The 72089-nt window shown below is 38.6% G+C and overlaps 1 protein-coding gene across 1 annotated transcript; it reads left to right on the top strand.

Annotated features, from left to right (window-relative positions):
- The first annotated feature begins 21750 nt into the window (after window positions 1-21750).
- Window positions 21751-35979, top strand: LOC133075093 (ovalbumin-related protein Y-like). Its single transcript, XM_061169221.1, has 3 exons — window positions 21751-21918; window positions 29938-30093; window positions 35584-35979. The coding sequence occupies exons 1-3, from the start codon at window positions 21751-21753 to the stop codon at window positions 35977-35979; spliced, it is 720 nt and encodes a 239-aa protein (XP_061025204.1).
- The last annotated feature ends 36110 nt before the right edge of the window (window positions 35980-72089 follow it).

Below are 72089 nucleotides of genomic sequence, written 5' to 3'. Positions count from 1 at the left end.
CTGTTTTGAATCTTTTTTCATTTTACAAGTGGATATGTTAAACATTTTATATTTATCTCTCTGAAAAAGAGTACATTAATTAAACTGCTTAGTGACCGTGCATTTCCTCTGTGATTTGAATACCAACCTCCACCCCTCACACCCCCCTAAAAAGAACCTCTTTCCCTTCCTGCTTCAGATGCTCCCTTTTGGATCTTAGCCCTGGAAAATTCCTTTACTTTTAAACTCTCTAAATAAGACTCTATTGTATACACAAACCTCAGATAATAGGAGCACATCATGTTCACTATTTCCTGCTCTCAGCATCACTCAGTACACAGGTTGAAAACCTGAAACTAACAGCGCACCTGTACATAACTCCCACCTGTCTAGTTGTGTATTTCCTGGGGAAGACTTTCTTTGAGAAGCTGAACTTTGCCTCCCAACCCCACTAACACAAACACTGTGGACTGCAGTCTCTAAGGAATATGGAAATGGAGAGGGTGGTGTCACGCTAGGGTGGAGGTGATTTGTTGAGAGACTGAGAAACTCAGGAAGCAGATCAGCCCTGGTAAGTCAAACCAACAGGTATGTTCTAAAATTCAGGGCTGGAGGCTATCAGAGGAGGGTTTCATGTGGTTCCACAGATGCATCAAATGTATGTAGTTATAGCACCACGGATGTCCCATTTCATTTCAGACCCAATCTCCCACCACTCTAGTGAAAGGCAGCTGAATGAAAGATAGGGGCTGTAGATGGCAAAAGAGTTATTTCCTAGGATAAAGGATAATTAGCAGAGGCTTCCCATGTACCCTTGTCTCCTCCGCCTCACACAATTTCCCCTCTTATTAACATCTGGCATTATTGTGGTATGTTTGTGACATTCAACAAATCAGTATTGATATATTATTAAATAAACTCCATAGTTTACATTAGGGTTCATTCCAATTGCTCCTTGCTAATATATAGGAAAGAAAGAATTGACTTCAGTCTCTATATAGTACAAAACATCATTCTTGATACATTCTAACGTCTAAAGCAATCCACAGGGGAAGAGACTACAGAAGGTATGAATATCAAGAGGTTTATTGGAGGCCACCAGTGTAAGAAATCACAACATTGGAGAAGTAATTTATACACGCGAACTACTAGGGAACCACAAGAGCCTTCTTCTATTCATGCCCTAACTTGCGTGGTACTGGTGAAGCCCTACAAGAAATATTTCAAGTCAATTTCTACCATGGGCAGAGGGAAGCTTTGTGGATGAGGTCCTAATGCCAATGCCCAAATCCTCTCCGGGTGCAAGAAACTAGGATTTGCAATATATTTTCCAGGTGCTTCTTGACTGTGTCAAGGCCACTAAGATTTAGTAACTTTTTCCAGGTTTGTAAATTCTGCCTGAAAGAGTATTATTTTTTAAAAAATTAAACTTAAACCCTTTGGAGATGTATTTTAAACTAAGTACTTTGAAGAGGAAGAATAAAATATGAAAGACCGGTCTACTCTATTGTAAGACATTGTATAGGTAGAGTAATCATGACCATGTGGTATTTTTGACAAAGCAGATTTTCGACAAAGGTTTAAAAGCAATTCCATGGAAAAAGGATAGTGTTTTCAACAAATGACGATGGGGAAATTGAACATCCATAGGACACACCCCTCAAAAATAAAGGAAAGAATCTTGACTTAAACCTCATATAAAAATTAACTGAAAATGGATTATAGTCTTAAATGTAGATGTAAAACTATAGAACTTTTAGAAAAAAGAAAACATTTGGGATGTAGGGCTAGGCAAAAAATTCTCAGACTTGACATCAAAAGCATAATCCATAAAAGGAAAAAAATTGAACCTCATCAGAATTTAAAACTTTTGCTCTGTGAAAGTCCATATGAAGGAGATGAAAAGACAAGGTATCCAATTAAGTAGTTTCTAGAATATATTAACACCTCTCAAAGCTCAACATTAAAAAACAACCCAATTAGAAAATGGGCAAAGACATGAAGAGACATTTCAAGGAAAAGCATATGCAGAGAGCAAATAAGCACATGAAATGATGTTCCATATCATTAACAGTTAGGGAAATGCAAACAAAGACTACAAACAGATATCACTACACACCTATCAGGACACCTGAAATAAAAATAGCAACAACACCAAATACTGGTAAGGATATGGAGAGCTAGATCATTTATACATTGCTGGTGGAATGCAAAATGGTACAGCCACTCTTGAAAACCAGTTTGGCAGTTTCTTAGAAAAAAAAAAAACAAACCCTAAACTAAACATGAACTTGCCATGTGACCCAGAAATTGGCATTTATCCCAGAGAAATGAAAACTTATGTTCGCTTAAAAACTCGTGCATAAATATTTATAGCAGCTTATTCGTAATATCTACCAACTGTAAACAACCCAGATGTCCTTCAACCAGTGAGTGGTTAAACATACTGTGGAACACACATATAATGGGTATTACTCAGGAATAAAAAGGACTGAACTACTGATAAATGCAACAACCTGCATGAAACTCCAGTGAAAAATGGCAATCCCCAAAGATTTATATGCTGTATGATCCCATTTATATGACATGATTGAAATGACAAAACTACAGAAGTGGAGAACAGATTAGTGGTTACCAGCATTTACAGATGAGACTGGGGTGGAGTGAGTATGATTTTAAAAGGGCAACATGAGGAATCCTTGTGGTGGTGGAAATATTCTGTATCTTGACTTTGTTAAGGTTAACATCCTCGTTGTGACGTTGTACTAGAGTTTTGCTGGATGTTACCGTTTCAAGAAACTGGGTAAAGGATACACAGAATCTATGTTATTTCTTACAACTGCATGTGAGTGAACTTACAATTATCTCAAAATAAAAAAGTTTAATTGGGAGATTGGGATTGACATATACACACAACTATATGTAAAATAGATAATGAATAAGAACCTACTGTATAGCACAGGGAACTCTACTCAATACTCTGTAACGATCTATATGGGAACAGAATCTAAAAAAGAGTGGGTGTATGTATATGTATAACTGATTCACTTTGCTGTACAGCAGAAACGAACAAAACATTGGAAATCAACTATACGCCAATAAAAATTAATTTAAAAAATACAACACTATTACTGATGTATAGTGAAATGCTCAAATCAGTCAGTTTAATCAGTTTTGATCAGTGCATGCACATATGCAACCGATACCCCTATCAAGAAATGAAACATTTCTATTGCTCCAGAAAGCTTCTTCACGCCCCTTCCCAGTCAACCGCCCCCTAGAGGTACAACCACTGTTTTGATTTTTGTTACCATATGCACTTGCCTATATATTAGCTTTTGTTTTTTGTTTTGGCCTGGCTTCTTTCACTGAGCATAATGCCTTTCAGATTGATCCAGTGTTGTGTGTACCACCAGTAGTTTGTTCCTTTTGAATGTTGTGTAGTGTTCCAGTGTATGGATGCACCATAGTTTGTTTATACTTTCTCCTCTTGATGGACTTCGAGTGCTTAGCTCTTATGTTTAAAGCTGCCATCAACATTCTGGTACAAGGCTTATTGTGGACATATGTTTTCATTTCCCTTGGATAAATACCTTGGAGAGCAATTGTTAGATCCTAGCAGAGATACCTGTTTAACTTTTTAAGAATCCAGCACTTTTCCCAGAGTGCTTGTGCCACTTGACATTCCCACCAGCAGCCTAGGAGAGTTCTGGTGGCTCCGCAGCCTCGTCAATATTTCGTGTAGTCACTCTTTTTTATTTACTCATTCTAATGGCTGTGAAGTGGTATGTCTTTGTGTTTTAATTTGCATTTCTCTGACGATTAATGATGCTGAACACTTTGTTATGTACTTTTTGGCCATTCATACGTATCCTTCAGTGAAGTGCTTGTACAAATACTTTGCCCATTGATTCATCCTTAACTTTTTGGGTTGTAGTTCTTTGTGTATTCTATATAGAAACACCTTTCCAGGTACGTGCCTTGTGACTATTTCCCTCCAACCTGTGGTGTGCCCGGTTTCTTAATAGTGTCTTTTGATGAGACATACAATTTTTAAAAACAATTTTTAAAAAAACCTATTCTCTCTTAGTTTATGTTTCAAGTAGTGAATTCCTCTTGACTTATTGTAAGTGTACAGACTAAAGTATCGAGGCCTATCCAAGACTTGAAATATCCACCTTCTGGTACTTAGAGTTGCTTCTTGTTGTTGAAAGGCTCTTTCTGTGCATCCTGGAATATAAGACAGTAGCATTCTTGATTATTTTTCTTGGGTCTGTGCTTCACACTCTTCCCATTTTGTTGCAACTGGGTCTTTGTCAAGAGCTATTCTGACTAAGTGGAAAGCGCTGTAGGTGTCATTTGAAAGCTCTTGATTGTCAAGTGATGTGGCTTCTTTTGAAAGAGTCACTTTATGGATGGGAAAGTAAGTGTTTACTGTTTCATTGAAAAAGTCCTGTCTTTTTAAAAACGTCCCGACAGAAGACTGAAACTTTGGCAAAAAATGGAGGTTGGTTGTGGGGATTACATTCCAAGGATTTGGGAAGCCTGGGAGGTGGGAAGTTATGAATCACAGCAAAATGTACTTGTTGCAATATTATTCTCCCTTTATGTTACTAATCATGTGTGGTTCCAACCTCAACTGACGGTTGGTGAAGAAGCCTTGTGTATGTTCTTGGTTGGGATTTTCTTCAGTTCTCCAAACTGGCCCTTCCAAACCTTCACCTCTTGCCTCATCCCAACCTGAAGTGCATCCCTTTCCCCTCCACTCAATAAAAAGATGAACAGTTTAGTTTCACAAATGGTTATTGCATACTTACTAAATGTCAGGCATTTAGCCAAAGAGTAGTCCCTGACCACGAGGAATGAACAATCTCGACAAAACTTTTAACCCTTATATGTGCAAATTTATTTAAGTACGTATCCATCCTCTCTACTCCACTCTTGTGTTGGGGCAGGGACGGCTAGCCACTTGTCCATTTTTTTCTTCCCTTTAGTACATAAATTTAGTACCCTGCATCACATCAGGCTGCTTTGCGGACCTTTCTGAATTCTGTGTCTAGTTCAAATAAATGTCAGTAAATTTATCTGTTTACTACAGTCTCTCAAGAAAAAGTCAGAGAGGTGGGGTTGCCAGATAAAACACAGAACACCCAGTTAAATTTGAATTTCAGATAAACAATGAAAACGTTTTTTAGTGTAAATATGAATTCTACATAGTATAAATATTTCCCATACAATATTTAGGATATATTTATACTAGAAAATTATTCACTGTTTACCTGAATTTCAAATTTAACTGGGCATCCTGTATTTTTAATTGCTAAATTTTACAACCCTACAAATGGGGATGACATTCATAACGCAAATGAAAACTCCTCCCAATCAACATTCTTGACCCCTTGCTATTTCCCGCACACAGAGCAGATGCTCCCAAAGTCTTCCTCACCTTCACTCCCATCTAAGTGCCCAGGAAAAACTAAGTCAGTCTAAGTAGGCTCCTGTTTGTCCAAATCCATTCTGGTTTTGGTTTCATCCCACCAGAGGCTCTCAGTTCCACAGTAACTCTTCTGCTTCTCTGTTTCGTACCCATACTCAGCCTTCATCCATTGTCCCTGTTGAAGCCACAGAGGTGGTCCTGTCTCAACTGCTCTTCTGACCTCCTTCCTCTGGGAAGACAGGGGGCCAGGAAGGTTGTGGATACATACCATTCATTGTGTTTTTTCCCCTGTCTGAATAGGCTAAAGTTGCAGATATAAAACCTCTTCAGCTTTGTTTCCTCCAGCGTTGTCAAATGTCACAACTTTACGTCAAGGGAGGGTTCTTCTCGAAATTGTTCTGCAGTGCCTTGCATCCTAGATCCTTCGCTTGGAACACCATTCAAGCATACTTTACTAAGACCACTTATGCCCTCCTAGTTGCCTCCAGGTTCCTTCTTGAAATTCTCCTCCTTGAACTTCTGAAGAAGGCTATCAGGTACAGGGGACACTAGTGGGTACCTGCCCAAGGTGAGGGAGAGGTAGAGGTAGAAACCCCGCCTGTGCTCTGCTCTCCAGCCCATGCTCCGTGTCCGAGGCTAGGAGGCCCACCCTCTCACCTCACCCGAGTCCCAAAAAATATTGAGAGAAAGTAGAAGGATTCAGGCAGATGGAGAACCAAATATGTATGGCAGATAAAGATTGGATGAAAGCCAGGATTAAGTATGAGCCAACAATGGGTTTTCCGGTCCTGGTCCTGAGAATGAGACAGATGTACAACCTAATCACAAGGGTTACTGCACTCTCAGTGTGGGGTGCTGCCCCAGGAAAACCTAGGCCAGGAGGAATACACTAGAATATGGGCTTCATTCGAACAGCTAGTGCCCACGTAAGGAAACTGGAGGGCAGCTCTTCTCCCAAACCCACCAGCAGGCTGTGTCATGGGTTAGACGTGTTGGACCCCTCTTGTGAGCTACTTCAAATTCTGTCTCCCCACCTCTGAATCTAGATGCTAGTGAGCTACCGATTCTGCACAGGCTTTAAGTAACTTCGTGCATGGCACCCTGGCAGCACTTCCCCTCCCTTTGCTTCTAGCTCCAGGGCTTTTCCGATGCTTTGGTGTGGGATGTGCATGCTTGATGCGCACTCAAGAGCAACCTGAGTGAGCTCCCGTGGGACCATCCTCGACCAACGGGGAGGAGAGCCAGTAGATAAATGCTTCCTTCATTTTTCCTCTGGGTGGACAGTTCTGAGATACATGTTATAAGATTCCTCCAAAGGTCCATGGGGTCAGGTACCAGTGGCCAGCTTATAACAACCGTTGTATTAGCTTCCTTCTTTCCCTGCTTCACTCCCCCTTCTCTTCTGCTTCTATTCCCTGAGATAATTTCCCAAATAGACTACATGCGTGCAAGACTTGGAGAAGTGAGGGAAAGAGTAAAGAGAAGCACAGAGGGTTATGCTAATGGGTGTCCTTCCATCTGGAAGGAAAACTCAAAAGGAGTACAAGAATGGCCACTCCAATTGGGAAAATGACAGAGGGACAATCTAGACCAAGGATGAAAAAGACCTTCTTTGATCAGCCCAATTCTCAGATAGCAAGAAAGCTAAGAAAATCATCATTTTCTTCTTGGATCTCAAAATAGAAGAGAATAAGGACCTACTGTATAGCACAGGGAACTTTATTCAATATCTTGTAATAACCTATAATGGAAAATAATCTGAAAAAGAATGTCTACATACACACATATATGTGTATATATCTATATACACATATTTATACCTGAGTCCCTATGCTGTACACCTGAAACTACCACAACATTGTAAATCAACTATACTTCAACAACAAAAAAAGAGTTGAGAACAAGATGAAGAGGTGGAGATTCAGCCCTAACCAGGGATATGACGATTCCAAATGACAGAAATCCCCAACTGGAATGGGCTCACATCAGAAAACACTTGCTCTGAGCAGAGAAAGACAGGGCCGATTTGGGACTCTTTTTAGTTCTGTGCTGTTGGTTGAATACAAGTATTCTTATGAGAATCTTATGGGCACAGTGGATAGCAGGGCCATAATTTTAAACCTAACTTTTCTAGTCTGTGTCTTGTAGACCGGTTTAATTTTGACTAAGAGAGGACATGTCGCAGGCCGAGGACGAAGAGAAAAATCCCTGGCCGTGAAGGGCTTTCTCATGTCGGTAAGTGCAGTGCAGTCTGCCTTTACCGTTTAAGTTTGGGCAATGGTATCAACCTGGGATGCCACACGGACAAGAGAGCTGTGTGTCACAGAGACAGAGGAGCCCTGCGGAGGCTGTGCTTGATTCACAGAGCTGATTCTGGCTACTGCGCACCCCAAACATTTTTTTGTCTCTAGCTTTCATCCCTACCCGCCCCCCCCCCCATCTCTAGCCTCTCTTACATGGTACTGAATCTTACCTCCTAACTCACTTGAGGTGGGGTGGCTTGTGGCTCTTAGCAAGCTTTTAAACGAAAGTCACAGAATAACTCCTGCTTGAACTCATTCCTGGGTTCTTTTTATGGGACAGGAATTATCTGCCAGCAGACGGCTGAAGCTCCACATTGCTGAAGCTTCCGCAAGAGAGCTCGGAAGACCTCGGGATGAAGTGCCTCAGGCCAGGCAGCGTGGGTCATGGCGGGAGTCGTCCCTGCTGAGTGGCTCTGTGCCATGCACGTGACCCAGGCGACCCTTCGAACGCTGAGTGTGGCACTGCCAGCTTGCATGAGTTGAAGTTAGTCTTTTGAGAAAGACAGCTTATTTTCTTGAACAGAGGTTAGGCTCGACAATGCTTCCCCATTAGCAAAGCTGAAGGAGGTTAGGGACTCAGTGCTTCTCCAGAAAGCACCGGCCATCCAGAGAGCCTCCTCAGCGCAGCTCTGGGTGGCTTTTAAAGGACTTCCTCCTCAGAGCTGTACTTTCTGCCCAGCAGGTGTAGACTTGAATCACTAAGGACGCAAATGGAAAGGGAGGGGCAGAAAGTAAAAGCTTTATATTTCCTCTTCAGAGACGCAGCTTTCTCCATGCGTCATGGATATGCGGGCACCAATTCTTTCCAGGATGCTCCTTGGTCCCTCGTGCAGACAGGCTCCAGTGGGCTCCCTCACAGATTCTTCACTCATGCCCACACCACCAGAATTCCTGCGTGACCACAGGGGTCCATCTGGGACCCAGCCGTGCTCCTAACTTTCACTTACAGATCTTAGCTCACTTACAGATCCCAAGCTTCTGCCTAAGTTGCAACCTCAGTGCATACCCACACTTCCACTTTTCTCATTAGCACTTAACACTATCATTATATATTTTATTTATTTATTTTGTTTATTGCTAATCTCTCCCCCCTAGTATGTAAGCTTCATGATGGCAGGTTTTTTCTTTTTTCTCCTAAATCTTTTTCTGTTGTCCCGGCACCAACAATGCCTGGAGAATAGTAGATGCTCAGTAAATATCAGTTGAATGAAATGAAAGAATTCGTTCCCTAAATACTATGATGTTTTGAGTACCTACGATGTTCTAGAGTTGGAAAATGAAGAGCATTGGTCTGAGAGAGATATGCTGGATGGCGGTTAATGCAGTAAATTTGGTCCTTGGTGGAGCTGAGCTGACAATTCTAGTAGGATTGTTCTATAATTAAGTTAAGGTAGCCCAGGCTGCAGTATGGAAAAATGTTTTATTTCTACATCCACGGTCTCTTCTGAAAAAGGAGATGAAAGAGCTTGTATCCTCCCACATATATCAGGTGGTTTAAGATATACCTTGTGTTGAACTGGATTCCCCAGAACATCTAAGTTACAGCTTAGGAGAGTCAGTGACCCCTGAGGTCAGCTGACCCACTGCAACGTTGCTCGTAAGTGGCAGGAATTCCAGCCTAACTGAGCACAAGGCATTGGTAACAGGGAGCTGAGCTGTTTAGTGGTTGCTGATTTGTTAAACAAAATTGTCAGGGAGGGTCAAGAGTCTTCTGACACCTCCAAAACAAAGCTTCATAAAGTTAAATAATATAACCAGTGGCAAACCACTTATGCAGCTAACTTTTATTCAACCTTTACACTAAAGTTACAATCTCCTTGTCAATTAATGTGTATTGGGCTCCTCCTGGTTGAGGAGACAATAATAGGAGATGCATATAAGTCGTCATTTGTGCCTGTGGGAGACCGTGACGTCGACAGCAAGGAGGGCTAAGAATTAGTGAGGTGTTACTGCCTGCCAGACACCGTTTTAAGTATTTTTTTAACCAGTTTGATCCCCACGACTCTACGTGATGCCAGGTTACTGGGTCATTCGGACCAAGACTTAGCGAATGTCAGTAACTTGCTAAGGTTGTTAATTGTAGAGCCAAGATTTGAGCCCAAGCAGCTTGGCTGCAGTGTCCATGTTCCATCCTCTGTACTATTGCTGTAATGCTACTCAGTACATTTGTGGTCGTTGGAGGGGTGAGACTGGCAATTTGGAAACCTGGTTTCTAACACTGCTTCTGCCACAGATCCTCTTAAAGTGCTATAATCCTTAAACATTCTGAGCGAACCAACACTAATTTCGAAGCTATAGATATATTCCTGCAGTTCCCCATCTCACCACTAGATGACGGGCTTGGTCGCAGGAGGGAGGGGAGGGTGCGGGGGATGTACCGTGTTTGTTTAATGTTAAGTCTTGAATCTTACTGGTAAAACAGTTTATGGGCTCTTTCAATCAGGCATTATAAATATTTATTAAATTTCTACTCATTAAATTTTTTCAGTTTGTATTTAACAGCTCCACTTTTCCTCTTTAGTTGCGCAGTGTACGCGATATCTGCAAAAGGGGTAAAAGCATGAAATTTGGCTGCCTCATTCAGGACTACCTCTAGAACAGAATCTGGCTTATAGCAGGGACTCAAAAAATTAGAGATTTTCTTTTCTTTTTTTTTTTTCATGTTCTAAGCATTTATTTTGTGTGTTTGTTTTTCCTAAGCACTTACTTTTTAAAAAATCTTTTATCCTGCATGAATTTTCACCTTACAGAAAAGTTGCAAACATAGTGCAAAGAGTTCCCTTATATCGCTCACTCCACTTCCCATAATCTTTTTTTTTCCCAAGAATCAATTTTATTTATTTATTTATTTTTGGTTGCGTTGGGTCTTCGTTGCTGCACATGGGCTTTCTCTAGTTGTGGCGAGCAGGGGCTACTCTTCGTTGCAGTGCACGGGCTTCTCACTGCTGTGGCTTCTCTTGTTGCAGAGCATGGGCTCTAGGCGCATGGGCTTCAGTAGTTGTGGCGCACGGGCTTAGTTGCTCCGCGGCATGTGGGATCTTCCTGGACCAGGGCTCGAACCCGTGTCCCCTGCATTGGCAGGCGGATTCTTAACCACTGTGCCACCAGGGAAGTCCTCCCATAATCTTAACATCTTACATAACCATAGTACAGACACCAAGAATAAAAGATTAACATTGGGACAGCCTTATTTACTAAACTACAAACCTTATTTGGATTTTACCCATTATTTCCCCAAGTGTCCTCTTTCTCTTCTGGGATTATACCCAGGGTCTCACGTTGTATTTAGATATTATGTCTTCCTAGTCTCCTTCAGTCTGTAAAAGTTTCGTGACCTTGACATTTTGAAGAGTACTGATTATTTTATAGAATGTCTATTAATTTGGATTTGTCCGATGTATTCTCCTAATTGGAGTGAGATTTTGCATTTTGGACAAGACAAGCAGAAGAATGACGTGTCCTCAGTGCACCATGTCAGGGTGTTCATCACGTTGACACATCTTATTGCCAGTGACGTTTACCTTGATCACTTGGATAGTTTGATGATTGTTAGGTTTCTCCGCTGCCGAGTTACTTTTTTATTCCTTTGTAGTTACTAAGTACCTTTCAGGTGAGTTTTTGAGACTTTACAAATATCTCCTCAAGCTTTTGCCCACAAACTTTAGCCCTTGTTTTTGCTCTAACACTACTCTCTATTATCCATTTGGTCAAATTACTATGCTGCTGGCCTCATTTTTCATTCTTATATGACCCACAGTTCCTCTACTGGAGAGAGCATAAGAGAAAGTAGAAAGTGCATGTACTGTACGTCTACTACCTGTTGATGGGCTTTGGATAAACATTATTTTACTGAAGTATAATTATATTCTCCAACTAGACCTCTCTGAACCTCAGTTTGAATATTTCTAAAGTGAGAGGCTACCTTCTGAAAAAAAAATTAGAAGTAAACTTTGACAATAATTAATGGAATAGGATCTACCCTCTTAAATCCATGGAAAATACAAAGAGACACTGTACTTACAAAAATTTACCCAGCAGTATAAACATCAGAAATTATAGGTAATCATAATGAAAAAAACTCATTAATAATTCTTCCCTTAACTCTAACCCTTGTTAAAATTATGCCAATATCCTTCCAGAATATAATACACATATATTTAAATTCCATTTTAAAAAATATCATATCTCATATACTATGTTAAACTTGATTTTTGTACTTAATGTATTTTGAATATATTTCTGTGTCAATAAGCATTTTCTATAAAACCATTCTCAAGAGCAGTACAGTATTCATTTACAGGACGCAACAGGGTTTATGCAAATAATTCCTAATTATTGTATGGTTTTCATTTGGTTTACTTTTTAAATTTTAAATGTAGCAGATGATATTTCGAGATAATGTTTGAGAGTTACTTTCTCCTTTGTTTCCTCGTAGCCACCTTTTAGGCATTCCATGTACCTGCCTTCAAGAGGAAAGAGTGTACCATGTAGGACAAAGACATTGCTGAAGTTTCTCAGTGTATTTTCTAAACTCACAGTGGTGACAACAGGCTTGAAAGTCAAGTTTTGCTTTGCACATAAGCTCCCTATGGGAGCTTAGGGAGTATATTAAGTTCCTATAACAAATTACCACATATTTAGCACCTTAAAGCAACACAAATGTATCCTCTTACAGTTCTGATGGTCAGGATTCTAAAATCAAAGAATCAGCAGGCCAGTGTTCCTTCTGAAAGCTCCATGGAGAATCCTGGCTTGCCTCTTCCAGATTCTGGTGGCTCTAGACTTCCTTGTCTTGCAGACACATCATTACATTCTCTGTCTCCATCGTCACTTGCCTTCTCTGTGTTTGAAATCTCACTCTCTTTTGTCTTAGAAGGCCACCAGTTGTTGGATTTAGAGTCTGCCTGGGTAATTCAGGATGATTTCATTTTGAAAGCCTTAACTTAATTAAACCTGCAAAGACCTTATTTCCAAATAAGGTCATATTCACAGCTACTGGGGGTTGAGTTAGATATATCTTTGGGGGGGATATAATTCAACCCCCTACTGGAGTGAGGAGGAGAGGGGTGAAGAATAGGTGCACTGGTGGCATGGCCAGATCAGGAAAGGCCTTGTAGGCAACATCAAGAACACAGAAAGTCTTCGAAGGGATCTCAGCAGGAAGGTAGTCTGATCCACCTCGTGTCTAAAGACAATCATTCTGGATGATATTAGAGAACAGGTTGGACAAGGGTAAGAATGAAAGAGATGAGAGCAGTGAGGAAACTACTGCAAGGGTTCAAGTGAAAAACGATGGTGATTTGGACCAAGGGAGTCCATGGAGAGATGATGAAAAGTGGACAGACCTGAAATATATTTTGGAGGAGGAATCAGTAGCACTTGGCAATGGATTGCATAAGTATGGGGCAGATAGGGATGTCAAAGATCACCCTCAAATTTCATACTTGAACAACTGGGCCAATGGAAAGCCCAGTTACTGAGATGGAGAAAGCTGGAGAGTTCAGCAGGTTTGGGAGAGAGATGATGAGGGCAGATTTTAAGGTGAAGTTGGAGATGCCTGTCAGATGTCAAATAGGCATTGCAACATAAAGTCCAAGGAGGTTAGGTCCGGAAATGCAAATATGGGAGTCCTCAGTGGCAGGTGGTCTTGGAATTGATGAGAAGGGGTCGAATCTCCTGGAGTAAAAGTGGGAAGAGAAAAGGGATCAAAATTTAGAGTACAGAGTGAATAGGAGGAGCCAACGAAGGAGACTAAGAGGGCGTGGGACAGGGCACATTTGACTTTCATCCATCTCAGAAGAAAACATGGGCAGGGCAGTGGCAAGTGTAGGAGACTGATAGTTAGAAGGCCTGGTTTTCTGGATTCATTTGACACTCACTTGTTCTGTTGTTTTGAGCATTTGCTCTCCTTACAACCAAGTGCTACGAACACTGTTACTTTTAAAAATAGGTATGTAGTAGAGCTGGTTTGGTGGTGCTGAATTCTCTTAGCTTTTGCTTGTCTGTAAAGCTTTTGATTTCGCCGTCGAATCTGAATGAGATCCTTTCCAGGTAGAGTAATCTTGGTTGTAGTTTCTTCCCTTTCATCACTTTAAGTATATCATGCCACTCCCTTCTGGCTTGTAGAGTTTCTGCTGAGAAATCAGCTGTTAACCTTATGGGAGTTCCCTTGTATGTTATTTGTCATCTTTCCCTTGCTGCTTTCAATAATTTTTCTTTGTCTTTAATTTTTGCCAATTTGATTACTATGTGTCTCGGCGTGTTTCTCCTTGGGTTTATCCTGTATGGGACTCGCTGCGCTTCCTGGACTTGGGTGGCTATTTACTTTCCCATGTTAGGGAAATTTTTGACTATAATCTCTTCAAATATTTTCTCTGGTCCTTTCTCTCTCTCTTCTCCTTCTGGGACCCCTATAATGCTAATGTTGTTGCGTTTAATGTTGTCCCAGAGGTGTCTTAGGCTGTCTTCATTTCTTTTCATTCTTTTTTCTTTATTCTGTTCCGCAGCAGTGAATTCCACCATTCTGTCTTCCAGGTCACTTATCCGTTCTTCTGCCTCAGTTATTCTGCTATTGATTCCTTCTAGTGTAGTTTTCATTTCAGTTATTGTATTGTTCATCTCTGTTTGTTTGTTCTTTAATTCTTCTAGGTCTTTGTTAAGCATTTCTTGCATCTTCTCGATCTTTGCCTCCATTCTTTTCCCCGAAGTCCTGGATCATCTTCACTATCATTATTCTGAATTCTTTTTCTGGAAGGTTGCCTATCTCCACTTCATTTAGTTGCTTTTCTGGGGTTTTATCTTGTTCCTTCATCTGGTATATAGCCCTCTGCCTTTTCATCTTGTCTATCTTTCTGTGAATGTGGCTTTTGTTCCACAGGCTGCAGTATTGTAATTCTTCTTGCTTCTGCTGTCTGCCCTCTGGTGGATGAGGCTATCTAAGAGGCTTGATGGGAGGGACTGGTGGTGGGTAGAGCTGACTGTTGCTCTGGTGGGCAGAGCTCAGTAAAACTTTAATCCACTTGTCTGCTGATGGGTGGGGCTGGGTTCCCTCCCTGTTGGTTGTTTGGTCTGAGGCAACCCAACACTGGAGACTTCCTGGCTCTTTGGTGGGGCTAATGACAGACTCTGGGAGGGCTCACGCCAAGGAGTACTTCCCAGAACTTCTGCTGCCAGTGTCCTTGTCCCCACAGTGAGCCACAGCCACCCCCCGCCTCTGCAGGAGACCTTCCAACACTAGCAGGTAGGTCTGGTCCAGTCTCTCCCGGGGTCACTGCTCCTTCCCCTGGGTCCTGATGTGCACACTACTTTGTGTGTGCCCTCCAAGAGTGGAGTCTCTGTTTCCCCCAGTCCTGTCGAAATCCTCAATCAATTCCCACTAGGCTTCAAAGTCTGATTCTCCAGGAATTCCTCTTCCCATTGCGGGACCCCCAGGTTGGGAAGCTGATGTGGGGCTCAGAACCTTCACTCCAGTGGCTGGACTTCTGTGGTATAAGTGTTCGCCAGCCTGTGAGTCACCCACCCAGCAGTTATGAGATTTGATTTTACTGTGATTGCGCCCCGCCTACCATCTCATTGTGGCTTCTCCTTTGTCTTTGGATGTGGGGTATCTTTTCTGGTGAGTTCCAGTGTCTTCCTGTCGATGATTGTCCAACAGCTAGTTGTGATTCTGGTGTTCTCACAAGAGGGAGTGAGAGCACGTCCTTCTACTCCGTCATCTTGGTTCCTCCTCAAGATATACACTACTATATATAAAATAGATAAACAACAAGGACCTACTGTATAGCACAGGGAACTATATTCAGTATCTTGTAATAACCTATAATGGAAAAGACTCTGAAAAAGAATATATATATATACACGTATATATACATATACGTGTATATATATATATTTATATTTGAATCACTTTGCTGTACACCTGAAACATTGTAAATCAATTATACTTCAATTAAAAAAGAACAATTTTAGTAAAAAAAATGGAAATTAATGTTTATTGAGAACCTAATAAATATCAGGTCATTAAAAAAAATCCTTGCCATATATACCTAAATTAGGGCATTCTGGATGGGAGTCATTCATTGCATCATGAAGCAAATGCAAGAGCCATGGACCACTAGATGGGTGCAAGTTCTGTGGAATTAGGGCTCCAGGAGTGACCACATACTATGATCTGTTCCTTTAAACATCTGGAACAATAGGCAGGGACACACACCTTCACTCCTAGCTATTAATTAGAGCCTTTATAGGCAAGCCACTTTATAGGCAAGAAAAACCAGCAATGTTCTTTTGTTAATAACACAGAAGCCATTGGACAATGCCCAGCCATTTCTCTGCAAATAATCTGGTTTTGTGAATAGTCAACTAGTGAATTATGAACTGTTTTTTTCAAATATATCTGTTCTTTGGGACTCTGGAGGAACAGAATTTACATAGATGAATCACTGTGAAGATGAGTCTCTGTGAAGTTGATAGAATTCTTCTTTCATTGCGAACCCTTCTTTTCCTTCTTGAATCCAAATTCTCCTCAGGACTGTATATGAGGGAAGTGAAGTTCTCTAAATTGGTGGAAGTCTGATTCAAGGTATGTTTCTTTGACACTCTAGAGAAGATTTTGCATCATTTAGAAATTCAAATTTCTCTCCAAAGCACAACAAATACTGCCCTTTTCCCCTTGCTCAAGGGTCCCCATGCAAGTCAACTGCTCAACAAATACTACCATGATTCCTGTATCCCTTTACCCAGAAGGGAGGACCGCTAGCGGCAGTGCTTCAGGGAGGCGAGTTCGTTCTCTGAAAGGGCAAGGTTTCCTTGGAAATACAGTCTATGGATCCACGATGTCTCTTACTAATGTTATATGTAATTAGATAGTTTCAATTCTTCCCTTCCCTTTCTGAGACCTAGTGGAACCATAGGGCATTTTTCTACTGGCTCATGTGCCATTTCCTTTTCACATTCATTAGGGTAAAGCCAAACACTGCCTAATCAAGAGGTAAGGTGGGCATTTGCCCATTTTGTTTTGTGAAGACCATAATCCAAGTTTTTGTTCCTGTGTGTAAAACAATTTTATAAAATTCACTGTAAAGTTATAAAAGGAAAACTATTGAATTTGTTTCCTGTTGTAACCAAGTATTTGGTGCCTGTTTTTATGTTACCTACACAAATCAGGGGTCATTTAATGGAAATACAAAGGATCTAAATTCTGGCTTTTCCCCCCTTTTTTATTGCCTTGAATCTTTTCCTTCCATTAATTAGCCTCTTCTTCCTCTGCATATATTTGTAGTTTGGACACTGTCTTTAAAAATCAAAAGCCTCTACCTTTATGTATGTATATATGTGTGTAATTTGATAAAAAGATGCTAGTACAAGTGCCTGGATTTCACTTTAATTGCTCCCCATTAGTGTTAGCTAATAATTTGTTGGGAGGTTCTTCACAAATAAATCAAAAATATATGTCTATTTTTAGAGAAAATACTTTTAAGCCATGGTTGTTTTCTGTATCTATGAGTCTGTTTTCATTTTGTTTTGTTTGTTTGTTTGTTTTCTTTTTAGATTCCTCCTATAACTGACATCACTGTATTTGTCTTTCTCTGCCATTTCACTTAATATAATACTCTCTAGATCCATCCATGTTGTTGCAAATGGCAAGACTTCATTCTTTACGGCTGAGAATATTCCATTGCATATAAGTAACATGTCTTCTTTATCCATTCATCTATCCATGGACACATATAGGTTGCTGTGATATGTTGGTTTTAGTATTGCAAATAAAGCTGCAATGAATATTGGTGTGCATGTATCTTTCTGAATTAGCATAAACACCCTGAAGTGAAATTGCTAGATCATGTAGCAGTTCTATTTTTAATTTTTTGTTTGTGAAATTCTTTTTTCAGTTTTGAATGTAGATTCTGGGTCACAGTATAGAAATTAGTTCTTAGTAGGGGCTGAAAATCTCTGAAGAGATGCTCTCTAAGGCCCCTTCGTCTCTAACATTCTGAGATACTGTATTGGTCTCTCTCAGTTGGAGCTACAGCTGATCTGTAACTTGTTTCTTGTGGGAATCCTGCCTACATTTGCCATGAGGTAAGTTTGAAATTCTTACTCAGCAAGAATTACTCAGTTCCTGGCCACCTTCAGGCCAGACAGAACGGCATTTCATTCACTATGCCTCATCTTAGGAGTCAGGGAAAGAAACCTGTTGCCAGTTCTCAAGACAAAATGCCTCCTCTCTGGCTTTTAAATACCAATAATTTGTTGTCATAGCCAGGGAGTGTTAGTAACATAGACATACACATTACAGCTAATGTTTAAATACCACTCAAGTTATTATATAAAATCCATGCCATTAAATGTTTCATAAATTTTTTCCTACATCTCTTGGGTCACTATGTTGACCCAGGGGAGTAGTATATTTTACAATGCATACGTCAGCTGGCTCAATCTCTACCCCTTTGTATAAATACTTTAAGTCAGATCAAGATATGAGGAAAAAATGACTTGTGCAACCGAATTCTGAGAACATGGGAGGAGCAAACTGTGGGTGCTGAGAGCCGTGTGTGTCTGTGTGTTGCAGACACAGATCTGGGCTCACCAAGCAGAACTTTAACCAACTTGAAGACAAGGTAAAAATGCAAACACTAAATCTTATCTTCTTTGTGATTTTTTGTAATTGGCAATGACTTCTCACAAAGTATAGGGGAATATCTTTAGTTGTAATTAAAGGTAAAGGGCAGTGAGAGGTGCCATGGTTTGGGGACGTCGGTGGGAGGCATGGATTCAAAACAAGGCAGTGTGGTTCTCTGTTCAGCTAATCATACTCACTGAGTGAGCTTTTTGATGTCATGGTTTCCAATATTGTAGAAAACCATTTCTATTTCTAAACTTCATTCCTAGGTTAAGGTGGGAACTTTAATGATGACTGACCTGAGGCTGAATGAGAAATTTGTTTGTAGGTGCCTTTGAACACCTAAGGAGAAATTGCACCATGGGGTACCAAAATTTAGCCTCTCTTTTTCTATGTTGTGTCTCTGTCTAGTAAATTAGGGGCAAGGTGCTACACAGGAAAATTGGGTGTTCATTCTGAATTGGATGTTTTGTAACAGTGTGGACTTGAGCAAGTCATGTGACCCCACTAGACTCACTTCAGTTTCTCCATTTGTAGAATTAATTTTGGGGACCCAATAGCTTCCTTCTCAAATCTCTGACACTTCGAGTTCAATCCATAATCCTAGAAGGGGTAAGGAAAATAACATTGTTGAGTAATTTTTCTGTTTAGAGTCTTTATATTCATTATCACCTTTAACACTCACAACAACCTTGTCTGGTATCTGCTACTCTCCCTATTTTATAAATATAGGTTCAGAGAAGTCAAATAAGTTCCTCACATGTATAGCCAAAGGCAGAGTTCTTGTTAGAACTCAGGTTTGTCTGATTTAAAAGCTCGTTGTTGTAAAGACCCATGATCAGCCATTTCGACTAATTGTCTCTTCAGCAAAGCAAACATATTTCTAGGATTCTGTGAATCCAATTAGAATTATCCTCTGGTGTAGCCAGAGGATAGCTTTTTGTTTTGTTTTGTTTTGTTTTTTGGCCGTGGCAAGCGGCTTGAGGGAGCTCATTTCCCCAACCAGGGATCGAACCAGGGCCATAGCAGTGAAAGCGCCAAGTCCTAACCACTGGACTGCCAGGGAATTCTCCAGAGGATGGTTTTTGATTACAGGGTGACCATGTGAGTTACCAGGGAGCAGTCTTCCTAAACAGTTGAGTGAGGGGGCGGAAAACAATGGGTCAAGTGTCTCATAAACTCTGAGAAACAGGTCCTGGTCTGAACATCTATTTCTATTTTTTTGTGAACTTGAACCCCATCTGACCCCATTTTTCTCCTTCCATTCCCAGTTATATGACAATAAGGCAACTGAAATACACTGGTGTCCTAGAGGCTTTTACTTCCATGTTTATGTGAAGAGAGCAGTAGATTTTCAAGCAAGCGGTAACAACATTTCTGGTCCCAATGAAATGTCAAACATCCAGCCCAACAAATGTATTTGAACTTGTTCTTCTCTGTGTAGGAATTCTTAAGGTTGTTTTACTGGAACCACACCTCTAGGCTGGGAAAAGTTACTGATGGGCCTCCAGATATTGGCAAGATATTTTATAAGTTAAATCCTTCAGAAGAAAGAATTATGACTTTTCTATTTATATTCTCACCCAAACCCAGCAACTACAAATTTTCCATTTCTTGTGCTCTTTTGGGATACTCACCACGTTGAGTCTGTTTCCCCTTTTAAAACATGCAGGATGAACCAGCATTTTCCTAAGTTTGTTTTGACTTTCTTAAGACTGAGATACACCATTTGTGTCAACAGCACACAAGGGGAGGATTTTACTCTAATTTCAGTATCTTAATCGAAGCTCCTTAAGGTATCTGTAGTGCAATATAAGACAAAAGTACAGCCACAAAAAGTACAGACTTGCAGCCTCCTGCATCCCAAACCCTGACCAGGTATGCTAAGCAACACTAGGAATAGGGTGAGGCAAGCAAGACTCCTTAAGGAAGCAGAATTTAAGGAGACATCATTCTCAGGTGCTGTCTGTGCTTGTACGACTGAGTGCAAGTGCCTCCTTAAAATTGGCGCAGCGGGTGGCTCATTCTTATTTAATTTAATTTAACAATTCAATTCTATTCTATTGTATTTTAATTATTTTTACTGAAGTATAGTTGATTTACACTGTGGGTGGCTCATTCTTAAGGCGCTGTTTACTCCCAGGGTCAGGGTCATATAAGTACAGGGTCAACACATTGAAGTGAGTGCTTCCTTAAAGTTTGCACCCTAGAGTCTTCCCTCCTCCTAGCCCCAGCCCTAATCCCAAGAGGCCATAGACTCCAAAGTGGTTCTCCAAATTAGCCCTCCAACAGCGAAGACAAGATGCATAGAACAGAGAAGATTCTACAGTCTGGGGGTAGAATGGGGTCCCATCACCTGATTCAACCAAGCACCAGGTAGAAGCAGAGATGCTGAGGTTCCTCATTATCCTCTAACCTCATTCCTCAGACCATGCCCAGAGCATGGGAGGGGCTAGTGAAATGCAGGAAGGGAAGCAGGAAAGAGAGATTGTCCTTGTTCTTGGAAAGCCCCTCTTACGGGACCCTGAGCTGGCTCCCATGGAGAGGCTCAGAGCTTCTGAGCCCTGGTGTGGTTGTGAAGCCACTTGAAGGCACCAAGTCAAGGTGAGCTCTGCTGGCCTCACAGACCCTAGAACAGGAAGCTCTGTCTTTCTCAATAAATGCTTGAGGATGGTTTCATAGAAGAAAGTGGGATGATAATTTTGTAGGACTCTAACATGCTTAGTTATATTCCTCCCCCCTTAAAAAAAAAAAATATATATATATATAAATGTACTCTCCATTATATACATCGATGGTACCACCAACCCACTGAAGGGAGGTGTGCACTTTGAGATGTTTTTCTAGTGGTAAAAATGGGTTTTGGATGGTGTGTCCTTACTATCTCACTCAGTCAGTCCCCTTTATGTACTTTTGAAAGACTCAGTGAGGTCATGTGTCCATTGGGATCAATATTATAACCTTGTCCTCTTTGTCACTTCTTTAACCAAGTAGACTACCATAAGGTAACAATAACAACAGTAATGACAATATTCATTGACATATTTGACCACCTACTATATTCAGGCACAGTTCTGGGTATTTTAAAAACAGAACATGATTTAATCTTCACAATAATCCTATAAGGAAACTGTTACATAACCACTTTTGCAGAAGAGAAGATAGAATCTAGGAGAACTTAAGTAACTTGCCCAGGAACATAAAGCTAGAATGTGGCAGAGTTGGAAATGCATTTGACTCCAAAATCTGTGTTCTTTTTGTTTCCATAAAGCCTCTCTTTGAGGATCTAGTGTTCATAGAATAGAAGTAATTCTTACTCTAATTTGAAATAAACTGAAATAGTGGTGTTTTGACCTACATTTTTGTTGTTGTTGACATCTGCCTTTGTATTCCAGACCCCAGGTAGAGGAATGGGCTCACTCAGTGCAGCAAACTCAAAGCTCTGCTTTGATGTCTTTAAAGAGATGAACTATGACCACATGATTGAGAATCTCATCTTTTCTCCCTTGAGTCTCCTGTCTGCCCTGGCTGTGGTGCTCTTTGGGGCCAGAGGAGACAGTGCATCCCAGATGGAGAAGGTATGTCACAAACATACTTTCAGCCATGTCTAGAAGACAATCAAGTAACAATTCCAAACACTGGCTTGTTATGGAGATTTCATAGATGCCCAACTCTGTAAACACAAGATAATGTCCACCTTCACGTAAGGTTCCCTATCTCATTGGCTCTATCAAAAAGGTGCAAAAGGTAAGATTTCCCACAGCTCTGTTCTGGGGGGCAGGGAATGAGTGCACGCAGCAGAGGCTGAGCAGGGAGAGGCAATCAATGAGGCCAACCTGGTCCATGGCAAAGTTGGAATTTCCCACCTCCACCCCCACCCGTATGCATCCTTAGGTCCTCAGGGCCTTCCTGCTGTGGGTCACATAAAGAATATTTTGTAAGGATTTACAGTCTATGCATTTACATCCCCAAGGAGATCACCAGTGCTTTAACTCAACCAATAATTTTGGGTGACTGGAAAAACTATTTCTTAGTAGACATCCTTCAACACGCTTTAATCATCTCTCTGCCTATTACAGAGGGAATGATTAACTAGTGGAACAAAGCTTCTCCCCAGTCAGAATTTAAATTGGAAATAAATTTGGAAAGCTGGAGTCAAATCCTGAATTTAATAATATATTTAAAATAAAAAAAAAATGTAAAAGCTCTTGTGTTCAATTTTATTCTATTTCCATGCATTGGGAGAAGAGGTCCCAAGTGTCTTACCCATAATAGGTGCTCAATAAATACAAATTTGTGGAGAGGGAGAACTGGCTGAGAATGAGGATGCTGTGGGGATCTTTACAAGTCATCTTGGGATGAGTATGTGTAGACTCACCCCTCCCTTCCCCCTCCCTTCAAAGTGAGAGCGTGCGGACTGGTGGCTCCATCTACACCTGTGCATGCTTCAGGTTTTGCAACCAGAGAGATGGCATGGTCACTGTGCTGAGGTCACAAGTCAGGCAGAGAGAGAGTCTGGAGTGGAAATAATTCTTTGTCTTTTCTGAGTTAGAAGAGAACCAGAGAATTCAAAATTTTCCCTTGCTAATTTCCGTACAAAATGGAGAAAAATTTCTCATATTTTCATCCTGTTAATGATTCTCTTACAACATTCAAAGACTGAGCCAAATGCTCAGAATTCCCGGTTCAACCATCATGCTTTCTTTTGATGATGCTGATGATGGCAACAACCACCACCGAAGCAACATCAGGGAGCACCATGCATGCTGAGTCCCTGGATTATGGAACAATATGCCTATGATATAGGAGGCCACCAGGCAATCTCAGAACTGGAAGAAACCATAAAATTCCCACTCTCCTCTCTATGCTTTAATCTACGTAGGGACCAGCAGGCAAGAGGTTGTTCAAAGTCCTCCGATAAGGCAGAACTTAATAGTGTGAAGTATGCATTCAGACTACTCTATGTTTTAGAAAGTTCTTCCTAGCCTTGAGCTAAAATATACCTCTCCATTACCATTGCTCCTTTATAATTTTCCTGTTCTTAAAAACACACACACACACACACACACGCACATGTTATGTTTCCTGTTCCATGTGTATTTTAATAAATTTATAATATCTTCCCAGTATCTACTGCCTCTTATCCCATTTTTATTCTAGGGAGTCACATAAAACATGTTAAATGTACTCACCCTTTAAATATTGAAGAGAGTTGCAATGTTTTATTTCAGTTGTTCTCTGAGGAAGGCCTTACTAAACTACGGTTATACCTCAGTTAAGTCAACAGGACTATAGCAAACATTAACTCTTAGTGGAAAAAAATGATACAAGCTACTGAAATCTCAAGGGGATACTGTGAGCGTCAAATCAGATAATGTTCATGAAAATCATTTTAAAATAATGACCTGTTATATGAATTCAATCATTATCTTTGTCTGCTCAGTGAGTAACCAATGCTACTAACTGTCTGCAAATGAATTAAGATTCATCCCTTTATCCACACAACTATTTATTCTTCATTCAACAAATATTTATTGGGTTCCTACCATTTATTGGGTTTCACAATTGGGAAGGTAGGGATGAACAAATTAAGTGACAATAAATGACTAAGTCTGAGTTGATTTTGAAACACTCTTTTGCATTCTATCACAAAGGTTGCATTCTATTTATAAAGGGGAATACAAGTAAGTGCCTACACCTCACCCTTAACGCTCTAACACTTAGACTTCTGCCTAAGAGCACGTGAAGGATTTTGTTTTTCAAACTCATCTGTCCTCTATGACATATCCTTTTAAAAAAAAATGAGGAGCAAAACTAATAAACAGATAAGAGAAAGGTGGGGAGAATCATAGAACATTTATAAAAATGTAAGAGCTTAATATTTATAGCAAGAAAATGATTTGCTATATCACTCTCTGGTCTTTTGGAGAGGTATTTGCACACCCTTTGAAAATAGTTCTTTGTTTTCCATTGTAGGTTCTATACTTGAATGAATTAACGAGAACTGCAAATTCTTCAAATTCAACGGTAGATAAAAGTCCTACTTTCATCTTTACTTCTCTTATGGCAGTCTCTCTTTAGTCCCTGAAGACTTGAGGGCAATAAAATAGGTTATTTATTCCAGAAGAGTTTTGAGCCTAGATTGTAGATACATACAAATTCCTGGGTATGCTGTTTTAAAATAATCATGTTGAGATTTTGAAATAAGAGATGACAAAATGGGAACTGTCAAAAATTTGAGGTAGAGACCTAGCCTTTAATAAGAAGGAGCAGAAGGGAGATTATTCTCAAAGAGTTTTCATAATAAAACCCCCAAATCTACTCAGACAGTAGAAGTGCTTCAAACAGTGCCTGAACCAGGGCTAGTGCTCAGTAGATATAAATATACCATTTTTTGGAAATGTAAATAAAGATAGCTTATCTTTATGAGTTTTAGTGTTCAATGTTTTTCCATATTGCTAATTTCTAGGAGAAATTTGTAATGTATACCTTCTGTAGCTTTTTAGATGTGACTTTCCCACTATTGTCTATGGTGGGGTTACTAAGATCAAACTTTCTTGCCCAGAATTCTTACTTATTACAAGATATAGCAAAACATTTTTCCTTATACAAACTATATTAAAATTAATATGGCAGTATTGATAAGTGTGTTTTGGGCCTTCTTGTAGAGGAGATAGGGCAAGCTTTGACCAGGACATGGACCTTGCCAAGTCACCCCTCACACCTGTGAGGTGATTGTGATACATTTTTATCAAATTGTCAGGTAACTCAGTTTGGCGAAAGGCAAACATTTCACTATGTCCTAATGATAGAAGTAGTCTTTGATTCTGTTTTTTTTTCTGAAATAGCATGTCCTAATGCAAACCCAAGAGCCTCTTGTCTAACCTCAGTTGATACTTAAGTGTGTGATACTATGGCCCCTGTTTTCAAGTATTTTCTAACTTCACTTTAGTGTGAACAAGATACAGGGGTCCATTCACACATTCAAGCACTCCTCTCTGAAATCATCAAGTCCAGCCACAGTCAAGTCCTCATGGCAAGTGGGATGTTTGCAGAAGAAGCCTATCCATTCCTCCCTGTGAGTTAAAATAAAATATTTTTCCATAAGTAAGGTAGAAGTCTTTCCTTTCTGTCTTCATTTAATTTATTCTAGCATTGTTTGTGCTATCACAGTGGTAGGAAAGTAGAAAAGATATAATATTTATATATTTAGATAGATTGATGCTATATATAGAATATACAATATATTTTATATATGTATTTTATTTCATATAGAAAAATATTAAAGGGTTCAGGATTCTAATTTTCAGATGCTAGTTTGTAGCATGTTCAATTATGTTTCCGACGGGCCCACCTGAAGCATAAAGAGCATAAATTTTAGAAAGTTTGTTATGAAAAAAAAGTTAACAAAATATTTTATATTGATAATAAAAGAGGATTAATATTTTGGAACCCCAATTGAGGACTCTAATTATGCTAAGTCTGATTATCCTAAAAGAAAGAGATATGTCCTTGTCATTGAAATAACACTCTGTAGTAATTTGTTCATTTTATTTACCAGTCTTCTGAAAGTATGACAAATGTATATATTTTAACTAATTGGGCCTAGGCATATATAACAGTATTTTATATATTTCTGCCTCTATTTACATATAATTCCTACCATGTGTGATCTAAATGTATTAAAATCACAATTTATTTGCTATGTCTCTTTCTATGCTCATTTTATAGAAATATTTAGACTGTATTGAACAATTATATAAACTAAAACCTGAAAATTTGGATTTCAAAAATAACGTAGAAGAAGCCAGATTGCAGATTAACTCATGGATTGAAAATAAGACAAAAGGTAAGAGACCCAAACCTTCTTTTTCTCCATCTTCTCCTTCTTCTTTTAGGCATATTTACATTCAGTGAAATGCTCAGATCTTAAAAAATATATTTAGAAAGTTTTGACAAATATATATCAGGACACAGAGCATTTCCATCACCCTGAAAAATTCCTCCACACCTGTTCCCAAGCAACCATTGATTTGATTCTATCATCAGAAGTTAGTTTTGCCTACCCTAAAATTCCAAATAAATGGGGTATTAACAGTATGTACAATTTTGTGTCCTGTTTTATCACTCAGTATATTATTTTTGAGACCATTCATGTTTTTGGATATATCAGTGGCTCATGTCTTTTTATTGCTGAGAAATATTCCTCAGTATGGATATACCAGTTTGTTTATTCATTCTCTTCTTCATGTATATCTGAGTTGTATCATCTAGTTTCGGGCTACTATGAATAATGTTGCTATAAACATTTTTGTAAAAGGTTTTTTGCATACATATTTTTTTCATTTCTCTTGGGTAAATACTTACTTAGTATAAATGCTAGGTCTTAGGCTAGATGGATGTTTAACTTTTTAAGAAACTGCCAAATAGATTTCCAAAGTGGCTGAACCATTTTACATTCTCACCAGCACTGTATGAAAATTCCAGTTACTCCAAATCCTCTCCAGTTTTTGGTGTTATAAATATTTTTCATTTAACTCTTTTAGTAGGTATGTAGTAGTATCTTATTGTGGTCTTAATTTGCATTTCTCTGATGACTAAAAACATTGAGCATATTTTTTATATGTCTTTTGGCCTTTAATATATCTTTATTTACTAAATCTCTGTTCAAGTTATTTGCCCATTTTTTAATTGTTTGTTTACTTTTTATTATTGAGTTGCAAGAATTCTTTATGTATTCTGGATCCAAATATTTTGTCAGATACCTATGTTGCTAATATTTCCTCCTAGTCTATGTCTTGTGTATTTTTTTTCTTAACTGTATTTTTGATGAGTAGAAGTTTCTAATTTTAATGAAGTCCAATTTGTCAATGATTTGTGCTTTCTGTATATTCTCTAGGAAAATTTTGCTTACCCAAGGTCGCAAAGATATTCTCTTCTGTTTTCTTTTAGTAGATTTATTGCTTTAGTGTTTACATTTAGGTTTATGGTCCATCTCAAGCTGACTTTTATGTAGGATGTGAAATGGGGGGAAATGTTCTTTCTTTTTTCCACATGGATACCCGGTTGTTCTAGCACCAGGTGTTAAAGATCTCAAGACTTTTTCCATTTCATAAAATGAAAGCTCATGACATCTTCTTATCAATTTTACTCTTGAGAAGTGAGGAGGCATAAAAAGCCAAAAGTCTTTCTTCTGCAACTTTCCCAGTTATTTCTTTTGTTTGATTGTGGTAGAAAATCATTGCCAGGTAACAGTGGTGATCTGCAAAACCACTGACTCAGATAGTCATTGTTTTCAGCATAAGATGGTACCAGGAAGAATTTCACAAGAAAGTCAAACCTTAATGGTTAATGTATCTATAAACCACCTCTTAACTGGGTAACAGTGTTATGTAAATTAATCAGGCTTGTTAATTTCCACAACCGTAAAGTAGGCAAATAGGCTATACACTCACTTTGTTTTCTTCTGCATTCTACATTCTTTATTTATTAAAGAATTACAAGTATTTAGATATTTGCTCAAAAGTCTTTTTGGCTCAACTGAAGATATTCAGTGGCAATTACTTATGTAAATTCAAAGATGTGTCAAAATCCAAAGCAAAACCAATGAAACCAATTCACATCCCATGACCAATCAAGTGTGATCTTACTATGTTTCTGTTCCCAAAGGTGAAATCAAGAACCTCTTGTTACCCAATAGCCTCACATCCTCTGATCAGTTGGTGCTGGTTAATGTCATCTCCTTCAGAGGGACCTGGAAGTATGCATTTCAGAAAGACCAAACCACGGCAATGGCTTTCAGGCTGGATGAGGTAGACTCATGACTCAATTTGTTTTTTCTCTTAAAGGTAGCCCTCAAAAAGTTTGCCTTAAAATATGTTAAATTATTTCTGGCCTTAGATAGGTTAATTAATTTCCAAGTGACTATTCTAGCTACATAACAGATAAAGTCCAGATTTAGATTTACATTTTTTTTTGTTATTGAAACTTTCTTTTAAATTCTTCACAGTATTTTTAACCTATTTTGCTATGTTTAGCACTACAGTTGTAAAATTGAAAAAGTGGTGTAAACCACAGACCTTGGAAAGGTTTAAGGCAGTTTTGGGCTTTGGGCTGAGCTTAAACCATTATTAAGCAATTCACTTACCACAAACTGGAAATGAAGTCAGGTGGTAGGGAATAACTCCAATAGATGCCTGTGGAACTAACATGCAGGTCATTTGTAAAATGAGTGTGATCTTGAGAAGCAAAGCAAAATTGGTGAACAAGATTCATAATCAAAATAAAAAGTTCCAGATATGCTGTCCTTCTACTATCCTCAATCTTCCTAACTTCTTTCCTTTGTGCCACAAAAGTGTCCTAAATATTAGGCTGCAAGCAAAATAATCCATGTTATTTAATAAGAAAGAATGGATCTGTATAATATAACCAAGTCCCTAAACTGTGAACTGTATTTACTCTATCAAATATATTACCAAAAAATGCTTGCAATCATTGGCCAATTAAACATTTGTTATAGCCAACTGTAAAAATACAGAGGGTTTATATTTCTGGATAAGTATATTCAGAATACTTATTACATGAATACTTCTTCATGCAAAAGAAATAGTGAATGACTTTAAGGAAAACATAATTCTCTGGCCAAACACATTAGTCACATCTGGAATTATCCAGTATTATTTTTCCAGAGAATATTGCCATCGGATATTGAGGTCATAAACCATAAAGTGAAATTATGTAGTTTTTACAGCTGTGGTTTTTTAAAAATGCAAATTCCAGGGCCACATTCCTGGAGATTCTGACTTGCAAGTAGTGCTTGAGTATTTGTATTTTTAAGTAACCCCTGTAGGTCCTTCCAAGGATCAGCCAAGTTTAAGGACCACAGTATGAGGAAAACAGGAGTGGAGATTTTAGCAGGATTCATAGAGAGCTACTTTAAAGGGATAAGCATACCCCAAAGCAAGCAGACTTTCTAGAGGAAACAGTTAATAAATCAGAGTCTTTATTTTCACAGTAAAATCTGGTCCATTTGGTTTACTTACGTGATGCAGATATCTTTATGTTACAACTAGCCTTTCAAAGAGAAATACATAAAATAAGGTTATGGTCATAACTAAATTTCCTTAAACTGACCTCAATATGTGGAATTCACTTAGCACGTTGTTAAATTCTTAGCTATTTTGTAGCTATTTTGTAATCTGCAACCCAATGTCGTGGAGCTGGAGAGATTCTAAATTATGTTCTTCAAAGGACCTGTTTGACTTTTAAAAATGGTTATCCTGATAAGATTTTACGATGCATATTTCTCAGATCTTTGAAGTGAATTAACTGCTTCTGGGCACCAAAAATGTACAGTTGAATAACAATAATATATTGAAAGATATAAACACTTTGCACTTTAGTAGCTACTCCTTTTAGGCTACGCTCCCCCCTTTAAATCATTACAATAACGATCAATCATTGATATTTCTGTGGAAAGATGGATAGATTTTGTTTCGGTCACTCGTGGGCACCTCTGGAGGATGAAATGTAAACTCCTCATGCCTTAAGGCATGAAAGGAACTGGCGTTGTTGTCTCACTGTTTTTACTTTCATAGTCTCAGAGCAAACCTGTTCAGATGATGCGGCTGCAAGGGCTCTTTAAACTGGACTCCATAACGGAGCCTCGGGTGCAGGTTCTTGAGGTGCCTGACGTGGAAGATCACCTGAGTATGGTCATCGTCCTACCCAGAGAGGAAGTTGGCCTGGGACAGGTAAACCACGGAGCCTTAGCAGCCGCTGCCACCAGCAGAAAAGGCTCTGTGCTTGAGAATTACACATGCAGGAAGCTGGGAGATTCAAAATAACTGCTTATACTACTACTTAATGCAGTGCTATGTCCACTTAAAAAAAGCAGAACCCCCAAATAAAGCACCCATGCACTAAGACATGTTGCTTCTACTGGTTTCAGTTTTAGGCTTTTAAAGCACAGTCATATGCATCCTCTTGCAGTCTTCATGGGTTATCATTGTTATTTTACATGTATTTTTTATATATTATGCATTGACACACCTTTTGGACCTGCCACCAACCAATTACATCTCTTTTCCACCAGCAACCAAGGCCAGACTTGCAAACGCAATGCTCAGCCTTTTCCCTTTGCTTGTTTCTCTGGTGCTTTCCTCTGAGCCCCGTGTGGACGCTCCTGTTCCACACTGTGATTGTGTGTTCTTGCTCTCAGCATTGGTACAGGTCTAATTCCTCAGCAGTTCTCTTTAAATCCCTGTCTTTCCTCTTTTTCTTCTGCTTTTTATGCTTCTCCCAATTCTATGTTGCTCCCACCTACTTCTCTGTGGATAAAGGGGTCTCACCCTCCCCTTCACCCTTTCTTCATCCTCACTAGCTGTGAAGCATACCAGGCAGACACCGGCAGCCCGCTGATGGAGGAAGAACCTTGGAAACCAAGACGTTAAATGATTTGCTCAATATTTCATCGCAAATTAGTCTGTGATGTTATTAGAGCCCAGTTCTCTGGCTTCTCAGTCTTCTCCAGGCTTGGTGGTCAAAGGTCTGGTCAGACTCAACATGACCATGGCTGAAAATCAAAAATCTCAGCTTTGCTCTACCAATATATTTACATTTACATAGAAGCAAAAAACCCCCACAAATGTATAAATAATATGATTGCTATATGCTATGAAGAAAAATAAAAGATGGAAATAGGAGAGACAGGTACAGGGTCTGGGAACTTCTGTTTCAGATTGGATGACCAGGGGAAACCTCTCTGATAAAGTGAGATTTTAGTTATTGCTAAATAATAATTATCATCATTAGATAACATTATTTTCATAAGCTTCCTTTCTCATGGTTAGATAATGGAGGAACTCTGAATTTGTAGGTACAGAATTGGAATCTGACATTAATTTTACCACAAACTCACAGTCATTTAACCTCTCCAAGCCTCATTTTACCCACACCATAAAAAGGGTAAAGTATATGATTTCTAGGGTTCCTTTTAGCTCTTAAATTTGATGATCTTCTGAAAGGTCAGTGAAATGGCACCCATCTAATATAACCCACATAATTACATGATCAACACTGTGGTGTATTTTATTTTATTTATTTATTTTTTAATAAATGTATTTATTATTTTTTTAATTTTTGGCTGCATTGGGTCTTCGTTGCTGCGCAGGCTTTCTCTAGTTGCGGTGAATGGGGGCTACTCTTCGTTGTGGTGCGTGGGCTTCTCATTGCAGTGGCTTCTCTTATTGCGGAGCACGGGCTCTAGGTGCACAGGCTTCAGTAGTTGTGGCGCACGGGCTTAGTTGCTCCATGGCATGTGGGATCTTCCCAGACCAGGGCTCGAACCCATGTCCACTGCATTGGCAGGCGGATTCTTAACCACTGTGCCACCAGGGAAGTCTTGTGGTGTATTTTATTTTATTTTATTTTTTTAACATCTTTATTGGAGTATAATTGTTTTACAATGGTGTGTTAGTTTCTGCTTTATAACAAAGTGAATCAGTTATACATATACATATATCCCCATATGTCTTCCCTCTTGCGTCTCCCTCCCTCCCACCCTCCCTATCCCACCCCTCTAGGTGGTCACAAAGCACCGAGCTGATCTCCCTGTGCTATGTGGTTGCTTCCCACTAGCTATCTATTTTACGTTTGGTAGTGTATATATGTCCATGTCACTCTCTCACTTTGTCCCAGCTTACCCTTCCCCCTCCCCATATCCTCAAGTCCATTCTCTAGTAGGTCTGCGTCTTTATTCCTGTCTTGCCCGTAGGTTCTTCATGACCATTTTTTTTGTTTGTTTTTTAGATTCCATATATATGTGTTAGCATATGGTACTTGTTTTTCTCTTTCTGACTTACTTCACTGTATGACAGACTCTAGGTCCATCCACTTCACTACAAATAACTCAATTTCGTTTCTTTTTATGGCTGAGTAATATTCCATTGTATATATGTGCCACATCTTCTTTATCCATTCATCCAATGATGGACACTTAGGTTGCTTCCATGTCCTGGTTATTGTAAATAGAGCTGCAATGAACATTGTGGTACATGACTCTTTTTGAACTATGGTTTTCTCAGGGTATATGCCTAGTAGTGGGATTGCTGGTTGGTATGGTAGTTCTATTTTTAGTTTTTTAAGGAACATCCATACTGTTCTCCACTGTGGCTCTATCAATTTACATTCCCACCAACAGTGCAAGAGGGTTCCTTTTTCTCCACACCCTCTCCAGCATTCATTGTTTGTAGATTTTTTTATGATGGCCATTCTGACCGGTGTGAGATGATATCTCATGGTAGTTTTGATTTGCATTTCTCAGTGATTAATGATGTTGAGCATTCTTTCATGTGTTTGTTGGCAATCTGTATATCTTCTTTGGAGAAATGTCTGTTTAGGTCTTCTGCCCATTTTTGGATTGGGTTGTTTGTTTTTTTGATATTGAGCTGCATGAGCTGCTTGTAAATTTTGGAGATTAATCCTTTGTCAGTTGCTTCATTTGCAAATATTTCTCCCATTCTGAGGGTTGTCTTTTCGCCTTGTTTATGGTTTCCTTTGCTGTGCAAAAGCTTTTACATTTCATTAGGTCCCATTTGTTTATTTTTGTTTTTATTTCAATTTCTCTAGGAGGTGGGTCAAAAAGGATCTTGCTGTGATTTATGTGATAGAGTGTTCTGCCTATGTTTTCCTCTAAGAGTTTTATAGTGTCTGGCTTTACATTTAGGTCTTAAATCCATTTTGAGTTTATTTTTGTGTATGGTGTTAGGGAGTGTTCTAATTTCATTCTTTTACATGTAGCTGTCCAATTTTCCCAGCACCACTTATTCAAGAGGCTGTCTTTTCTCCATTGTATATTCTTGCCTCCTTTATCAATGATAAGGTGACCATAGGTGCGTGGGTTTATCTCTGGGCTTTCTATCCTGTTCCATTGATCTATATTTCTGTTTTTGTGCCAGTACCATACTGTCTTGATTACTATAGCTTTGTAGTATAGTCTGATGTCCACAAGCCTGATTCCTCCAGCTCTGTTTTTCTTTCTCAAGATTGCTTTGGCTATTTGGGGTCCTTTGTGTTTCCATACAAATTGTGAAATTTTTTGTTCTAGTTCTGTGAAAAATGCCAGTGGTAGTTTTGATAGGGATTGCATTGAATCTGTAGATTGCTTTGGGTAGTAGAGTCATATTCACAATGTTGATTCTTCCAATCCAAGAACATGGTATATCTCTCCATCTGTTTGTATCATCTTTAATTTCTTTCATCAGTGTCTTATAATTTTCTGCATACAGGTCTTTTGTCTCCTTAGGTAGGTTTATTCCTAGATATTTTATTCTTTTTGTTGCAATGGTAAATGGGAGTGTTTTCTTAATTTCTCTTTCAGATTTTTCATCATTAGTGTATAGGAATGCAAGAGATTTCTGTGCATTAATTTTGTATCCTGCTACTTTACCAAATTCATTAATTAGCTCTAGTAGTTTTCTGGTAGCATCTTTAGGATTCTCTATGTATAGTATCATGTCATCTGCAAACAATGACAGCTTTACTCCTTCTTTTCTGATTTGGATTCCTTTTATTTCTTTTTCTTCTCTGATTGCTGTGGCTAGAACTTCCAAAACTATGTTGAATAATAGTGGTAAGAGTGGGCAACCTTGTCTTGTTCCTGATCTTAGTGGAAACTGGTGTATTTTAATATATGTGACTTGAGTCATAAAACTAGAACATTTCAGAATAACTTTAAAGTCTCTGAAAAGTAGACAAATTCTGAAGTACAATTACAGTTTGATAAAATGATCTTAAAGAGGGAAAAGTGAGGGAAATGAGTCTAGATCCTGATAGCCAACTAATTTTCTCCAATTATAATGCTTAACATTAATTTACCACCATGGATGAGGGCAGTCATCCCTGGTTTCTTAAATGAGTATGAGTTGAAAGTGGTATCTGATGAATGTCAATCCCATGCAAAATAGTTTTTTTTCCTGCTTGAGATTGCATTGTTTGTTGTCTAGCCTACCTACCTCCTGATAGATTCCATCCACAACATAGTCCAAATGAGTCATTGAAAATATGAACCTCCTCAGTAAAGACAACCTAATGAGGAGAAGCCAGAAATAGTTTCACATGGGGAATGGATGAGAAAAATGCAGTAGTTTAGGGAGTATGTTGATTGTATTAAAATATTTAATTGTCACATGGAAGAAGAAATGGACTAATTTGTGTGGCTCCCAGAGTGAGAACTAAAACTAATACGTACAAATTACAGGGAAGCAGATTTATGGTCACAATGGGAAACGTCTTTCCTGCAAGCTGAGCTGTGCAACCACCGAACCAGGCTGTTTATAAAGAAGTGGGTCATTGATTAAGGACTTCTCAAGCAGATGCTGATGGGTGTCACAGATGCTTCTTGGAGGGTCTCCTCTATGTTCTCTTTTCATTTAAGATTATTTGATTCTAATAATCTAGAAATGTTACTTAGTTTGGTATACATTCGGTCTCTATGGATGCCTGACTAACGAGAATTCTGATTGGAGTTGAGGTAGAAATTGACACTGATCAGCCTAGAATTACAACTTATGTTGTCAGAGTCCGAGGATCTCAGGTTCCAAAGATGTCTTTTAATGTGGCAAATAGGAAGGGTAGGCACTTATATAAATTTTATTATTACACTACATAAATAGTGCAACTTATAGAGAGATCATGAGAGGAATAAAAGTAGAAATTCCCTATGACAATTTGTTGCTTTTCCAAGTGACTCTTGGACGGTGTGCCTAGGCATAGAGCCCAGGGCTACATGCCTCATGTGCAGTTATTGCACGTGGTTGCATTTCCCCCACTTATTCTTATTGAACCTGCTTTGCAAAATGACAATGAGAAGTAGCCTTGCCTATTTACAACCTCACATCCAGCCCTTAGGATATTTCACATTTTGGTATAATTTTATTTTCTAAATAAAAACGTTGGGGGTGGGAAGAATTGGGAGATTGGGATTGACACATATACTATTGATACTATGAATAAAATAGATATCTAATGAGAACATACTATATAACACAGGGAACCCTACTTAATGCACTGTGGTGACCTAAACGGGAAGGAAATCCAAAAAAGAGGGGATATATGTATATGTATAGCTGATTCATTTTCCTGTACACTAGAAACTAACACAACATTGTAAAGCAACTATACTCCAATAAAAATTAAAAAAAATTAAAATGTTCATGTTTTGCTTCTTCCTTTCTTTCCCATAGGTTACCAATGAAATCACTTATGAGAAACTAAGCAACTGGATAGGCTCAGCCAACATGAAAGACACAGCTGTGGTCCTGTACCTGCCCCAGCTCAGACTTCATGGGTACTATGAAGACTTGACTTCCATACTGGCAGCTTTGGGAATGACGGATGTCTTTAACCACTCAAGGACTAACTTGTCTGGCATAACTGCAGGAGGAGACCTCAGGGTCTCCAAGATAATCCATAAGGCCATGCTAGAGGTTATTGAGACTGGTTCAGAGTTCACACTTAACAACCAAACAAGCAAATTTGAAAATCCTGAACTCTTCAAGGTGGATCATCCTTTTCTCTTCTTTATCTTCCACAAGGAAACTAAGATGATTCTCTTCTATGGTAGAGTCTGCAACCCTTAAGGAAGGGACTGAATTTATACTCAAACAACTTTCTGATTCTTGAAATTAGCTGGATTTTATGAGCTTGTAGAAAACACTCAGTATAGGTGCAACTAAAAGAGATACACCATACTTCTTAGCAATGTTTTTCTTTCAACTATCTCATGTAGAATATGCATCCCATCCCTTCTTGGTTTGGTTTACTTTGGTTAAACAAGTTATAGCATGCTATTAATTGCATTTATTAAAAAATTATGATCCATACCATTTTTTTTTCCTGCTTTTAAAAAAATTAACAGCTTTGTTGAGATATAATTCACATACCATAAAATTCACCATTTATTTATATCTATTTATTTTAATTGAAGCATAGCTGACTTACAATATTATATTAGTTTCAGGGGTTCAATATAGTAATTCAATATTTTTACAGATTATACTCCATATAAAGTTATTATAAAATATTGGCTATATTCCCTGTACTGTATATTATATCCTTGTATCTTATTTTTTTTATACCTAGTAGTTTGTACCATTTAAACCCCTTTCCCCTATCTTGACCCTCCCCCTCCCCCTCCCTACTAGTAACCACTAGTTTGTTCTTTGTATCTGTGAATCTGCTTCTGTTTTGTTATTGATACCACTTCTTTCTTAGGTAGCCTTCAACTCACTCAGAACCTCGCTTATAGGATGCTAAAACTCAGAATGTCTTTTTCTAAAGAAATGATATTATTCCGTGTGATTAGGTTACCAAGTTAGTTCTTGTCTACATCACCTGCAGCTGAACTAATGATATTAGTAAGAGGAGTTAATCTCTCCTGGGTGTATGGTATGTGCCAGGAACTCACACAAACGACCTAATTTAATTCTCACCAAAACCCTGAGAGGCAGGAATTATTGTTTTCTCCATTTTAAAGATGGGAAACTGAGGCTTAGGTTTAGTAATTTAACACGCAAGTGGCAAGTGACTGACTGGATTTTCAAACCCGGAAAGTTTGATACCAGACCCCAACTTGTGACCACCATCAACCCTGTCCTGCTCACAAGTCTACATCCTGAGACTCAGAACCCAGGCGCCTAGGGTAGAAAATGGAGCAGAAAGAAAAAGAAGAATGTTGTTTTCCTCCTTTCACATAAGGGGCACAGTTCAGAAATAACACTTGTAGAACACATTCTCAAGTTTACAAAGAAGTTTCATACTTGAAATCATTAAGTGAGTGAATGTGTTTTCATGTTGTGCTCTTTTTTTCTTCCTGTGTCCCTCTTCACTTCTTAATTCCCACTTTCTCATCATCAAGCTCTTCTTTCTCCTGGCTTCCTGGTGCTCATCATCTCAAGCCCCTCCCCAGGGGATCCCACTGAGAACAAAATAGAAAGAGCTCTGGATTTGGTGTCAGATCTCAGTTAAAATGCTGACTCTGTGCATTTAGTAGCTGACAAGTTTAAGTTTGGGTGAGGCAGTTACCTCTCAGAGCTCAGTCTCATTCTCTGCAAGATGGACCTTCCAATCCTGCCTTTTCCATCAGGCTGCTGGGAGATCCGAAAGTTAACACACACCAAAGTGCCTGATAAGTTGTTCACTTTATAATCACACGCTGCCAGAATGGGCAGCTGTCGAGGGTCTCTTCGGGTCATCCTTTTTCTCCGGTCTGCTTTCTACCTCTCTCATGGGAGGAGTTTTACTTCCTCTTCATGTTGTCTGCAAGTTTCATTACCTGATACCAATTACTTGTGGTATAATTTGCAATCATTCTGTATTTTTAGTTTTATCTGGTGGGAGTGATTCAGAGAAACAGTTTTGAGCATTTTCCCTGATATTTAAAATCTGAATTATAGTCACTATTTTTAAGTGAGATGGGCACACACTTCAGTTTATAAATAGTTCAATCCCTGTGCCCATGTCAGAACATTTAAAAAAATTTTTTACCGTTCAACTTTAAATTTACTGACATAATAAATCTAATATTAACCACTTCCCACAGGTCATTTGATTGGTAACCTGTGATTCATTCCAATGACACCTGTTCGTTGTAATAAGATTGTTTCTCAATCTTCACTACCTCACAACTTAGATTTTAATAGCTTTAGAGGTTGGATATAGCAATTATATTTTGACTGAACTGACCAAAAATTCTGTAATGTATAACTGCTGAGGAAATAGTGGTAATACTGTACTATTAAGCATTTACTGGTCACCTGGAGTTTTTTGCTTTGAGTAACTTTTCACACCCTGTGCTCTACAAGTGACTTGGAACATCCTAACAACACATTCCCAGAATTTCTTGTAAATAATTTCCATTGTCTAAGCTGATGTCTGAGTCACCATATTTTCCAAATGTAGTACTGCCAGGAGCAGCCAAAGAGGAACAAGAAGACAATTCATGCTGGCCAAGCCAAGGAAGTTAAGAAAAAGTTGGGGGAAGGACAAAGTATATACTATGTTGAAACGTTTCAACTTTTGGGTTTTTTCATTTTAATGTTAGGCATTTTTCTTCTTTTTAATTTTTTACATCCAGGCCCCTGGTCAGTTATACAGGAAAAAAAGAAAAGAAAAATGTAATTGGGAGAAGTGGGGCTCATATGGTCTTGTGATCTATTTTCCATAAAAAGAAAATTCTAAAAGTTCAAACAGAATGCACAGAGGCCGAGTACTAAACCATTGTGTCTCTAATGGAAACAAAACAAACAAGTGCTCCTCCCCAAGGCTTTTCCTTGCCAGAGACGTGTTTCTGGAGGGTGTGGCAGCCAGCTCTGCTGATTGGTTATGGAATGCCAGCCCTTGCTCTTCCCCACAAGACAAGTAGAATCATGAAGCTTAATTGGCCATGATTTTTTATGTAGTGCCTTTGACTCCACTCATGAAAAAAAGTGTTATCGATAAAAAGAAGAGATATTTAAATAATTTTAGTATTTCTTTCACAAATGAATTTACTAAATGCATGCTTTTGTCCCTGAATAAATCCATTGATTATACTTTCTGAATTCTGCATCAGTTACCTAACTAGGTGCCTTGCTCCATCAGTATTTTTTTTCTTTTCTAAAATTCAAACCTTTTTGACTTTTTTTCCCTAGACTTGCATTTCAATGTTGATTGGACAGTGTGGGGTTTTAATTTCATCTTTACTGTACACTCATTATTTTATTCCTCAAATTCCTCTGTCTTCTCCCTCCAAACTGCAACACTGCTCCTCTCACAGCCACACATTTCCATACTCTTCACCTCATACCATTCTTCTGCCATCTTCTACTCTTCCATTTTCATTTTCTTAGCCATGTTTCTTTTAGCTTCTCCTTTGAGGAAAGAGAAAAATTTCTGGGTCTACTAGAATATCACTAATCCCTTTACAGACTCATTACCCTCAAACTGCGGTATAACTCAATGATCAATGATACTAAATAATGCCTAACATAAGTGAGAATAAGACATTTTTCTTTCCAATGTAATGTGTTAGAGCTTAACTTTAATCATAAAATCATTGCTGAATATACAAATAATTTGACATCTTTGATTAATATATTTTGTTTTAAAGAGCGTAAGATTCATTTGATAGAAGGAATTGCAATGCAACTGAAATTAGATAGCAATTTCTATTCCCTGAAAACAGGTATAGTTAGATAAGAATGTTACATACAGGACACGCCAAGAGTCACATAAACTAACCAACACCCATGAGTACATTAAATTTCTTAATATTCAATGACTGAAATTGTACATAGAGTTCTGTGAATTCCACCTGCCTAATGAGGACAAGTCAAAATAAAAGAGAAGAAAAATATCCATCCAGTGAGCGAGAGAATGAATGAATCTGTGTAAAAGGGAAAAGAATACACTGAAAATCAACCATTAAAAAACAATAAAGAAAATTTGGAAATCTAAATATCATTGAGAATCACTTTTAACGAACACTGATTTCGGAAGATAATTTTTTTTTAATTTATTTATTTTATTTTTTATTTTTATTTTTGGCTGTGTTGGGTCTTCGTTGCTGCACGCCGGCTTTCTCTAGTTGTGGCAAGCGGGGGCCACTGCCCGCTGCAGTACGCGGGCTTCCCACTGCGGTGTCCTCTCTTGCTGCGGATCACAGGCTCTAGGTGTACGGGCTTCAGTAGTTGCGGCACGCAGGCTCAGTAGTTGTGGTGCACAGGCTTAGCCGCTCCACGGCACGTGGGATCTTCCCGGACCAGGGCTCGAACCCATGTCCCCCACACCAGCAGGAGGATTCTCAACCACTGCACCACCAGGGAAGCCCAGATAATTTTTTAAATTAACAATGGTTTCTGGTAGAGAGCATGGATTAAAGAAAAATGCCCTTACTTCAAATAAAGAAGATATTGAAAAGAGTCTGGACTGTGTGTGAAATACACACAGACAGGCAAAATTGACAATAGATTTGTATAATAGCATGAATAATAGGTCCAAAGAAATTCCTCTTTTCACACTTGATAAAATAGTTCATCTCTATTCATCAAAATTTACATGTTTACATGCCTCACCTTGTATATAGCTTACTTGCTCCCTTAATGGTTAACTATACTTGGATATATACATGAATTGATGAGAGTATTAATGAGGCTGGTCAATAAGTCAGTGAGCCACCACCTGTGGTTTGAGCATCTGTAGGGAACATGGCACCACCTTCACCAGAGCAACAAGGACATCTATTGCACAAGAAAACTTCTGCTCCCTCACACAGCTGTCACTCCAGGGCGGACAGCCTGAGGGCTGTTCCAGGTGCAACTCTGTTCTGGCAGACATGTGCTAAATCATTGTGTCTCTGTTTTAAGAAAAATTTGGCATAAGATGAAAGATAAAATTTGAAATGAAATATCTTATGAATTAATCTCTATGATCTTGACATTGAAAAATTAAGAGCAAGGGATGAGCGGAGGAAAATCTGCCAAAATAATGAATAAATCATTAAGTTGAACACTTAGAATAAGCTTTGCTATGAGGCAGGAGATAGATGGGCTCCAGGTTAGACATTTACAGCCAGCCTCCTGTTTACACTTCCAGATAAAAATAACAACAGGAACAGGGTAATAGTCGGACTTTGCCTCCGGTGAATGGCAGGGGCAGAGAAGAGCTGAGCCCTGCCCAGATAAAAGACAAAGAGATCACATATTTCTCATTCTCGAGGTCAAGGAGACCTTCCTGACTACACATGTGCAGAAAGGCTCCTCAGAGGTCAAAAGGGAGGGGGAGCCACCACACAGTAATTGATGTCAACTACCCTTAGGCTTCTTCACTAGGTTCCATCTTGGCTAAAAGATGCGTGCACACATGGGAGGACCCTGAGATAAAACACGGACTCAGAACCAGGCAAAGCAAGATGATTGGCCAAAGGAAACCTGGCAGAAATGCCCCATATAAGTGATTCAAACTACCACGAGGGCGCAACTCTCTCTGAGCCTGCCTGTGTGAGTCTATTCACACGTACCCTTTTTCCTCCTAATAAACAATTTACTTGTTTCATTACTTTCTGTCTCTTTGTGGGAATGCATTTCTACAAAGCCAACGGGCCAGGGGCCTTGTCACTGGCCACTGTCCCTGGTGGTCTAGTGGCCAGATTCAATGCTCTCAGGGCCGAGGCCTGACTTCAATCTCTGGCCGGGAACCAAAATCCTGCTTCAAGTCGCTGCAGGCCAAGGCTACCCAAGATCAGCTAGACCAAGACACTTAGATGGCCAAAGGATCAGGAGTAAACTCTTGTAATTAATTTTATGGCAGTAATTAAAATTTCAGAGCAGAAAATCATCTATTTCCAAATGGAGAATAATACTGTCTGAGAAATAAAATTTAAATGTTTTTCTAAATTGCTGTTTGGAAGCAAGTATTCTATTTAGAAATTTTTTCTAAAACAGAGAACCATAAAAGCTATGGACTGTAGCTTGTACAACCTTACATTTTCTCCATTGAAACATATAGAATTTTCTAGAAGAGAACCATCCCTCCACCCCTGTGCCTATTCTACAGAATTTTAACAACCCACGCCACGCACTCGACCCCATCATATTGATAAGCAATTTTAACAAGGCATACCACATTTATTGTTTTGCTTTATTGTGCTTTTTGCAGATATTGTGTTTTTTACAAATGGAAGGCTTGTGGCAACCCTGTGTGAAGAAAAATATTGCCCGCCATATCAGCAAACAAAGGATGCTGTGCCCATCAGCCACTACCACCCCCCACCCCACCAATGGTGAGCCCTGAGGGAACTCAGGATGGAGACAAAGGGGCTGCCCATGCCAAGCCCTCGGCCACTGCAGCCACCCACAACGGTTCACCCCGAGGAGACTCGGGATGGGAAAGAACAGGATACTGGCCCCAGATAGCTATGGTGCATATCAAAGGACTGATTTCAATGAGCCCAGACTCTTGCATCTTCCCATACATAGAAAAGTGCTAAATTCATTAATTTGAGATGTCTGGTTTTCTTTAGTTAACAGTAATCTTTTGATGGTCCTATTACCTGGTCTTTGTTGCAAAAACTCTTGTATATCCTAGCTCCTCCCTTACCTCTTCGGAGCAGTCCTTCAGAGATATCTGAGAGGCTGCCTCCCGGGCTTGAGTCCTCAGAAAGTCTGCCAAATAAAAGATAATTCTCAACTTTTAGGTTGTTCAATTTTTTTCAGTCAACACCTGCATGGAGCAAGTCTACCGGTGCAATTTTTCCAAAAGCATCTGTTCACTTTGTGTCGCATTTTGGTGATTCTTGCAATACTTCAGACATTTTTACTATTATTATATTTGTTATGGTGATCTGTGACAGTGATCTTTGATGTTACTATTGTAATTGTTTTGGGGTGCCACAAACTGCACCCATACAAGACAGTGAATTGAATTGATAAGCATTGTGTGTGTTCTGACTGCTCGACCTACCAACCTTTCCCCCATCTGTCTTCTTCTCCTTGGGTCTCTGTATTCCCTGAGATACAACAATATTGAAATTAGGCCAATTAATAACCCTGCAATAGACTCTGTGTTCAAGTAAAAGGAATAGTCTCATGACTCTCACTTTAAATCAAAAGCTAGAAATGATGAAGCTTAGTGAGGAGGGCACGTTGAACGCCGAGGCAGGCCAAAAGCTAGGCCTCTTGACCAAGCAGTTAGTCAAGTTGTGAATACAAAGGAAAAATTATCGAAGGAATTTAAAAGTGCTTCTCCAGTGAACACATAGATGATAAGAAAGTGAAATAAACTTATTGCTGATATGCAGAAAGTTTTAGTGGTTTGGATAGAAGATAAAATAAGATTCCTTTAAGCCAAAGCCTAATCCAGAGCAAAGCCCTAACTCTCTTCAATTCTATGAAGGCTGAAGGAGGTGAAGAAGATGCAGAAGAAAAATTTGAAGCTAGCAGAGAGTGGTTCATGAAGGTTAAAGACAGAAGCTATCTGGTAACATAAAAGTGTAAGGTGAAGCAGCAAGTGCTGTTGTATGAGCTGTAGCAAGTTATCCAGAAGATCTAGCTAAAATAATTAAAGATGATTACACTAAACAGCAGATTTTCAATGTAGATGAAGCAGTCTTATATAGCAAGAGAGGATCATGTAAGACTTTTATAGCTAGAGAGGAGAAGTCAAAGCATGGTTTCAAAGTTTCAAAGGACAGGCTGACTCTCTTGTTAAGGCTAATGCAACTGGTGGTTTGAAGTTGAAGCCAATGCTCATTTACAGTTCCAAAAATCCTAGGGCCCTTAAGAATTATGCTAAATCTACTCTGCCTGTGCTCTATAAATGGAACAACAAAGCACATCTGTTTACAACATGGTTTACAAAATATTTTAAGCCTACTGTTGAGATCTACTGCTCAGAAAGAAAAATTTTTTTCAAAATATTACTGCTCGCTGACAACACAACTTGTCACCCAAGAGATCTGATGATTGACAATGAGGTTAATGTTGCTTTCATGCCTGCTAACACAACATCGATTCCGCAGCCCACGGGTCCAGGAGTCATTTAGACTTTCAAGTCTTATTACTTAAGAAATACATTTGGTAAGACTATAGCTGCCATAGATAGTGGTTCCTCTGATGGATCTGAGCAAAGTCTGTTGAAAATCTTCTGCAAAGGATTCACTGTTCTAGTTACTATTAAGAATATTCATGATTCATGGGAAGAGTTCAAAGCATCAACATTAACAGGAGTTTGAAAGAAGTTGATTCCAAATTTCATGGGTGACTTTGAGGGGTTCAAGTCTTCAGTGGAGGAAGGAACTGCAGATGTGGTGGAGATAGCAAGAGAGCTAGAATTAGAAGTGGAGCCTGAAGATGTGACTGAATTGCTACCGTCTGATGATAAAACTTAATGGGTGAAGGGTTGCTTCTTACAGATGAGCAAAGAAAGTGGTTTATTGAGATGGAATCCACTCCTGGTAAAGATGCTGTGAAGATTGTTGAAATGACAACAAAGGATTTAGAATATGATGTCAGCTTAGTTGATAAAGCATCAGCAGAGTTTGAGAGGACTGAATCCAGTTTTGAAAGAAATTCTACTGTGGGTAAAATGCTATCAAACAGCAGTGCGTTCTACAGAGAACTTGTTCATGAAAGGAAGGGTCAAACGATGTGGCAAACTTCACTGTTGTCGTATTTTAAGAAGTTGCCATGGCCACCCCAGCCTTCAGCATCCAACACCCTGATCAGTCAGCAGCCATCGACAAGGAGGCAAGACCGTCCACCAGAAAAAAGATTACGACTCACCGAAGACTCAGATGATGGTTAGCATTTTTTAGCAAGAAAGTATTTTTTAATTAAGATATGTATATTTTGGTTTTTTTAGACATAATGCTATTTCACACTTAATAGACTGCTGTATAGCATGAACATAACTCATATGCACTGGGAAACCCAAACATTCCTGTGACCCGTTTTATCGTGACATTCGATTTATTGTGGTGGTCTGGAACTGAACCCGAAATATCTCTGAGGTATATACCTGTATAGGCAATGAAACTACAAGAGTAAGCAATAAGGAGAACAATGATTAAAACACAAGTTAGAGACATGACATTTATTTGCTTCCAATTTTAATTAATAATTTTATCTTGGTCATGATTGCTTAGGTCAGAAGCTGACACTGGTATTTCTAAAATTGGTTAGGACTTCTGATCTATGAAGAAACACAGAACAAATAAAATAAGAAGGACAAAACGAGGCAAATACCTTGGATTTATGCAGCTCCTCTGAGGAGTTGAGAACACTTCCTGCCCTGACCTCAGCCTTCATTTCATGGTCTGTGGCTCTGTCTCTCTATCTCTATCTGTCTCTCTCTGAGTCTCTGTCTGTCTCTGACCATTTTAAACAAACAATGACAGCATATGAATTTGATTTCCAGGGATCCCTACTTCAGTTATAATGTTCGTTTTGTTATATTATCACTGTATGTGAGTTAATAAAGTACTAGTTAAAGTGAGGAAGGATGTTTGAAACTATATAAGTTTCTCCTTTAGCATACAGATGGTAGAGATAATTCAGAGAATTTGTTTTTCATATAGCTCTTTTTTTTTGCAACAGGCTCTAGTAGAATCTGTAAATAAGAATCTATATACTCAGTCTTGTTATATTATTATATATTGTTATAATATATTACAAGGTCATTATTTATTATGTGTATTATATTATTATATTATTATTGTCATATACTTTGCCAAGCTAGGGAATTGGGTAGGACTACTTAGGTGTATAGACAAGAAGAAGCGGTGGGGAAACTCAGTCAAATTTTTTTCTCAAAGCACTTTTTCATCAAGACTGTACTAAGGCAGTTTATTCCCTTGTAATACTGATGATCACGTCCACTTTAGTTGAGGCCATATTTTTCAGGGTAAAAGTTCATTTCAGTTACAATTTATATGGTATTTTTATAGAATATAGGGATAGGGATGGGAAAGAGAATTTTCAAGTACATGATTTATTCAGGCCCTAAATGTTGTCCTATTTTAAATCATACTTTTAAAATACCTATCATCCAGTAGCATAAAGTGGGCACGACTACCCATTGACAAAATATAGAATCAGACAAGACTAGGCAGGATTAAGACCAATGAATGACACCGCTGCATAAAGACTGGATTTCACTTCAATGAAGCATTGTCACAGCCTCTGGGTAAGAATAAGAGAAAAGTGCTTCTGGGTAAAGTATCTTGTCAGGAAGCCCCCTCTTCCTCATTGCTCACTCCACCCCGACATACAGAATTGAAAGGGTATCAAAAGGAATCTTGCTGATTTAAGACAGAATGTGCACATACTTTCATTTTCATGTGTAAAAAATAAAACAAAAATTCTTCATACTGTGTTATTGCTTTGCTTCTGTTTATCACAGCAAGTCTATTGAATAAAAACTGAGTTTTCTCTACTTCATAGCTGGAAACTGCTAGAGGCAAAAATGTAGAAGTTTAAAAAAAAATTTTTTAAATAGAGTTAGGCTCAAACAATAAGTAGGCAGAAACCCTGGACAACAAAAATGTCCTCCTGAGGGAATTCTTCAGTGAACTTGAACCTGAGGATTCTTCAAAGTTACCAAATCATTAGAAAACACCCAACTGTAGGATGGTGGGCAGAAATATGAATACAGGATAAAATTCAAAATTTTTCCTTTTTGGTTGACACGATGATTTAATTTTAATGAAAAGCAGTGTGTTTGTTTCAAGAGCTTGCATGAGTTAAGCATTGCATGCCACACAGTCACGAAGCAGAGTGCTTGAGAGAACACGCGCTTAGCATAAATCCACAATAAATACACTGTATATTAGTGGGATGCCTTCTATTTTAGTGGGCTTTTTAAAGTCATAGATTCCTTTTAGAATCTGATGAAAGCTATCAAACTCTTCTCATAAAAAACGACACACATGCACATCCACACAAAACTCTACATGCAATTTCCCAAACTTCTTTAAATTGTCCATGGATCCCAGGCTAAGAAGTGCTGATATACACGTCGATATACTTTTGTATTGGTGGTTCTCCAGCCCATCAAAGTGGTAGAGCACCTGAACGTTATGATAATCTTTGTGGAACATCACCTATTTTTAATACATCATACAATCTAGAAAAAAATCTTATATTTATATACATGTGTGTATACATATACATATATGCATATTATATACACATATGTATGTATATGACTGTATTATATATGTGTGTGTGTGTATATATACAATAAATGATATCATATCATGTCCATTACCCTTCCTTTGGGTAAGTCACTGCAGCCAACCACTGTCCAAACTAAGAGCCATCACCGAACGTGACTGGGAAAGCTGTGTGTCTCAAATGGAGCCCTCGAAAGTTGCTTCCTAGTCAGGGGTTTGAACATCTCATTTTATATTTTGAAACTTAAGACAAACCATCTATAGCAAAAAGGACATCCAAAGCACTATCCTCTATGTTAAAAAGGCATTTGTCTGTACATTGGAGTCCTTCAAAACATATAGAGCTGAAGAAAAAATATTTTACCAGTAATGGTTGTAACAAAAGGTGAAAACTTTCATTTTTTTTTCCAACTGCCATTGACTGGAGTAAAATCTTCCTTTTTTTTTTTTTTTTTTGACAAATTTCAAAACCGTATAATGAACATCTGCACATTCTTTGTCCATATTCACCAAAGTTAACATTTTGTTGCATATACTTTATATCTATCCATCATCTATTTATCTATCTATCTATCATCTATCTATGTATCTACATGTTTCCTGAACTATATGATTGTAAGTTGCAGACACCATGACACTTTTCTCTAAATCCTTTCATATGCCTGAGAATAAGGACATTTCCTTTCAGACCACAACACCATTAACACACTGAGAAAATTAGTTTTAATTAAATGTATTACATAATATATGGTAATGTTTCAATTTTCTCAAGGTTTTCACATTGTATTTGGTGGTGTCTCATTAATCTCTTTAATCTGGATCTGTCCCTGATTTTTTGTTTCGTTTTGTTGGTTTTTTCCGTGACCTTGACTTTTTTTTGAAGGGTCTAGAGCAGAGGTCTTGTATAAAGTCCCACATCTTGGTTTTTTAAATTGTTTCCTCATGGTAGATTCAGGGTAAACATTTTGGCAAGATTATTACATGGGTGATGTGTACCACTGGGGGCACGTGATATCTGGTTGTCTGCTCTTGTGGAGCTAATTTGATCACCACATGAAGGAGGGACTGACAGATCGCTCTACTGTATTTTATAAATAACCCATGGGGCAATACTTTGAGACAGTGAGTACTCTCTTCCCCAACATCTAGTGGTTTTAACATTCATTGAAGATCCTTGCTGGAAACAACAACTTCACTTGGGATTAAAGATCATAAAACCATATGTTAAAATTCCACCCTTCCTTCTGTGTTTATTTAGCTAGGATTCTTCTAAAAACAGTATTTTCTCTCTCATTAATTTATCTTTTTAAAATTAGTTCAAGATATTACATCCATTAGCTTGTTATTCTTTATCATGTACAAATTGCTCTAAATCTGGCCATTGGAAGCTCCTTCAAGCCAGATCCCATGTCCTTTGGACATGGCCTCATCATGCTCCGATGCCCCACGAGATATCCCAGGCTTATCCTGTGCTTTCCTTGTCCCATTCCTGGAATCGGCCAGTTCTTAGAGAAGCTCTAGTTCCTTTTAGCAGAGAATGTATTTAGAAAACAAGATTTGGGTGCCAGGAGTGCTCCTGACTTTATGGATATCTTCATTTCTAAGACTTTTCAGTAAGTAGACATAGAAAATTAATATGATATGATATATAATATAATAAATATGATATATTCATGTATTCACACAGATATTAACGAGTGAAATCCAGCCCCACAGGTGTTTTCCTCATCTTGCTCCATTTCCTATTTGTAAATCCCTTCTCCCACAGTGAAAAGACCTGTTTCTCAAAAACATCAATATATTTATTTGCTTCCTACAATACGTACAAAAAAATGCTTTAGAATCAATTTGGAACTCTTTTTAACTTAGGAGGTGACATTTCATGAGTTCTTACTGACCCCTGGTGTTTTCTTTGATGCTTCTGTAGCTTCCAAATGGTTATTCATAAAGGGGTTGCTGCTCAAGGCTCAGGTTTTCTCCGCCTCAACACTGTTGAGGCTGTGTGCCAGATGATTCTTTGCTATGGTGAGCTCTGCAGTGCATTGAAAGATGTAAAGCTATATAGCAGCATCTATTGCCTGCTAGATATGAATGGCAGTACTTCCTCACAAGATGTGACTGTCCAAAATGTCATTGCTAACACTCCCGGGGGCAAAATCACCCCTGGTTGAGAACCACCGGTCTACCTATACGTGCAGTAGAAAGGAATTCTTACAAATACTTTCTAAGTATAAATGTCTAATTTTCTGATTAAAAAACTGAGTCATTACTAGAATTTTTCAGTTTGGTTTATTTAATGGTGTTTTCCAAAGTGCCCAGGACTGTTTAATTTGTTACTGTGCAGTCTGATCAATTGCTATGCAGTTTTCAAATACAATAATAGTAAAATAAAAAACAACTGTAGAATATGAGTATGCCCTGAAAATATCATTTCATCATCAAGATAGCCAGTGAGCTAGGCCGGGCTGTTTGCTGCTGTGCCTTACATTTGATCTATATTAATTATCTTCCCAACGAGCATCAGTTTGGCTAATCCTCATCAGCGTACATGTGAAATGATTGATTCCCAGTCACTCAGTCATCCAGTAACTTTACCGTCTGTTACAGAAGGGGGGCCTCTGGGATCCTGCCCCAACTCTACATCCACAGTCATTCTGATGGGTTGATGCCCGATGGCAAAAGTCATTAAACAATTTAATTAATCAGTTTGAATATCCCCTCTCTTCACCTCTTTTTGTTTCATTCGATCACTTATTTTAAACTCTCAATAGACACTTTGTCCGCTAACTTCAAACCAGAATTAAGCTTGGCAAGTCACTGAAAATCTAAAATAGCTGTTTTAAACGTTTTTTATGCCACGATACATCAGATAGTCTCAACACACACTGAGGGACTGTGGCGTAGAGAAAATGGGGTCATGCCCAACTGCAGATTAGTCTTTGCTATAGAAACTCCTAAATTTGAACTTCAAACTTTTTGGTGGACATTTCCTAGGTGCCTTGGAATATAAGTGTTAGCCCCTAAATCCTAAACCATGTATCGGGCCAGCCTTAAGATAATCAGAATCCTTGACCTTTGTTCCTAAATTTTTAGTTAACCACAATACCATCTTTGCTTCACAGAAGAAGGAATGGAAGTACTACCAAGTTTGGGGATTTTTTTAAAAAGGGAAAAAAGAGATGGATATCATTGAGAGCAAGGCCCTCAACTCAGGAATCAGGATTTTAAAGGCTTGGTTGGGATGTCACTCCCGATAGGCATGTCCCCTTCAAAGACCTGGATCATATCAGGGGTCTCGATTGGTTCCAAATTCCATCCTTCTCCTGGCTGTTCTAATCTCTTTAGGATGGGAATCATAGAGAATTTTTGCTTTGAATTACCCTTTTCCTTGCTTCCTCCAAAAAGCCTGAATGGGAGCAATGGGTAAGCCCTTTCTAGTCCGGGCCAGCAGTCTCCTTTAGGTTGCAGGAGTCACAGACTCATACTCTTAAGAATATCACCCCATTTTCAGATGTTTGAATCCTCCCTCTAAATCACTCTTGCAAAGCTCTGCAAGGTTTTAAAAAATCTATCTTGGGGCTTCCCTGGCGGTCCAGTGGTTAAGACTCAGAGCTCCCACTGCAGGGGGCACGGGTTCGATCCCTGGTCGGGGAACTAAGATCCCGCATGCCATGGGGCATGGCCAAAAATAAATAAATAAATAAAATAAAATGTAAAAATAATAAAAAATCTATCCCTATTAAATTTTATATTTTTGGATGTGATATTTCCTGAATGCATTATCCAAACTTTTCCTCTTAGATTCTTGTTATCTACAAATTTAATTATCTTGCCATCAATGCCTTCAATGAAGTCATTAGATAACATATCCAGTGACTCTGTTTGTCCTTCAGTGTGATAGGGGTAGCTCTGAAAACCTCTCTGGTCAAAACCTTCAGCCATGGCCAAAAATTACTTCTATTAATGAACTGTGATTCTGGGTTAAGGCCTGAGAAACTTTGTTAAAGTGAAAATGCCATGGGAATTTGGAAACTTAGTTTGCCTCTCCAGCCCTCTGCTTCTTCTCCAGTAAAAATAGGAAGACTAGCACCAGCGTTGGGGAATTGTCGTAAGGGTTAATGTGATGGCACATATTATGCATCTAGTACAGTTCCAGGTACATAACAGACCCTCAGTAAAGGACTGTTCTTCACTAAATTGTTCCAACATTCCATTCTGGCAGAAAATAATCTGAATAGCTAGGTGTGCCTGCTTTTTCCAAAGTATTGGTGGCTTAAAATCTGCATGGAACTGGGGTTACTGATTTAAGATCACTTTGAGACTTTTCTAAAAGGGTCTCCCATCAAATGTTAGCTGTCACCATCCTTACTCTAGGGGAATGCTATTTTTTGAGAGCGGCTGGGCAGCGACCTCTCATATTAAAGCACACCAGTTTTTGTTTTGATGCAAATTAAATACACACACACACACACACACACACACATGCACACATGCACATACACACGTGCACAGATTCCCTCCAATACATCTTAAGGCTACCTTCCAGAGTGAGGGTGAGCCAGTGCATTTACCAGCTTGAATTATTTTTCTGGGACAAGCCTGACCCCTAGAGGACAGGTGTTGCATGTAAACCAAGCATCAAGAGCCAATGCCAACTATCAATACTAGTGAGTTATGGAGTATTAAGGTGATATAAGGGGTCAGACAAATGCTGGGGTTGGCATGGTGTGAATATAAAATCTTAATTCTGCACCAAATAGCTTGAACAAAATTCCATATCTCCTTGATTTCAAATGTATATTTTTTCGACTTTATTGACATAATTATAATAAGCTGCACATATTTAAAATGAGCCATTTGATCAGTTTGACAGTTGTGCATACACCAGCATGTCCCAGATACTAAAGATTTCCATCAGCCCCTAAATTTCCTCATGCCCTTTTGCAGTCCAACCTGCCTCTATTCCTATTGTCAGACAACCACTGATTTGTCACTATAAATGAGTTTGCATTTTCTAGAATATTTTTTATAAGTGCGATGAGATAATCTCCACTCTTTTGTGTCTGCGTTCTTTTACTCAACCTAATGATTTTGAGATTCATCTAAAGTTGTGTGTGTCAGTGATTTGTCCCTTTCAATGCTGAGTACTATTCCACTGTACAGATATACCACATTTTGTTTAACTTGAGGTGGATCATAGACCTCCATGTGAAAGTTAACACATCCAGAGGAAAATATGGGAGAAAACTTTTTTTATCTTAGGGTAGGCAAAACTTTCTTAGAATACCAACTGAACAAATGATAAATAAAAAAAAAAATAATTGGACTTTATCAGCATTAAAAACGTTTGCTCTTTGAAAGAAGCTGCTAGGAAAACAAAAAGGCAAGTCACAAATGGGGAGAAAATATTTGTACACATATATTATGTAAAGGACTTGTATATAAAATGACAATTAACTCAAACACTCAATTTTTTAAAATTGAAATATAGTTGATTTACAATGTTGTGTTAATTTCTGCTGTACAGCAAATTGATTCAGTTATACATATATATATATGTGTTCTTTTAAATATTCTTTTCCATTATGGTTTATCACAGAATATTGAATATTGTTCCCTGTGCTATACAGTAGGACCTTGTTGTTTATCCATTCTGTATATAATAGTTTGCATCTGCTAATCCTAAACTCCCACTCCATCCCTCCCCACCCCCTCCCCCTTGGCAACCACAAGTCTGTTCTCTGTGTCTGTGAGTCTGTTTCTGTTTCATAAAAGTTCATTTGCAAACACTCAGTTTTTAAAAAATAGTAGACACTTCACAAAGGAAAAGATTCAAATGGCCAATAAGGACATGAAAAGATGATGAACATCAATAGTTCTCAGGGACATGATAAATATGTATAGAAATGCTTCAGAAATTGGATTATATCTTATAATTGATGAGCTAGCAACTCACGTGTGCCTTTATGTGTACAGTTAGTACTTTCAGAAGCTAATATTTCTTGAGTACCAAGTTTTCAGTGTTCTAAGCACTTTGCAGGCATTGTTTCATTTAATCCTCACAAAACCCTTTGAAAAAGGTACTATAATTAAACCCATCTTCATGGGTGAGTAAATTGCAGCTCAGAGAGTTTAAGTTACTGCTCCAAGTCGCATAGCTAGTAAGTGGCAAAACCAGGCTTGGAATCCACTATCTACCTCTATAGCCCATGGGTTTAACTATGCTGCTGTTCTTTTGTTTTTACATTGATGGTGAGTCTTCAGTGGAGAACATCTGAGAAAACAGGATCTTCCCTGAGCCCTACTAGTAACTTACTTCATTGCATTTTGTGGGTCGTTAAATGAGTCACTAGGAGTTAAGTGCCTAATACCTAGTAGATATAATATATAAATGTTAGCTCCCTTTCTTCCATTTATTTTGAGACTTGTTTTAAATTTCCCAAATAAATATTGAAAATTACACAATTCAACTAATTTAAGCCATATTTTATTTATCACTCCTTTGTTCACCTTTTTCACTTAACTTTTAATCTTTTATGTGAAATCCTTTGAATGCTGATATTCTTTTTTTTTTTTTTTTTAATCAGTCATCAATTTTATACATGTCAATCCCAATCGCCCAATTCTGAATGCTGATATTCTTTACCAGTGGTCCTCAACTAGGAGTGACTTTGCCTCGTAGGTGGTATTTGGCAACGTCTGGGGACATTTTTGTCAGATTGGGGGAGAGGACTGCTAGTGAGTAGAGGCCGGAAATGCTGCTTACCAGCCTACAGTGGACAGGACAGTCCCCACAGCAAAGAATTCTCCCTCCCAGATGCCAACAGTGCCGAGGTGGGGAAATCCTGCTCTGTACAAATATGCAGGATTTTCTTTATTGACCTCAGCTGAGAATAGTGAGAGGCTGCAGGAAACTAAAAGAGGAAAAATGGTGTGGTCCCAGTTATTGCATAGAATACAATCCAGTGAGGGAAATAAAGAAAACACTGCCCCCGAAACTAACGCTAAGAACAGTATAATAAATGTCTCAAGAGAAATAATAGAATACTTTAAGGCTTCAGACAAGGGGAGTAGAACTAGATAATCCAGTTGAGAAAACCAAGAAATGCTCTATGAGGATCAAGTATGAAAATATCCTCCTTCCTTATGAAAATGAAACTTGGTTTCACCACGGTTGGTGAGAAAAGACAATTCTTGGTTACCAAACATCCTCTACCTTTTAATACTCTGAGACACAGCCAGGACAAGGTTGAAATTGTTTAAGGAGACTTAAATAAAGGTGGTGGAGTCAACAAAACAGAGCACCATGAACCTAGGTGATGTGTTGCACAGTGTGCTTGCTCTCGGGGCGTGGAGGCACATCCCACATCTCGGCCCCTCCGCCCCAGTGGGGGTGTCTCTTAATACCTGCTACCCTAAAGCACAAAGCCAGGGACCTAAATGTCTTTAACTCTGGGCCCAGTTCTGACCCTGGCTGAGTGTGTAGCACTGAGCAAATGCGTTAATGTCTTTAAGCTTCAGGTTTCTCCTCTATGAAATGGACTAATAACAGTACTAATGCAAAAGGTTACTGTATACATTAAATTAGATAATACATGCAAATTGCTTTGTACAGCGAACACACATGGTATATACTCAACAACTGTTATTCATCACTATGGTTTATTGTAGTTAATTGAATCAAAGCTTGTGCTCTTTTCACTGGAAAAAAATTACTATCTGTATATAAGTCCAAAATTAGGGGAGCACATATGAGGTGGTTATATTGGGCCAGCATTAATGGAAGATGGAGTGGGGTATGGGGAGGAGAAAGGAAGAAATGAAATGGAAGGTTCACAGAGAAGGTGCTGGAATGGAGGTACAAAAGATGTGAGGGATAAACCTTCCAGAAAAGAATTCAGAATAATGATAGTGAAGATGATCCAGGACCTCAGAAAAAGAATGGAGGCAAAGATTGAGAAGATGCAAGAAATGTTTTACAAAGACCTAGAAGAATTAAAGAACAAACAGAGATGAACAATACAGTAACTGAAATGAAAACTACACTAGAAGGAATCAATAGCAGAATAACTGAGGCAGAAGAACGGATAAGTGACCTGGAAGACAGAATGGTGGAATTCACTGCTGTGGAACAGAATAAAGAAAAAAGAATGAAAAGAAATGAAGACAGCCTAAGAGACCCCTGGGAAAACATTAAACGCACCAACATTCGCATTATAGTGGTCCCAGCAGGAGAAGAGAGAGAGAAAGGACCAGAGAAAATATTTGAAGAGATTAGAGTTGAAAAATTCCCTAACATGGGAAAGGAAATAGTCACCCAAGTCCAGGAAGTGCAGAGAGTCCCAGGCAGGATAAACCCAAGGAGAAACATGCTGAGACACATAGTAATCAAATTGACAAAAATTAAAGACAAAGAAAAATTATTAAAAGCAACAAGGGAAAAATGACAAAATAACACACAAGGGAACTCCCATAAGGTTAACAGCTGATTTCTTAGCAGAAACTCTACAAGCCAGAAGGGATTGACATGATGTATTTAAAGTGATGAAAGGGAAGAACCTACATTCAAGATTACTCTACCCAGCAAGGATCTCATGCAAATTCAACAGAGAAATCAAAAGCTTTACAGACAAGCAAAAGCTAAGAGAATTCAGCATCACCAAACCAGCTCTACAACAAATGCTAAAGGAACTTCTCTAAGTGGGAAACACAAGAGAAGAAAAGGACCTACAAAAACAAAGCCAAAACAATTAAGAAAATAGTAATAGGAACATACATATAGATATTTACCTTGAATGTGAATGGATTAAATGCTCCAACCAAAAGACACAGGCTCGCTGAATGGATACAAAAACAAGACCAATATATATATGCTGTCTACAAGAGACCCACTTCAGACCTAGAGACACGTACAGACTGAAAGTGAGGGGATGGAAAAAGATATTCCAAGCAAATGGAAATCAAAAGAAAGCTGAGTAGCAATACTCATATCAGATAAAATAGACTTTAAAATAAAGACTGTTACAAGAGGCAAGGAAGGACACTACATAATGATCAAGGGATCAATCCAAGAAGAAGATACAACAATTATAAATATATATGCACCCAACATAGGAGCACCTCAATACATAAGGCAACTGCTAACAGCTATAAAGGAGGAAATCGACAGTAACACAATAATAGTGGGGGACTTTAACACTTCACTTACACCAATGGACAGATCATCCAGACAGAAAATTAATAAGGAAACAGAAGCTTTAAATGACACAATAGACCAGATAGATTTAATTGATATTTATAGGACATTCCTGGTGAATTCTGTCAAATATTTAGAGAAGAGTTAACACCGATCCTTCTCAAAGTCTTCCAAAAAATGGCAGAGGAAGGAACACTCCCAAACTCATTCTATGAGGCCACCATCACCCTGCTATCAAAACCAGGCAAAGATACTACGAAAAAAGAAAATTACAGACCAGTATCACTGATGAATATTGATGCAAAAATCCTCAACAGAATACTAGCAAACAGAATCCAACAACACATTAAAAGGATCATACACCATGATCAAGTGGGATTTATCCCAGTGATGCAAGGATTCTTCAATATATGCAAATCAATCAGTGTGATACACCATATTAACAAACTGAAGAATAAAAACCATATGATCATCTCAATAGATGCAGAAAAAGCTTTCAACAAAATTCAACACCCACTTATGATTAAAATTCTCCAGAAAGTGGGCATAGAGGTAACCTACCTCACCATAATAAAGGCCATATATGACAAACCCACAGCAAACATCATTCTCAATGGTGAAAAACTGAAAGCATTTCCTCTAAGATCAGGAACAAGACAAGGATGTCCAGTCTCGTCACTATTATTCAACAGAGTTTTGGAAGTCCTAGCCACGGCAATCAGAGAAGAAAAAGAAATAAAGGGAATACAAATTGGAAAAGAAGAAGTAAGACTGTCACTGTTTGCAGATGACATGATACTATACATAGATAATCCAAAAGATGCCACCAGAAAACTACTAGAGCTAATCAATGAATTTGGTAAAGTTGCCAGATACAAAATTAATGCACAGAAATCTCTGGCATTCCTATACACTAACAACGAAAGATCAGAAAGAGAAATTAAGGAGACAATCCCATTCACCACTGTAACAAAAAGAATAAATTACCTAGGAATAAACCTACCTAAGGATGCAAAAGACCTGTACTCAGAAACCTGTAAGACACTGATGAAAGAAATCAAAGATGACACAAACAGATGGAGAGATACACCATTTTCTTGGATTGGAAGAATCAATATTGTGAAAATGACTATACTACCCAAAGCAATCTACAGATTCAATGCAATCTCCATCAAATTACCAATGGCATTTTTTACAGAACTAGAACAAAAATCTTAAAATTTGTATGGAGACACAAAAGACCCCGAATAGCCAAAGCAATCTTGAGGGAAAAAAATGGAGATGGAGGAATCAGACTCCCTGACTTCAGACTAAACTACAAAGCTACAGTAATCAAGACAATATGGTACTGACACAAAAACAGAAATATAGATCAATGGAACAGGATAGAAAGCCCAGAGATAAACCCACGCACCTATGGTCAACTAATCTATGACAAAGGAGGCAAGGATATACAGTGGAGAAAAGACAGCCTCTTCAATACGTGGTGCTGGGAAAACTGGACAGCTACATGTAAAAGAATGAAATTAGAACACTCCCTAACACCATACACAAAAATAAACTCAAAATGGATTAAAGCCCTAAATGTAAAACTGGACACTATAAAACTATTAGAGGAAAACATAGGAAGAATGCTCTTTGACATAAATCACAGCAAGATCTTTTTGACCCACCTCCTAGAGTAATGGAAATAAAAACAAAAATAAACAAATGGGACCTAATGAAACTTAAATCTTCTGCACAGCAAAGGAAACTATAAACAAGACAAAAAGAAAACCCTCATAATGGGAGAAAATATTTGCAAATGAGTCAACAGACAAAGGATTAATCTCCAAAATATGTAAACAGCTCATGCAGCTCAGTATTAAAAAAACAAACAACCCAATTAAGAAATGGGCAGAAGACCTAAATAGACATTTCTCCAAAGAAGACATACAGATGGCCAAGAGGCACATGTAAGCTGATCAACATCTCTAATTATTAGAGAAATATAAATCAAAACTACAATGAGGTATCACCTCACACCGGTTAGAATGGGTATCCATCAGAAAATCTAGAAAAAACAAATGCTGGAGAGGGTGTGGAGAAAAGGGAACCCTCTTGCACTGTTGGTGGGAATGTAAATTGATACAGCCACTATGGAGAACAGTATGGAGGTTCCTTAAAAAACTAAACATAGAATTATCATATGACCCAGCAATCCCACTACTAGGCATATACCCAGAGAAAACCATAATTCAAAAAGACACATGCACTCCAATGTTCATTGCAGCACTATTTATAATAGCCAGGTCATGGAAGCAACCTAAATGCCCATCAACAGATGAATGGATAAAGAAGATGTGGTACATATATACAAAGGAATATTACTCAGCCATAAAAAGAAACGAAATTGGGTCATTTGTAGAGACGTGGTTGGACCTAGAGACTGTCATACAGAGTGAAGTATATCAGAAAAAGAAAAACGAATATCGTATATTAATGCATATATGTGGAATCTAGAAAAATGGTTCAGATGAACTGGTTTGCATGGCAGAAATAGAGACACAGATGTAGAGAACAAACGTATGGACACCAAGGTGGGAAAGCGGGGGTGGGGTGGTGGTGGTGGGATGAATTTGGAGATTAGGATTGACATATATACACTAATATGTATATAATAGATAACTAATAAGAACCTGCTGTATTAAAAAATAAATAAATTTAAATTTAAAAAATAATAAAAATAAAAAAATAAAATAAACTTTCAAGTTAATTAACTCTCAAAAAAAAAAGATGTGGAGGATAGCATTGGGTAGTTGGAGGGTTTGATTCAGTATATTGAAAAATAACTCAATAGAATTGAATTCACTCAACATTCACTGAATGTCTGCTTTACTCAAAGCAAAGATAAACCTGATTTACTGTAAGGTCATTGCCTCGAGAACAAGACAGACATGTAAACCACTACCTATTTGAATTTGGGGTGAAGAATCCAGGTGTGTGTGGTAGGGGCTAAGGGACGTTCTCATCACAGGAAATGGTAATATCAAAAACAAGGAGCAGGAAGAACTAGATGTTATGTGGGAAAGTCTTTACCCAAAAAAAAAAAAAAAAAAAAAAGCGAAAAGGGAAATGTAAGAATTGCCAAAGCCAAAGAGGGCCAAAAATAATTATGAAAACTGGGATATGAAACCAGAAACTGAAGTAGAAGGTAGATGGTCCCCTGGGCTGGACAGCTGGTGTTTGTCAAGTGGAGAAAAATGAAGTTTTGTCCTCAGCCAGACAAGAATGATGTCCATTTCCCTTCTTCCATTGACATAGAGGGAATGAACTAGCAGTGGGGAATTTGTTACAACATAAATAGAAATGAGGTTTTTCCTCTCCTGATAACAAGGAAAATAAAGGGAACAATGAATGGGCTAGAGAAGAAACAAACTGGACTGAAAGAGTTAATCAATCCTAGTTTTATTTTAACTGTTACTAATCTGTAGTGTCTGTAACTAGCTTTGTCCGTCATAAAGCTAACCTATCACCCCCTAACTCTGTGTAAATTACATCCTGCACCTGGTGTTTACACTCCCTGCACTCCCTTGTAGCAAATCACCCCTTGTAGCATTTTGCATTTCAGAAAGGTCACAGGCCAATAAACCAGAGACGAACAGACACAATTACTGGGCTACCTGACACCAGCAGTGACCGTTTTGAAATAATGCAGGAAGAAGTAGAATGCAAGACCTTCATTACTTTGAGCCTTATCACCCACCCCAGACCATATGCCCTGGGCTATATAATCTCTCTCAAATCCACAGGGAAGGGGAGACAGTTCATGAGGCGCTAGCCGGCTGTGTTTCCCTTTTGCCTGGCAAAGAATAAAGCCTCTCTATTTCTTTTTCCTCCAAAACTCTGTCTCTGTATTTCTATTCAGCATCAGTGCGCAGGGAGCCAAGATTTTGGCATCAAAACTGGGAATCTGGGAGATATAAATATGTTTAAACAAGCTGGGAGGAACTGGGTGGGGTGGGTAGGGAATAAGGAGAGGCAGATGTTTTGCACAGCTGTTTGTGCTCATGGAAGGGTTTTATGACAACAGCATCACACTTTTTTAATTACTATAATGTAAATTTTCATTTAAAATTGAATTTTAAATTTATAACATTTTTTATTGAATCAAATGAAGAAATTAAATGTGATTAAGGAGTTATTAGTGAATGAGTGTTCACAATCTCCCCCCATCCCTGCTTCCCTCTCTTCTCCTTGCTTCTGTCATGCGGGGAGGTTTCTTGCTTCCTGGAGTAGCTTCCAGGCAGGGAAAGCTGAGTAATGCATACCCTAAAGAGGAAATGACAAGAAGCCAGAGGGTAAATTAACTCATACAATCAAGGGCTAAGAAAAGGGAGGAAGAGAGGGAGCAGGATGAATGGCAGAGTGAGGGGTCCTGAATGTCTGAGAGGGGGTGTGAGTAGAGTGAGAGATGAGGGGCAGAAAGCAAAGGCCAGAGTGAGATAGAGATGCTGGGGGCGGGGCTGGCGTTGAGAGAATGGCAAAGGGATTTATTGATAGAAGACGGTGCTATGGGTTCCCAAGTGGAAATCCTTTAACGTTCTTCCAAGAGACAGAAGTAAAAGGTGGAATTGCTTTTTGAGCATTGCTGGTTGCTGTCTGTCTGGACAAAAATGCACTGTAGGCTACATGTTTCTTCTGCTGGTACATGTAGAACTCAGGTGGGCTTTATCTGGGTGGAACCTTGGGGAATGGGTATCAAAGACCCAGAGAAAAGAAAAGAAAAGAAATACTTAACTTTGAACTTCAGAAGGAAAAAATGTGTAAAATTACCAAGGGTTCCAAATTTACATTAATCCACTTAACGGTGGAAAAAACAACTCTCATGCACCATTCTCATATTCATGAGGGTCATGGCACAGCTTCGCGTATCAATACAGAAAAAACCAGAAATACAATAGTTTCTGTTAGAGCCCAGGTTTATTCAAGGTTTTACTACTTGAGAGATCGCCACCAGATCTGATGACCGTATTATTATTATCTCAGGACACAATGTTTTTTCTCCTTATATGTGAAGTGCTTAAACATATTGGAAGCAAAGTGTCATTTTTGTTTCCACGCAAACAAGGTTTCATAGTCTATTATAAAAGCATGAGGGAATAATTTAAAAATGAGCTAGAATGGGCCCATGCTACAATAAATTGTTAAACAAGAGAAAACTGTGAAGAATCAGCAGACAGCAACACAAAATGTAAAACACTCACTTGCCATACAAGTGTTTTAGTTGTTGATTTCATCCTTTGAAAGTCAAAATAAGATGCTTCAAACCTCTCCTCAGGGATGCAAATAGTTACCTAAGCCAAACATTTGTTTTACTTTTTGATGTTTGTGTGTTTCTATTGTCAACCGCATCTATAATTCCATTATATTGTGTCCACAAGGGCTATGATATCATTCACCTTCACTTCCAGTTCTTGTTACGCTATGCAGTCACTGAAAGCATAAAAAACAAGATTGTGTGGACATTTTCTTCAAAATGCTCCATGTCGTAGAGACTGTCATACAGAGTGAAGTAAGTCAGAAAGAGAAAAACAAATATCGTATATTAACGCATATATGTGGAACCTAGAAAAATGGTACAGACGAACCGGTTTGCAAGGCAGAAATAGAGACACAGATGTAGAGAACAAACGTATGGACACCAAGGGGGGAAAGCGGCGGTGGCGGGGGTGGTGGTGGTGGGATGAACTGGGAGATTGGGATTGACATGTATACACTGATGTGGATAAATGGATGACTAATAAGAACTTGCTGTATAAAAAAATAAATAGAATTCAAAAATTCAAAAAAAGAAATGCTCCACGTCAATTAACTGTCCTTAGAGCGAGGATGCTTCGTACCACGTGTGCATTTGCTGGGCCTACATTGCAAAAATGTTGCAAGAATACATGCACAGCTGGGTTGCACGCGACACAGCAGCGGCGTGATGTGCTGCCATTACAAATATGCAGGAAATGGGCTTTGCGTGTGGAGCAGTCTTCCTGTCTTTCCTCGTGATTAGAAATATATCATTAGGGAGGAGTGCTGGGTCAGCAGCTTGGGGTCGATGTGGCAATGACTAGATGCTCTGGTGCTCTTTCCTGGAGCAGGGGTGGAGAGTAGAAGCAAAGGCATGCGAGTGCCAACAGCTAAGACTTCAGCACTTCAGATCTATGTTAAAGGAGTGGTCTGGGGACATCTGGTGCTGAGCCTTCTGTACCTCCCAGAGATCCCCAAACAGCATTTGGGGGGTTTAGAAGTGAGTAGCTAGTGGACTGGCCCTGCCTAGGCAGGTGTTCAGGTATGATGAGGGCCCTGACCACGTGATCAAAAATCAGATAAGGTTTTTCCATCAACACTATCAAGAAATTTGATCCATCAACACTATCAAGAAATTTGATTCAATCATCCAGTAAATCGAAGAGGCAACGTGAAAACAGGGCATTACTGGTGAGGAGGTCGGGGATTTCCTTATAAGGTAGCTGGTCCTATTTCCCAGGGTAAGATGACCCAGCTAAGGCTGAGTTTGAGGATGCTGACTGGTGTATGGTAATTTTCGCTGATAGGTATTGCCCCTAGGTGCAGGCTGACTTAGGTTTAGGTTAGTGATGTGGGCTGGGCGCTGGGTCATGGAAGTGTCTTCCATGTTAGAGATGCTTCTCCTGGCACCTGTCCTGAGGGGCTGGGAAACACAACCCAGAAGCTGAAAGAGTTAATGTTCCATGGAACAAACCTAGATCAGAGAGAGACAGGAGACTAGAATAAGCGTATTGAGAAATCCCTCTCTCTTTCATTTTGAAGGACTGTTCCAAGGTGTGCTATTTCCATACAGCTTCTCTGAGATGTCCTGTATGAATGACTATCTGGCTGGGTTTTCAAGCTGTGGCCAACCAGGTAATGAGCCATTTGGTAATAGCTTTCCATCTTTCTATGTATCTCTGTCCTTCCTCATTCCTTCTTGATGCCCTGGAATTGCATCTTATGATAACCCTTAATCTGTAAGCTTTGCCTTAGGCTATTTTCTAGGTAGCACAAAATATTACGTCTGGGTCTGGGAATGACTGCAAAGAGAGAGCATTCACCCTCCACCCACTGATTCACATGGGACGATGGAGTAGTTGAAAAAGTTATTTTATTGGATTAGGGTATTGAATTTTATTTTATTTCTATTATGAAAAAATTCAAATATATTCAAAAGTAGAGATAACAGTTTAATGAACCTCAATATACTCATCAACTAGCTTCAATTATTATCACCCTATGGCCTCTTTGGTTTCCCTGAAACCTCCACTTTCCCCCTCAACTTTGATTACTTTGAAGCAAATTCTAGGCATCATGTTGTTTTATCTGCAAATATTTCAGTACCTCTCACTAAAGGTAAGGGCTCTAGATTCATAACACAAGATCCTTTATCATAATGAAAAAATAATCATTTCTTCATAGCATCCAAAAAACCAGTTTTGCTTAAATTTCTCCACTTGACTCCTACTCTTCTCCTTCTGTAGTTGGTTAATTTAAATCGGAATTCAAATATGGCCCACAAATTGCATTAAGATATATCTCTTCTCCCTTTCAAGCTAGATTTCTCTTTTTTTGTCCTTGAAATATAATTTTTGAAGGAAATTAGTGATTTGTACACATATTCTCCCATGAAATTCAATAGTTTTGCTGATTACATTCGTTCGTGCTATTTCCTTTAAGCATCATTTTAACTCATGGATTTTAATATATTTGAAATGCCATTATTATTATTTTTTTCATACTCAAATTGCCTTATTTTTGGCCAGTGGGAGCTTTTTCAAGCTGGCTTCTTGGTCCTTTTCACATGACCCTAGTAGTCTTTGATGACCTCTTTGCTTTCTGGTATGACAATTATGTTCCAGATTCATCTTGTATATTTCCTGCCCCAGATATGGAATTAATTATTTTTTTAAGTAGCCCTAGTCCTCTTTAGAGGCAAAATTTTTAGAAGTTACTATAGGAGAATATCTTTCTGACTTTGAGATAGAAAGTTTTCCTTAAAAACACACAGAACACTAAGTATGTAAGAAAGTAGAGATAGATTTAATAGTGCTAAGCCATCTTAAACAAAATTTTTTAAAAAAGCAAATTAGAATATTTTTGCAACACATATAACTGAAAATATGTATAAAGAACTCTGATAAGTCAATAAAAGACAGACAAATAAAAACAGAAAAAAATGCCACCCTAAATTCTGCCCCACAAAAAGTTTTCATATAAGCATTTCACAGAACAGGAAATCTACATCATCATAATATTATGAAAAAATGTTCAACCTCTTCGGCCATCAGGGAAATGCAAGTTATGACATACCATTTTTTAATAAGCTAGATATTCAAAAATTGAGAAATTTGACAATATCAAGTGCTGGAGAGGTATGTCTTAGAGATGTCTTTGTATAGAGTGGGTGAGAATATATCTTAGAAAATCACACCAGAAAACAAACACTAGAAACAAATTAAATATGTATTGACAGGAGAATTGATAATTTGTGATACTTTAATTCACTCAATGGAGTAGCAATGAAAAAGTGGACTATCCCTACGAGAAACAACCTGGATGAATAATGTAAAATGGAACAACCAAGATCCAGAAGACTGGATAAAATATGTAAAATTTTTGTAACTTATTTGGTGTTGTTTTGTACACACCATAGAGAAACTCTTGCATTTCCCGTGTACATGTGAAGAGTTTCTCTAGAGCAGGAGTCAGCAAACTACAGTACATGGCCCATCACCTGTTTTTTAAGTTAAATCGTATTTGAACATGGGTGAGCCCACTTGTTTATCTCTGCTTTCCCACCACAACAGCAGAGTAGTGGTGACAGAGACCACAGGCTCACAAAGACTAAAATATTTAGAGACTCTCCAGCTCTTTAATGAGTTTGCTGACCTGTAACAGGGAAGAGCCAAATCTGACTACATGTTGGATCTGTTTCTTTTACTTTAACCATTGCTTTCTGCTGCTTTTCTTCACTAAAAAGATATTTACTGTCTATACACAATGGCTTGCCTCAGGGAACCCTGCCCCTCTGCCTGAATGTTAAACCAAAGTGCCTTTGTACATTCTGACCCTGTCCACCTGTGGATGGCTGCAAGAAAGAAGAAATTAATGGCCATTTCAGGGGACATTGGCAAATCTTATGGCCTTCTTACTGTACTTCCTCATCTCCTCCCCCACTCTGTTCTATAAAAGAAACTGTCATCCAAACCCCATAAGATTGTTTTTTGGAGACATTAGTCTCACATCTTCTCAGTCTGCTGGCTTTCAAAGTTGTATTCCCTGCCTCAACACCTCGTCTCTGATTTATTGGCCTGTCGTGCGGCAAGAAGAGCGAGCTTGGACTCGGTAACAGACCCCCACTCTAGAGTATATACAAGATAGTGCCAAATTTGTATAAAGCTCACACATAAGCTAAACCCCGCACCCTATTATTTGGTCAGACTTTTATGTGATAAAGGCATAAAAATAAAACAAGGGAATAATGACTATAAATTCAGAATAGTGTTTTCTTCAGGTAGGGATGGAAAGGCAAAGAATGGGAGGGGGAGGAAGCCATAGTGAATGAAAGCTAATGGCAATATTCCCATCTATGTATTAAATATTATTTTAGAAATATAGCAAAATAAATGAAAAAGACAAAAAGAAGTAATCCAAGAGAATTTCTCAGGATCGAATGACATAAGCTTCCAGGTTACAAAGGCCTACTGAATACCAGGAAAGTGGATAAAAGTAAGCCCACCCCAAGGCAAATCATCCTGGAATTTCAGAGCTGTTGGAACTCATGAGTATTATTATATTTTAAATGCCTGTATCAGACATTGGAAATGCAGGATATGTGTGCAACTTTCCACATTGATGTGATAAAAAGGAAGAGGATCCTACTTCAAGATTATGATGCCATATTAGAAAGTCATGAAACATAATTTCAATATGAGTCACAGATACAGGCTAAGATGCCATGACTCCTTATCAGGAAAGTGTGATGACTAAACGTTCTTCCTTGATCCTGGAGTTCTCCAAAAAATTTTTGTAATGGGCCTTATGTGCTTGTGTCGAGGCAAACAGGAATTGGTTATGGAATAAGAGTTTATAACTACTATAGAAAAGTTAAATTATTCTACTCAATCGCATGTCCTGCTAGTGTGTGAAAAGATAAAGCAGAACTTTCATATTAAGGCAGCAAGCGTGTGGGTGCAAGCATTGAAATTACCAAGAAATATGATTAAAATAGTGTTGGAAGGGTGATAAGAAAAAAAAATTTTAAAAATCACTGAGACATAGTATACTTTGGGAGATATTCATTCCTTTGACTTCAGATAAGCAAGTGCTCCAAAGGGATAGATTAAGTAACTAGAACCAAATATCAGGAAAAAAAAAAAAAGTCATCACAAGTCCAGACCTGATGGAAATCTGAGATGTCTGATCTTTGTATGAGCTCATTAGCTTATTCTCTTCAGTGTCCAATACATCAATCATTTATTTCTTTCCATGAAGCCAATAGTCTTGCCAATCCCATGTAATCTATAACCTGAATTGTGGTGTTTAGCAGCATCTTCAAAAATTCTTTTTTCCATTAAAAGTTTTACTCATTTCTGTTTGGAGTCAAGTGCCCAATATAAAACTTGGAAAACTGAGGCGGGTGGAGTAGCCTTCTTCCCTTGTAAGTCCACTTTCTGTGGCCTTGACCCTTACCATCTTCTTTTAGCTCTTTGCCTCCTTCCTCTGCACTTGATACTTCCTCACTGCTTAGAACTCTTGGGGTCCCAGCTTCACCCAAATTCTGGAGTAGAGGAGATATTTCCCCTGCCACAGGCCTGATCCCCTCCGTGCCTATTGCACAAGATCAAGGGGTCTGTTCCTTCGCCTACGTGTCCCTGAAGTTCCCTGAGCTCCTAGACCCAGGATCCCAACATTCACCTCCTAGCCAGTTCATGGGACTCACTCTTAACTACTCTCTGTCCTGGAAGATAAAGTTTTCTATTGTCATAGTGAAAGGGAAGAGAAGGAAACCCACACTTTGAGTCATCCAGTAGTGCTAGGGAAGATCAACATTGCAATACAAAAGTTTATTTTCAGTTTAGTTAAAAAAACATTAAGTAGGCATCCCCAATGAGCACATATTATACCAGGTTTAAAAAATGAGATACCTAATTTCTGCTCTCAAGAGCCTTATTGGGGAAACAAATATGTAAAGATAGCACTTTAATACAATTTCTAAGCACATAGTAGATGTAAAAGTGATAGTAATCATTAATTTTGAGTACTTACTATGTGCTGGCTATTATGATAAAGTCTAGAGTCTTTAATGTGGGTGGAGAGGAAGGCAGGGGCCAGATAAGAGATGGTCTTGGACACATGTGAACCCAGTTAGGGCTTTATCCTGTATTTAATGGGGACTCGTTGAAGAATTTTAAGAGTCATGGCTGGGTCGTATTTACATTGTAAATACATCAAGCTATGGCTTAAAGGACAAGGCATTAAAGACAGAGATATCAGGCCAGAGATGATAAAGATCAGAGCCAGGGCAATAGTTTGGAGAAAAAAGAGAAGTGTGTCAACACAAAAAATACCTCGAAACTAAAATTAGTGAGATATGTTAAATGATAGATGTGAAAATGGATAAAAAGAAAGGAGTCAAGGATGTTGCTTTGATTTTGGCTTGATTGACTAGTAGACAGATGGGAAGTAGATGAGGAGAAACAGGTCTGGGAGAATGATGGGGAGACAATGTGTCCAGTTTTGGACACGCTGAAACCGGAGTGGCCATGGTCAGTCAAGTGGTGATGCCCATAGGAGGTTGGGTTTGGCAGTCTCAAGGTCTGGGAGAGGTCAAGCTTGGAGACAGAGTTGCAGGAGCCTTTGCTGTCTCCTTTCCCTCCCCCTCTCCAATCACCCACACATCCCATTTACACCCCCATCCATATTCCCGTCCACACATTCCATGTATTGTGACTAATGAATGGGGAAGAACTGAGCAATAATTTCCTCTCCCTCCTCCTCATTTTACACAAGTCTAAATAAGGCTATCATAATTCGAAGACAATGTAAATTCTCTGGTTCGATCTTGTGATAAAACCCATCGCTGTCTCACAATTCATCTAATTTTTCTTTGCCATTTCCTTCCTAGAAATTAAAGGATCCCCCTAGTCATTTTATATGAGACCAAATCTGAAGTATCTGTGTATCATGTACATATTTTAATAATAAGTGTCAGTCAGTCTGTGGTCTTTTATCTACCCAATGAAAAAAAAAATACAGAAATTCATAAAAGTGTAAAACAAACGTAATTGACACCTGGATTTGGAATGCCTTAAATGATGATGTGGTTATTTATCTTCTATGTATGTTTTATGAAGGTTAACACGGAAACGTGTTACTTTTACTAGGCATACACCATTGACCGAGATGTAGTAGGAACATGCTAGATAAGAGAGAGACTAAATTAAGGCTTGTTAAGTAATATGCTAATCCATTTATCCATAAATAATCCACAAGGATAATACAGAGTTGAATAATATACGCAATTGTGGCTACATGTGTGCAATGTTATATCATTAGATCCTTGAAAGAAGTGCATCTTTGTAAGAGTAGAGTTTCACCTGGTGTGCAAGGTGAGTGAATTCATGATTCACGATGCATTCTGAGGCTATTCTGAAAATGCAGTCTCTCTTTGCATACTTTTGTCATGACAAGTCTTAGGAAGGTGACTGACTTTCTCAAATAGCTGAATCACGGAACACTGGATATTTGCTCCCACGTTCTACCAACCATGGCATCCAAGGTGGATTTATCACTTGGTAACAAGATAAATACTCTTGACGAGGTGTTACACTCCCTAACAAAGCTTGTTTCATATACAAACTTTCTCACACTCATAGCTGGCCCAGGGTAACATCTTAAAATAGGTGAGGTGTGCTTTCTGTTGTCCTGGATACTGGGACTATCCCTCTCTGTGGCCTAGGCCCAATCTCATTCAACACCTCATTCTTTTGCTTACCCTCTTCACACACACCGAAACTCCTTCCCTGACCACTTCCCCATCCACTCTATCAAAAGCCTCTCTGCAGGAATTTCAAAACATGTATTATTTCTCCAAGAGGCATTAACATGCTATATTTTTATTGCTAATTATAAAAGGAGATATTAGAGGCTTCCCTGGTGGCGCAGTGGTTGAGAGTCTGCCTGCCAATGCAGGGGACATGGGTTCGAGCCCTGGTCTGGGAAGATCCCACATGCCGCAGAGCAACTAGGCCCGTGCACCACAATTGCTGAGCCTGCGCGTCTGGAGCCTGTGCTCCGCAACAAGAGAGGCCACGACAGTGAGAGGCCCGCGCACTGCGATGAAGAGTGGCCCCCACTTGCCGCAATTAGAGAAAGCCCTCGCACAGAAACGAAGACCCAACACAGCCATAAATTAATTAATTAATTAATTAATTAATTATTTTTAAAAAAGGAGATATTTATTCTCTGAGAAAGATATTTCAAGGAATATATGTTGGAGGATGTTTTAGTCAAGGTGACCCCAAATTCACACTGTAGAAGTGACTACCTTTACCTACATTTGGTCCTGCTCCCAGCAACAACTACTTAAATTTCTAGAGTGAATCATGCTATCTAAACACTAAGACTAATTTGTATTAATGATCTTTGTTATAAAAACAGTGTTGCAATATATTTAACTGAAAGTCATTAATAAAATAAGATTACTATATGGAGTTTTTTTTTTATTAACAATTTATTCTTCTTATGATATTGTGGGTTGTCTGGATGGTGTTTTGTTCTGGTGATGTTCGGTGGAGTCATTCTTGTGTCTGAGTTCAGCGGGTGTTCAAGTTGGGGAGTTCTCCTCCACGTCTTTTCTCTCTCTGCATGATGTCTTATCTTTCAGGGCCTATTTTTTTTTTCTGGCCATGCCGCGCAGCATGCAGGATCTTAGTTCCCCAACCAGGGATCAAACCTGTGCCCCCTGCAGTGGAAGTGTGGAGTCCTAACCACTGGACAGCCAGGGAAGTCCCATTATATGGAGTTTTGTGTCAAAATGGGACTTTCTTTTTGACTACAATTACATTATGCTTTGGATAACTTCAGTGATGACATTAGTACTGAGGTAGATATGATACATCTTTCTAATTTGTATATTTCCCATCTACCAGCAAATCACATAGAAAGGGTAATTATGGAAGTGTTAGTGTTTGCTCATTCAAAGTGGAGAGGAGAATAGAAAGCCATTACAATGCGCTGAGCGTTAATAAGTCATTTAGCAAGCTTAATGCAAAACAATCAGCCCAGTGTCTATCCTAGTCACTGGGAAAGATTATCATGGTTGTGGCACTCACGGTGTTTACCATCTAGCAGGGAGATAGACACTGAATAGTTAACTGCATGGGCTATTCAATCACAGTTGGATGTGTGTTTCAAAAAAAAGTACAGTGTAGGTAATCTCCATAGTAGAATATTAGAACTTTATTCATAAAGTTGTTTTCTTATTTTGGGTATTATTTCTTCTTTATACCTAATTCAGTGCAGTGCTGCTGGGAAGAAAATGAGCACCTTAATCAAATCAACTATCACACCCCTTGTTAACTTATTCATATTATTTAAAATTTAGCCCTAAGGTTGTTTCTAACACTCATTATACTTTAAACATTTCTAAATTATATGCAGTCAAAAGTTTTCTTTTATGGCTTCTAAAAAAAAAAGAAAGAAAATGAACACCTTGATATAAATACTTTGATAATGTATTTCTGATTTTAAAATTAATGCATATCTATTATAGTACAAGTAAAAATTTTTAAAGTAAGAGAAAAAATAACAAATATCTATAAAGTTATGACCCAGAGATATCACTGTTTACATTTTAACATATTTCCAAGTCGAATTGCTGCACATATTTAATGCAAACAGTTCATGTCATACTGTATATATAATTTTATATCCTTCTTTTTTCCACTTAAGATTATCTCATACACATTTCCTAGAAGATAAGAAAATGAGAAGGTGAAAGACATTCCGTTTCATTATTCTTTACTTCCACAGAAGTGATCTGCCCTACAACTGTTGCATATACTATTTCAGGGTAACTAATCTTATGATAAGACCTAATCTTATATATTTTATAATAGTTAGGAACACTTTGTAGGAGCTGTGCTTTTCTAATTGGTATCCTAGGAGGTGTCTCATCCTCTGGGTTTTTTCTCGTCCAGACTTCCCAGATTTTTCTTCTTAAAACACCACTTTTTATAAGCCACTTCCCTTCTCCAGGGTTTGCAGTAAGCTGCCTTTAGATTAGCTCTCAACTCAGTCTGGAATTAGAGACCCCTCTGTAAAATGCTATCATCTTTCCCCTCTCCATCCCCTAGACACCGACTGCTCCAGGCAGATCTCAGACAGCCAGTCAATGTGCTTCCCACTTCGTAATTTTAGTGCCTTCCCTTTTCAATCGTCAATTTTTCATTTATCTCAACCTTTCCTTGAGGTCCTAACACACATTTTCAATCCTTTCCCCTCCTCCCTATGACACTTCCTACCTTTGGCGCCATTCAATTTAGCTCTGAATCATTTATTGCCTTTTACAACTTTGTCTAATTGTTTGATGTGTGAATGTCTTTTCTTCGGATGCTGAGCGCATAAAGTTGCTCTATACTAGGCAGGGCAGCAACTCCCACACCTGGGCACCAACGATCACTCTGTTACAACAGCTAACACTATGGAGCACTTGCCATATGAAGGATAATATACTAAGTACTTGGCAGACATTATCTCATCCATTCTTCACAAAAGTCTGTGTCTTTTAGGAATGC

Source organism: Eubalaena glacialis, chromosome 15, assembly GCF_028564815.1.
Source record: "Eubalaena glacialis isolate mEubGla1 chromosome 15, mEubGla1.1.hap2.+ XY, whole genome shotgun sequence".
NCBI classification, from domain to species: Eukaryota; Metazoa; Chordata; class Mammalia; order Artiodactyla; family Balaenidae; genus Eubalaena; species Eubalaena glacialis.
Note: the sequence above shows the minus strand (reverse complement) of the source record. Positions and strands in the feature narration are given on the sequence as shown.

Coding starts and splice junctions, on each gene's coding strand:
- LOC133075093 (XM_061169221.1), top strand. CDS start 21,751: ATGGGCTCACTCAGTGCAGCAAACTCAAAGCTCTGCTTTGATGTCTTT. Junction 21,919..29,937: donor GTGCATCCCAGATGGAGAAG/GTATGTCACAAA, acceptor TTACTTTCATAG/TCTCAGAGCAAACCTGTTCA. Junction 30,094..35,583: donor AGGAAGTTGGCCTGGGACAG/GTAAACCACGGA, acceptor TCTTTCCCATAG/GTTACCAATGAAATCACTTA.